At 46.6% G+C, this 69,410-nt stretch overlaps 4 protein-coding genes across 8 annotated transcripts; 2 read left to right on the plus strand and 2 right to left on the minus strand.

Moving 5' to 3' along the window:
• The first annotated feature begins 6,108 nt into the window (after positions 1-6,108).
• Positions 6,109-16,027, plus strand: NR2C2AP (nuclear receptor 2C2 associated protein). 2 transcript variants are annotated; one of them, XM_060275417.1, is made up of 7 exons: positions 6,109-6,282; positions 9,277-9,368; positions 10,845-10,976; positions 12,127-12,217; positions 14,307-14,412; positions 14,980-15,047; positions 15,147-16,027. In XM_060275417.1, the coding sequence occupies exons 3-7, from the start codon at positions 10,936-10,938 to the stop codon at positions 15,261-15,263; spliced, it is 423 nt and encodes a 140-aa protein (XP_060131400.1). In that variant the 5' UTR covers positions 6,109-6,282; positions 9,277-9,368; positions 10,845-10,935; the 3' UTR covers positions 15,264-16,027. The 2 variants fall into 2 exon arrangements, with proteins under 2 accessions (XP_060131400.1, XP_034975295.2); XM_035119404.2 differs by lacking the exon at positions 9,277-9,368.
• A 943-nt stretch (positions 16,028-16,970) lies between these two features.
• RFXANK (regulatory factor X associated ankyrin containing protein) lies at positions 16,971-28,515 on the minus strand. Of its 4 annotated transcripts, none has more exons than XM_060275420.1 (9): positions 28,395-28,515; positions 25,077-25,287; positions 24,627-24,710; positions 23,815-23,880; positions 22,263-22,363; positions 22,045-22,170; positions 21,075-21,141; positions 19,273-19,353; positions 16,971-18,039 (listed from the first exon to the last, which is right to left on the minus strand). In XM_060275420.1, the coding sequence occupies exons 2-9, from the start codon at positions 25,213-25,215 to the stop codon at positions 17,981-17,983; spliced, it is 723 nt and encodes a 240-aa protein (XP_060131403.1). In that variant the 5' UTR covers positions 25,216-25,287; positions 28,395-28,515; the 3' UTR covers positions 16,971-17,980. The 4 variants fall into 4 exon arrangements, with proteins under 4 accessions (XP_060131403.1, XP_060131401.1, XP_060131402.1 ...); XM_060275418.1 differs by lacking the exon at positions 28,395-28,515 and adding an exon at positions 25,994-26,492 and having other exon boundaries at positions 16,973-18,039; positions 25,077-25,280; XM_060275419.1 differs by lacking the exon at positions 28,395-28,515 and adding an exon at positions 25,994-26,491 and having other exon boundaries at positions 16,973-18,039; positions 25,077-25,232.
• On the plus strand, positions 28,440-43,246 carry BORCS8 (BLOC-1 related complex subunit 8). The gene is made up of 4 exons (XM_035120467.2): positions 28,440-28,562; positions 29,647-29,759; positions 41,632-41,696; positions 42,972-43,246. The coding sequence occupies exons 1-4, from the start codon at positions 28,526-28,528 to the stop codon at positions 43,075-43,077; spliced, it is 321 nt and encodes a 106-aa protein (XP_034976358.1). The 5' UTR covers positions 28,440-28,525; the 3' UTR covers positions 43,078-43,246.
• Positions 43,247-45,253: 2,007 nt separating this feature from the next.
• Positions 45,254-52,927, minus strand: TMEM221 (transmembrane protein 221). Its single transcript, XM_060275237.1, has 3 exons — positions 52,464-52,927; positions 48,349-48,434; positions 45,254-45,840 (listed from the first exon to the last, which is right to left on the minus strand). The coding sequence occupies exons 1-3, from the start codon at positions 52,925-52,927 to the stop codon at positions 45,320-45,322; spliced, it is 1,071 nt and encodes a 356-aa protein (XP_060131220.1). The 3' UTR covers positions 45,254-45,319.
• Between the last annotated feature and the right edge of the window lie 16,483 nt (positions 52,928-69,410).

Here is a 69,410-nt window from a genome sequence, read left to right on the forward strand (position 1 = left end):
CCAGTGCCTCTGCATAGCTCCATCCTTATTTCAGACATGGTGATATATTGGTATATCCCATGTGTCCTTTCCCGCCCAGGACATGCCCTCTTTTTCATGGGAAGAGTCGTCATAGCAATCCACAGTTAAAAGTAAAGGTGAAGGGACCCCTGACAGTTAAGTCCAGTCGCGAACGACTCTGGGGTTGCGGCGTTCATCTCGCTTTACTGGCCGAGGGAGCCTGGCGTTTGTCTGCAGACAGTTTTTTCCAGGTCATGTGGCCAGCATGACTAAGCCGCTTCTGGCGCAATGGAAACGCTATTTACCTTCCCGCTGTAGTGGTACCTATTTATCTACTTGCACTTCAACGTACTTTTGAACTGCTAGGTTGGCAGGAGGTTGGCAGGAGCTGGGACCGAGCAACGGGAGCTCACCCCGTTGCGGGGATTCGAACCACCGACCTTTTGATTGGCAAGCCCAAGGCTCAGTGGTTTAGACCACAGCGCCACCCGCGTCCCTACAGTTAAAAGTAGAAGTCAGCAAATGTGTTCCCTTTCTTGCTCTTCAAAATATGGCAACCCTACTCAGGGTGTTTAGCTGGTGATATATCGCAACGTTGAAAACCAGCCCTAGTCAGTTGTCACACACAAAGGTCTCCAAGAGACTCACGACATGGTTTAGGAGCGTAAGCATGAATATAAAAATGGTTTGTTTATTGCTTTTCCATCCCGCATTGTCTGCAAAGGGGCTCAAGCTGAGGTTCATGGTTCTCTCCACCTCTTGGCTGAACCCCACAACAACCCTGTGAGGTAAGTTAGGCTGAGAGAGGTAGCAAATCCCCCCCCCCAAAAAAATGTCATGCCTGGTGAGCTTCATGGCTGAGTGGAAATTTGAACCCAGGCCCTATTCTAGTGCTCTAACCACTATACTATGCCGGCTCTAAAAATAGACCTCTAAAAATGCTCAGAGGCACCTGATCTGGAGGCTGCCCTTAGACTTTCTCCTGCGAGGAAGAAAGAGGAGGCAGGAGGCATCCCAGGCGAGCCATGGAGGAAGAGTCATGAAAGGCCAGAGGGCTCCTCAGCAACTGCTCTGCTTGCAGCAGCATTGTTCTGAGGTGCGCAAGGGCAGTGGTGGCAGCATAGCCCCCCCCCCCAGTGCTGCCACTCCCTCAATGAAGGCCAAACAGCTCTCAGACTGCTGTCGCCACACTGTAGTCCACAGCGCCACCTGCCTGTGGGCCAAATGAACTGCAGCAAGTCAACACTCCTACATTCTTATTATACAGTACAGGGGTCAGCAACCTTTTTCAGCCGTGGGCCGGTCCACCGTCCCTCAGACCATGTGGTGGGCTGGACTATATTTTGAAAAAGAAAAAAGAACAAATTCCTATGCCCCACAAATAACCCAGAGATGCACTTTAAATAGAAGCACACATTCTACTCATGTAAAAACACCAGGCAGGCCCCACAAATAACCCAGAGATGCATTTTAAATACAAGGGCACATTCTACTCATGTAAAAACACGCTGATTCCCGGACCCATAGCTGTCAACTTTTCCCTTTTCTCGCGAGGAATCCTATTCGGAATAAGGGAATTTCCCTTTTAAAAAGGGGGAAGTTGACAGCTATGCCCGGACCGTCCGCGGGCCGGATTGAGAAGGCGATTGGGCCGCATTTGGCCCCTGGGCCCTAGGTTGCCTACCGCTGATATAGGCAGCCTACCCCTGACCGCCAGAAGGCCCTTGGAGCTGGACCTCAGTGTCCGGGCAGAGTGATGGAGGTGGAGAGGCTCCTTCAGGTATACTGGACCGAGGCCATTTAGGGCTTTAAAGGTCAGCACCAACACTTTGAATTGTGCTCGGAAACGTACTGGGAGCCAATGTAGATCTTTCAAGACCGGTGTTATGTGGTCTCGGCGGCCGCTCCCAGTCACCAGTCTAGCTGCCGCATTCTGGATTAGTTGTAGTTTCTGAGTCACCTTCAAAGGTAGCCCCACGTAAAGCGCATTGCAGTAGTCCAAGCGGGAGATAACTAGAGCATGCACCACTCTGGCTAGACAGTCTGCAGACAGGTAGGGTCTCATCCTGCGTACCAGATGAGGCATTCCTGCATTGCAGGGGGTTGGACTGGATGACCCTTGGGGTGCCTTCCAACTCTACAAGACTTTGATTCAATGACTGTCCTCTGCTCCAAGCCTACTCCAGCTGAGGACCCACACCCCTCCTGCCAGAGCTAGCCAGCCCCACCTGGCCAGCTGGGGAGCTGGGCTGTGGGCCCTTGCCTGCCTCTGCCTCCTAGAGCATCCCTCCTGCTGCTCCCTATGCCTCAGAGCCTGCCGTGTTCGTGGGACAGGGGCCCCTCTGACTCTGGTGATGGGTCCCACTGCTCTGGTACCTGTGCCCCGAACCCCCATCCCCTCACCATCCTCCATCACCCTGGGAGTACCTCCTTCCCCATACCCTGCTGCCCCAGTGCGTCCCAGTCCCCTCGCCGGGATCCTCTTCCCCAACCCACATTAAAATCTGTGGAGGAAGAAGATTATCAGTGGCAACTAGCCACCATGGCTACACCCCCTAACCCCAATTTCAGAGGCAGCTGAATCTTCAGACGCTCCTATGGGTCCAGAAATGTTTTGGAATCCCCAGATGAAATCCCTCTTTCCCTCCCTCCCTCCGAAAGTTCTGCAAAACAAGATGGTTATTATTATTTTTCAGAGTTCTGCCACCCCCAACCACTCCACCCACCACGTTTAAATAGCATGAGATTTAAATGTTTGGGGGTTTGTTTGTTTTTTGGTTCCGTCATTTTCCTCCTTTTCATTAATGTTTTGCCTCACCCTGGCAGAAACAGAACAGCGGCAGGCTCTGGAGATAAATGACAGCCTGACAAAACAATGGGAGAAAAAGGATGCTATGTTTTGTTTTTTATAGAAGAATGAAATTAAATAAACCGAGCAGATGGAATCCCCCCTCCCTTTTGTTTGGATCAGTTGCATTCCATGGAAGGAGCTCAGAGAGACAGGAAATCTCCAGGTTCTTTTCCCAAACAAGCCCTTCAGCTTCCAGCAACAGTCACAAACACACACCAAAGGTGGGATTTGCACAGAGAGAATAGCCCCTGCAACATTTCTCCAAGGAAAATAGGGATGTCCTAGTACATAAAAATAGTAATGATAATAATTTTATTATTTGTACCCAGCCCATCTGACTAGGTTGCCCCAGCCACTCCGGGCAGCTTCCAACATATATAAAAACAGAATAAAACATTAAGCTTTTAAAAAACTTCCCCATAGCTCCATACTCCATACATTTCTATAGTGAAAATAGGAACGTCCTAAGGAAAAGCAGGGTCAAATCAAAAACTGGGGCAGCTTCTGTAAATCTGGGACTGTCCCTGGAAAATACCGGTAGGGACACTTGGAGGGTCTGAGAGAGGCTCCCAGGTTCTGTTCGTAGTGGGTGGTATGAAGTGCCCAGCATCAAATTTGGGGCTGCTTTCAGCTGAATTGCAATCGCTATTCGAGCCACTGAGATCTTAAGACCCTAAAAACCTAAGAAGGGCCTTCTGGATCGGACCAGTGGTCCCTCTGGTCCAGCTTCTCACAGTGGCCAACCGGATGCCTCAATGTGAAACCCTCACGCAGGATCCGAGCCCAAGAGCTGCCCCCCCCCCCCGGAGCAGGAGAGAGCGATTGATGGCTACTAGGCAGGAAGACTACACACTCTGCTTCCACACTCAGAGGCAGCGTTGCTTCTGAATACCAGTTTCTGGAAAGCGCAGGAGGGGAGAGTTGTTCTTGTGTTCAAATCCCACTTGCGGGTTTCCCACAGTTTGGCCACTGTGAGAACAGGATGCTGGACAAGATGGGTCTCACCTGGCAGGCTCCTCTGATGTTCTTATGATTCAACGAACATTTCAGAAGCCTTTGGACATCACCAGATGAAGTCCTTCATTTCTCATGTCCCTAGACTAATCTAGTCTGGGGACAGGAGTATGCATCAACTGAAGTCTAGTGTCCAGATCAAGGGAAGTCATAGTCCCACTCTGTTCTGCCTTGGTCAGCCCACACCTGGAATACTGTGTCCAGTTCTGGGCACCACAATTTAAGAAGGATGTTGACAAGCTGGAAGGTGTGCAGAGAGAAGGGTGTCCAAGATGATCAAGGGACTGCAAACCAAGCCTTATGAGGAATGGTTGAAGGAGCTGGGGGTGTTTTAGCCTTGGAAAGAGGAGACTGAGAGGAGATATGATAGCCACCTTCAAATAGCTCAAGGGCTGTCACATGGAAGAGGGAGCCAGCTTGTTTTCTCCTGCTCTGGAGAGCAGGACTCGAACCCATGACTTCAAATTACAAGAAAGGAGATTCTGAATCAACACCAGGAGAAACTTTCTGACAGGAAGAGCTGTTTGACAGTGAAATGGGCTACCTCAGGAGGTGGGGGGCTCTCCATCTGTCATGGCTGCTTTAGCATTTCAGGAGGTTAGACTAGATGACTCTTGGGGTAACTTGCAACTCTACAGTTCTATGATTCTAAAGTACAGAGGAACACAAGCCCATTTGTGCTACATAGAACTTTGTGCGGTATTTTCATTCTAATTCATTCTGATGTTATAGCTGGCTACATTTTCCTATAAGTAAATCTGTGGGAAGCGGAAAGGTAGAGTTTGAAATAAATTATTCCCTATTCTGTCTCCCTCACAGACCATTCAGCTTGAGACCAAGGTGGCTGGCGCCAGACAGAGAAAAACTGTAATCTGAGCAGGGAGGCGACAGGAGGGCTGCAAGTATCGTTTATGGTGTGAGGCTTGAAATGGGACAAAGGGGTGATAGGGGCCACTGACAGGTGAGCTGGGCCTGGCAGGGATGAGAGGCGTGGAGAGCTCAGGGCAGGCAAAAGGGAATCATCACAAACTTTTATTGCACCAGCTGAAGGCCACGCCATCATCCAAAAACAAGGCAGGCAAAAGGTGAATTGGGGGAAATCCTACATCCAACAACTGGATCCTATTGTATTGTATTGTATTGTATTGTATTGTATTGTATTGTATTGTATTGTATTGTGATACCACCCTTCATTCTAAAAATATTACTATTACCATTGTTATTATTCAAACTAACGGAAGCCTTAGCTGAGATTCCTGCATTGAAGGGGGCTGGAGAAGCCCAGCCAGATAGGTGAGTAAAAATGTTGTTGTTGTTGTTGTTGTTGTTGTTGTTACTACTATTGATCATGATGGCAGCGAACTGGAGTCAAGAACAAAGAAAATGGCTTCTAAAGCAGTATACCAACTTTTGGGCCACTCTGTATAAGTTGGTGGCCGCCCTTGCCTACTGTGGCGGAGAGTTCCGCAGTATAACAATACGATGCTGCATGAAGACTGCATCTAAATACAATCATACTTCGGTTTAAGTACGCTTCGGTTTAAGTACTTTCAGTTTAAGTACTCCGCGGACCCGTCTGGAACGGATCAATCCACTTTCCATTACTTTCAATGGGAAAGTTCACTTCAGGTTAAGTACAGACCTCCGGAACCAATTGTGTACTTAAACCGAGGTACCACTTACAGGTAGGTAGCTGTGTTGGTCTGACGCAGTCAAAACAAAATAAAAAAATCCTTCCAGTAGCACCTTAGAGACCAACTAAGTTTTTCATAGGTATGTCATAGTTATGAGCTTTCGTGTGCACGGTATCTGAAGAAGCGTGCATACACACGAAAGCTCATACCTATGACAAACTTAGTTGGTCTCTAAGCTGCTACTGGAAGGATTTTTTTATTTTGTTTTGTTTTGTAAGTGCATCTCATAGACCCACTTGTGAACACCATCAGGCACCTCGCAGGATCGGGCCAAAGTCTGTAATCCCAGCACCCTCCGTAAGAAGGAACCCCCAGAAGCAAGACCTCCTCTCTCTATATACTGTATATATATTTAAAAACCCAACATTTTATTTTAAATCCGCTCCCCCGCCTTCCTTTCGAGCCGCGCTCTTCTACCGCCGCCTAGTGGCCAAGATAAGGTTAGGTCAAACTTGGATATTTATTTATTTATTCGTTTTTAACTGAGCTTGCAATCTGGTCCCTTTAAGAATTGCCACCGGGAGCAGGAAGCAGGAAGCACGTGGAGCGAGAGAGCAATTTCCTCCTCGGTTCTCCTCTAGTCGCTTTTCAATCGCAGCTGCGCTTCTTCTGCTTCTTTGACAGAATATACGCGATAGAGGTTATATTTGCAGCAAGAAGCAGTGCGGATGGCTTCTTAGATCCACGCGTCGTACAGCTTCTCTCCCAAATCATCTTTCGCAGGTTGGTATAGGGGAGGAAGGCTGCCGATGTTTGCTTTAACCCCCCTGCTCCTCCTCCGCCTTTCCTTTTCTGCCTTATTCTTGCACCAGCTTTCTCCGCTGCAAACCGGGCAGCGCGGGGAGGGTCTGGCAGATTCCTGGCAAATTAAGTGGCTGTTAAATAGGCCATAGGAACAGATCCAGGACGTGTTTTTGTGTGTGTGTGCGTTTGTGCTTTTTTCCTGGTACGTTGGCAACCCCTTAGATTGGGAAGGAGAGGTTGCAAAAACGAGCGGGCTCTACTTTTGGCACCCCATTAATCCCAGGTTTGCGTGTGCTGGTGTAGTTTTGAAAAGACATTTGCAAAGAGAAGTTTTGGGGGGGGGTAGTTTCATAAGTTGTGTGGCTTTGTTTCTCAATTTGATCCTCTTTTTATAGGTATCGCGGTATTTTACTGATTGTGACTTGCAGTTATTTTTTATTGATCATAGTAATTATTTACTGCAATTGTTCAGAGTGAATTTCTATTTAATTATCATTTGCTGATGTGTTATTGAGTACTATTATATTCTAATCAATTATTGATCACTATGTTATTTGATATAAGTCGTTGTATTTTAAAGTTACACTTTATTATGACTTTTGTGCTGTACAGTATCAGATTATTATAAGGTGTGTGTTCTTTGTGGTATACAGTACAGTGGTACCTCTGTTTATGAACACAATTGGTTCCGGAAGTCTGTTCATAAACTGAAGCGTTCATAAACTGAAGCGAACTTTCCCACTGAAAGTAATGGAAAGTGGATTAATTCGTTCCAGACGGTCCGCGGAGTAACCGTTCATAAACTGAAGCGAACTTTCCCATTAAAAGTAATGGAAAGTGAATTAATCCGTTCCAGATGGGTCCGCGGCGTTCATAAACCGAAAATTCATAAACCGAGGTGTTCATAAACCGAGGTTCCACTGTATTTTGTTGCTGTAAACTGCAATATAGAAAAGGGGGTATACAAATTAAAAGTGAAATGAAATATGGGAACCTGCCTTATTGCTGATCCAACTACGGTAGTTCAGTATTGTCTGTACAGAGAGCAGATGCTCTAAAGCAGGGGTCCCCAAACTAAGGCCTGGGGGCCGGATGCAGCCCAATTGCCTTCTTTATCCGGCCTGCGGACGGTCCGGGAGTCAGCATGTTTTTACAAGAGTAGAATGTGTCCTTTATTTAAAACGAATCTCTGGGTTATTTGTGGAGCCTGCCTGATGTTCTTACATGAGTAGAATGTGTCCTTTTATTTAAAATGCATCTCTGGGTTATTTGTGGGTCATAGGAATTCGTTCTTTTTTCCCCTTAAAAATACAGTGGAACCTTGGTTTATGAACACCTCGGTTTACGAATTTTCGGTTTACAAACGCCGCGGACCCATCTAGAACGGATTAATTCACTTTCCATTACTTTCAAGGGGAAAGTTCGCTTCAGTTTATGAACGCTTCAGTTTAAGTACCCCGCGGACCGTCTGGAACAGATTAATCCACTTTCCATTACTTTCAATGGGAAAGTTCGCTTCAGTTTATGAACGCTTCAGTTTATGAACAGACTTCCGGAACCAAGGTACCACTGTATAGTCCGGCCCCCCACAATGTCTGCTGAAAAAGTTTGCTGACCCCTGATCTAGACTGTGGGTAGGCAAACTAAGGCCCGGGGCCCGGATCTGGCCCAATCACCTTCTCAATCCGGCCTGCGGACGGTCCAGGAATCAGTGTGTTTTTTCATGAGTAGAATGTGTGCTTTTATTTAAAATGCATCTCTGGGTTATTTGTGGGGCATAGGAATTCGTTCTCCCCCCCCCTTCAAAATATAGTCTGGCCCCCCACAAGGTCTGAGAGACAGTGGACCGGCCCCCTGCTGAAAACGTTTGCTGACCCCTGCGGTCTAAAGTAAACCAGGGTTTGCCCAAACTTGGTTCTCCAGCTGTTTTGGGACTACAACTCCCATCATCCCTAGTTAACAGGACCAACGGTCAGGGAATTGTAGTGCAAAAAAAAAAATTCTGAGACACAGGTTTGGGAAACCTTGGACTGGACCAGGCATCCCTAAACTTCGTCCCTCCAGATGTTTTGGACTACAGTTCCCATCTTCCCCGACCACTGGTCCTGTTAGCTAGGGATCATGGGAGTTGTAGGCCAAAACATCTGGAGGGCCGCAGTTTGGAGATGCCTGGTCTAGACAGTGCTGCGGTACTAAGGAGCTGGAAAAGAGGCACAGATTTCAAAAGGGGACATGATGTTGGCATCCATTTCTCCCCCCTCCAATGGAATGTGCCCCAGGGGGGTGGGGTTGAAGCCAAACACCAAAGTCACCTCCCCGGGGCGTAAGCCTGGGCCGTGTGTCTGGAGGTCCTGGGCTGCCCAGAGGACAAGACAATCTCGGCCTTGCTGAGAGGGGTCCAAAGGAAAGCAGAGCAAGCGGCCAGATTGTTGTCAGCTCAAAGCTGGAAAGGAGATAAAATTCCGTCAATTCAAGATTGGCATATCAAATTGGCAGAGTTCATGAATCTAGCAAGATTAACAGCAATAATTAGAAAAAGTCCCTAAGCAAAAATTGAAAAAGGAATGGAGATTATGTAGAGCAGTGTTTCCCAACCAGTGTGCCTCCAGATGTTTTGGGACTACAACTCCCATCATCCCTAGCTAGCAAGACCAGTGGTCAGGAATGATGGGAGTTGTAGTCCCAAAACATCTGGAGGCACACTGGTTGGGAAACACTGATGTAGAGGATTATTTTTGTAATGAGAGTATAAATTCAAAATGGGTGATTTGCTTTGGTTAGTTCACACAAGTTTTGGGGTATATAATGAGGATAAGGAGAAATTGAGATAGGGAATAAGGAATTAAATCTGTTAGGAAGAAGCATAGTGGAGTTTATTTGTAAAGAGGGAACTGATATGGAAGTGCTGGGAAGTTTATTTTGTGTTTTATGTTGTTTTGTTTTTGTTTATTGTTCTCTTCTGTTCTTTTACAGTATATTCCTGCGTATAAGACTACTTTTTAACCCAGGAAAATCTTCTCAAAAGTCAGGGGTCGTCTTATACGGCGGGTCGTATTTCTTATACGGTGAGTATATCCCAAACTCTATATTTTAACTGGAAAAGTTGGGGGTCGTCTTATACGCCCAGTCGTCTTATACGCCGGAATATATGGGTTTTTTCTTCCCCCCCCCTTTCCTTTCTGTATAAGTTTGTATACGTTCAATAATTTGGGTATTTTTGGTGTACTTTGTGTGGTATGTTGATTTATGTTGATTTTATGTTGAATAAGAAATAAAGATATTTTAAAACTTTTTTTTTTAAAGAAAAAGGAAAGCAGAACAAGACGTTTGGCACCAGCTTGGCTGCAGGAGTTGCTTGAAGGAGGCAGACAAGGCACCCTCCAACTGCTTTAGGGACTCCATTCTGAATTTGTGTAGGGTTTACTCCTGAGCCTTTTCTTCTACCAAAGATGTCCAGTAAAGCAATGGAGGTTTAGGGTCAGAGTTTTCCATCTATATGGATGGGCTCCCTTCCCAGGTGGATGACCCCCACCTGCCCTCACTTCTCTCTACATCAAGGCATCCCCAAACTAGGCCCTCCAGATGTTTTGGGACTACAACTCCCATCATCCCTAGCTAACAGGACCAGTGGTCAGGGATGATGGGAATTGTAGTCCCAAAACATCTGGAGGGCCGAGTTTGGGGGTGCCTCCTCTTCTCCATCAAGGGCAGAAACCGCCTTCTTGACTTGCCGGACCCCCTCTTGGTCTCCGCTCAATCTTTCAGAGCCTGTCTTCGCTCGCCTCGCCTGGTTTAGCCGGCCAGTGGGGACAAGGAAAAAGGAGAAATACAAGTTTTTGTTGAACATGATTTACATGCTGCTCTCAGGTAGGAAGTTCTGTTCGAAATACAGTTGTACCTTGAATCCCAAACGCCTTGGTACTCGGACGTTTTGGCTCCTGAACGCCGCAAACCCAGAAGGGATTGTTCCGGTTTGCAAACTATTTTTGGAAGCTGAACGTCCGATGGGGCTTCCGGTTGCCTTCAAGAGCTTCCTGCAGCCAATCTGAAGCTGCAATTTGGTTTCTGGACGTTTTAGAAGTCAAACGGACTTCTAGAACGGATTCCATTCGACTTCCAAGGTAGGACTGTAAAGGTGGGAGTGCCTCTTTCAGACGCGGTGGGAGCATGCCTTTTCTTCAATCAGGGGTTACAAATACCTGCAGGGACTCCTCCCGATTTTGCTCTGAACTCCAGCTGCCACCATTATCGCTGACTACTGGACACACAGGTCTCTGGGAGTCGGAGCCTGGCTACGTGCCCAGATTTTGCACCCTCTAGAGCAGGCGTCCCCAAACTTCGGCCCTCCAGATGTTTTTGACTACAATTCCCATCTTCCCCGACCACTGGTCCTGTTAGCTAGGGATCATGGGAGTTGTAGGCCAAAACATCTGGAGGGCCGCAGTTTGGGGATGCCTGCTCTAGAGGTTGGCAGTCTCATTCCCAAAACGATTAACTGGCTCTCTCCAAGGCTTAATTCCATCTTGGTTCTCCTTTAACAGGTAGCTGTGGCAGGAGGAACGCAGGCACACACCTGTTGGATTTCTGCCTGCATCTCGGTCTGTACATTCCTGCACTTGGGACGGTGTCACAATGGCAGCGACATCCTTGATTTGTTCCGGGACGGTGAGCAGGTGAGAGATTTTTTTGCCGTCCTCGAAGATGCAAATTGAAGAACTGAATGCAGGTTGGAATGATCATTATAGCAGAAGTAATTGTCAGCAATAGCAACATGATAGTGATAGTAATTTCTATAGTGTGACTTCAGATAACTCAGTTAGTGAAGCATGGGATTCTTATTCTCGGGGTCATGGGTTCAAGTCCCGTGTTGGGCAAAAATGTTGCAGGGGGTTGGACTAGATGGCCCTTGGGGTCCCTTCTAATCCTATGATTCACCTCTAAAATACAAGATGCCGAAAGGCACTTTGGGCTTTTTGATGCTCTTTAAATTCAGTGTGGATGGAATAGATCATTTTGTGGACTCGCCTTGCCCCATATGTGCCTTGTATTTCTTGTAAGAAATTGATATTTCAGCAGAGTTGCACCCAAACTTTGGAACTCACTGCCTATTGACGGGGAGGTGCCTTCACTGTATTATTTTCACTGCCTACTAAGAACATTCTTGTTTAGTCAAACCTGTCCAGCTATGTAGAATCTGCCAAGTTTTCATCCAGTTTTATATTACTGTTTATTTTAATTGTCTTTTAAAAATACTTTAACTGTCTGTTTTCGATAATTTCAACTTCTGATATACCTGTTCAGAGGTTCTGTTACAATGAAATGCCGTAGAAATTTTGTTAAGTGAATAGAATCAATGTTTGGCTTGCTGCAAAATCCCAATGTTCTTGTTGGGGACCTGCAATGCCTGAGTTCAAATCTCTCACCCTCTACTCAGCCATGAAGCTCCCTGGGTGGCCTTGTGAGCCAGTCACAGTCAGCTTGACCTACCTCATAGGGTTGTTGTAAAGATAGAAAAACGGGAGGGGAACCTCGTGTGCCACCTCGAACTCTGCGAAGGAAAGGTTGGATGCTAATGTACTAATAAACTTTTAAAATGTCTTGTTTAGTATATCTTTTCATCCCATTTTCCTTCCATATGTGTTTTGAGGTGGCTTATGGGATAGTTAAAAAAAAAACACCATAAACTTGCTTAGTTTTCTTTTTCCTCCCCCTGCTTCTCCCTCCTCCTAAGCGGGTTGGGCTTCATGACCTTGTGGGGTGCCTCCCATCTCTTAATGGCTTCTGAGAAAGCCCGTCTGCAGTGCTTTTGTGCATTTTTTGCAGGGTCAGCTCCGTGCTCAACCGAGACGTGAAGCAGTTTGGGAAGAAGTTTATGTTTGATGGGAATGAGGAGACTTGCTGGAACTCAGATCAGGTGAGATGCAAGAGAAAAACCGCAGTGCTGGCAAAATAATCCCTATCTTATTTATTTATTGGAGATAGCTTTTTATTGCGCTTTCAGCAGTGACATTCTTACTGTCACGGAGCTGGAGTGCTCGGTCTTCCTCAACAACGCTCCTGCAAGGCAGGCTGATCTTCACATTGTCCCTATTATTATTATTTTGGTCGGGGATTTTTTTTATTGAAGTTTCCACATTACAATACTGTAAAATAAACAAACTAATGTACAGTAAAGAAAGAGTAGAAAGAAGCTAAAGAAAGAAGAAACAGAAAAAAACAACTGCAAATCGCTCTCTACTCACTTTCTTAACTTTCATCCCTTGCCGTCCCCTGTAGAAATTAATTATTTCTAAAGGTTTTGAATTGTTTTTCACTGTTAATTTCATTTTTCTTCGCATGATTTTTAAAAAAATAATCAAGCTGTATATAATTTTTAGGAAATAACAGACATAAATAATTGCGTCTCGTCCCAGCTCAGACTAACTCATCCATCAAGCCCAGTAATATCTACTAAAGGAAGGAACTAGTCCTCATGGTTCAAAATAAAAGGGCTGGCCAAGATCATGGCCACTGGTCCCGTCACCTCCTGGCAAATAGAAGGGGAAGAAATGGAGGCAGTGAGAGATTTTACTTTCTTGGGCTCCTTGATCACTGCAGATGGTGACAGCAGTCACGAAATTAAAAAACGCCTGCTTCTTAAGAGAAAAGCAATGACAAACCTAGACAGCATCTTAAAAAGCAGAGACATCACCTTGCCTACAAAGGTCCGTATAGTTAAAGCTATGGTTTCCCCAGTAGTGATGTATGGAAGTGAGAGCTGGACCATAAAGAAGGCTGATCGCCGAAGAATGGATGCTTTTGAATTATGGTGCTGGAGGAGACTCTTGAGAGTCCCATGGACTGCAAGAAGATCAAACCTATCCATTCTTAAGGAAATCATCCCTGAGTGCTCACTGGAAGGACAGATCCTGAAGCTGAGGCTCCAATACTTTGGCCACCTCATGAGAAGAGAAGACTCCCTGGAAAAGACCCTGATGTTGGGAAAGATGGAGGGCACTAGGAGAAGGGGACGACAGAGGACAAGATGGTTGGACAGTGTTCTCAAAGCTACCAACATGAGTTTGACCAAACTGCGGGAGGCAGTGGAAGACAGGAGTGCCTGGCATGGTATGGTCCATGGGGTCACGAAGAGTTGGACATGACGAAACGACTAAACAACAACAACAACATAGGAACTCATTATCCCAGCTCAAACTAACATCACCCATCGAGCCAGTGTTGTTCTTTAGGGTCCTCTGCAGAGGGAAGCCATTCACAGAATCATAGAGCTGCAGAGTTGGAAGGGACCCTGAGGGTCATCTTGTCCAGCCCTCTGCGATGCAGGAATATTTTGCCCAACATGGGACTCCAACCCACAACCCTGAGATTAAGAGTCTCATGCTCAGCTGACTGGGCTATCCAAGCATCTCTCGTGACACAAAGCAGGAGCTGAGCCTGAAGATTTCACTTGCAAGCTGAACTCCAGCTTCGTTAACGTGGTCCTGAAATTCTGGGTCTGCACCCCCAACCTCATGCTGAAATTTAGTGCTAGATTTGTGCTGCGAACCCCGCATTTCATGCCACCACCACCCCTCCAAACTGTGGAATAGACACAACAAACTGGGGTCACAAATTAATGCCAAAAAAATCCAACCTTGTCCGATTCTCTCCAAACAGGTGCCAAAGTTTGGAGCTTGTTTTGTGCCCCCCCCCAACAGAATAATTGTCACTCAATTGCCATAGGGCAATTACTCAGTTGGGGGGACATGAAACGAGGGGTTCGTGGCATAAAGCAAGCACTAAACTTTGATATCAGTTTGGGAGCGTCCAGAGTTTTAGGGTCATGTGTTGATGAAGCTCTGGACTCCTCGTTCCCCCAGGGAATAGCTCCTTACAGTCTTTTTTGCATTGCCTGGGGGAGGGGGGTGGAAATAAAACTTTGCAGTTTGGGGTTGAAATTCCTCTCCTTGAGCCAAGTTTGTCCCTAATTGACGGCTGCTGTTGGTTTCTGCTGTTGGTCTTAGGGTGCCACCCAGTGGTTGACGCTGGAATTTCCGCAGGCCATCCGGGCATCCCAGATCCAGATCCAATTCCAGGGGGGATTTGCAAGCCAGAAGTGTGTTGTGCAAGGTAAGGACAGAGGCAGAGGCAGCAGTTGCAAGACACCTTTGTGGCTTGCTAGTAAAACTGAATGGCATAGCTGCCAAGTCTCCAGTTTTCCCTGGGAAATCCCCGTTTTTCCAGCTGTTCCTAGCTGAAAAAACGGATTTTTTTTGTTTTTCCCCGGTTTATTCTGGCGCGGTGGCCATTTTGGAACTGGGCGGAGCATGCTCAGAAGTGACTTTTGATGCTGCTTTGCCCAGTTCCAAAATGGCGGCAGCGCCAGAATAAACCGGGAAAAAACAAAAAAATGGAAAGCTCTGCTGTGGACAGTATGAGGTTGGGGGAGGTAGTAAACTTCCATTCTTTTACATAGTGTGCATGCAAGGTTTTTGCGTCAGCGTCATGGAAGTAAGTTCTTCTTCCATTCATTTATCAGTTTTTGTTGGCCGAGGGACACGGCAAGGAAGTGGTATCTGCAATACACAAAATACAACTCCAGAACCCCCCCCTGCCTTGCCTCAATTAAAGAACCGTAACCCCCCCCCCCCCCGTTAAATATTGCCCTTTCCACATCTCCTTTCAAATTTCTCCTAGGCTGCCAAAACGGAGGCGATCTTTCCCCGGTGGCGGAATTCTACCCTGAGGATTCCAATTCTCTGCAAATATCCTTTTTTTCCCCTTCCCTCCCAGTTCACTGGGCTGTGCGGGGGTTGGGGATGGAGTCCAGAACTTACATTTTCCTTAACTATTCTTCCCTCTACCGTTTCTCCCTCGAGGAAACTCCTCTCGACAAACTCAAGATCACCTTTGAAAACAGCACGGATTTCTTCGGACGGGTGGTTGTCTACCAGCTTGATGTCCGTGGGGTGAAACTTTGACCCTGGAAGTCCTCGTGTGACTATTTTTTAAAAAAAATTGTGTGCCTTTTTCACAACAGCCGAAACCTCACAAATCCGATTCTGCAGTTGTTCTGCATTGCTTCTGAAATGGAATTGTCTCTGCTGTTGGTTTGCAACTCGAGGACATCCCATAATTTTACTTATGGCGGGAATGCAAGTTGTAGCAGTAAAAAAGTTGAATTTAATTTTGACTGAGATGATAAATATTACTAAAGAAACAATTGTTTGCTATCCGAATTAATGCTTTTGATTATACTAATGTAGACATAATGCCCGAAGAACTGGTCTTACATATGATCTTGGCAGCTCAAATAGCAATTGCAATTCAGTGGGAAACACCCCAAAATCTTACACCTGGAGGCTTAGGGCCACTCACTCTGGAATATGGAGGAAATTTGAGTTTTCAGTGGGGACTAGAAGCTCCATGTGCTTTTTATGCGGTTTGGCATTCCTTTGTCACATGGCCATCTGCACTGCAGGGGGTTGGACTAGATGACCCATGGGACCCCTTCCAACTCTACAAATCCTGTGCTTCTATGTATGACAGGACAATCATTTTCAAGGCGACTCCTGTCACAAGTCTGGCAAATCGGAAACTAGACTTTATAACCTGAAGTTTTTCACTTGGACTTATTTCATTCTGAGTGTCAGATGCTTTTCTTTCTCACCTTTCCATTGTCGTTCATTGTTCTCTCTGTTTTTCATATGCATCACAAAATGAAATAAAGGTATCTTTGCAACAAGAGGAGCCTGGATAGCTCAGTCGGTTAAGAGCGTGGCGCTGATAATTGCCAAGGTTGCAGGCTCGATCCCCATGTAGGACAGCTGCAGGGGGTTGGACTAAATCCGGCATCCCCAAACTCGGCCCTCCAGATGTTTTGGGACTACAACTCCCATCATCCCTAGCTAACTGGACCCAGTGGTCATGGATGATGGTAATTGTAGTGCCAAAACATCTGGAGGGCCGAGTTTGGGGATGCCTGGACTAAATGGTTCCTTCCAACTCTATGATTCTATGAAGACAGTCCATAATTTCAAAAGGCATCTTCTCTTCCCAGGAGTGGCTGGCAGACTCCAAAAGATGCTGTTGGCATGTGACAGCGGCCACAATCCCAGGAATGGATTTGACTGGCCAGCTAAACCAGGTGAGGGGGAGCCAATGGACCTCAAACCCTCAGGGAGTCAGGGGCTTCCCCTGCAGGTGAAGTCAGGCTCCGTGGGGTGGAGTGACTTAGACCAAGAGGGGGTCCAACAGTCAAGGCACCGCAACACCTCAAGGGCCACCTCTTCCCATATGAACTGCCCCGGACCCTGAGATCATCCTCTGAGGCCTTTATTTGTGTCTGGACTGTGGCAACACAAGAACAGGGCCTTTTCAGTGGTGGCTCCCCATTTGTGGGATGCTCTTAGGAGCCAGGCAAAAGCATTTCTCTAGAACCAGGCTGATTTTTAGATGTTTGTGGGAGGGAGGAGTTATTGGTTTCTTTGTTATAGAGTTATAACCAGTGCGGTGCGGGGACTCGCTAAGCGGCGCCGGAAATCGCGTCAACGCAGCCGCAGAAGCGATTTCTGGTGCTGCGGACATTTTGGAAATGGGCAGCCAGCACCAGAAATCGCTTCTGCGCAGAAGCCATTTCCGGTGCTGCGCTGCCCATTTTCAAAATGTTTGCAGCGCCAGAAGTCGCTTCTGCGCAGCCGTGGACAGGCACAGAAGCCATTTCTGGTGTTCCAAACATGGGCAGCGCGGCATCGGAAATCGCTTCTGCGGCTGTGCGGCCCATGTCTGGCCCACGGGCAATAGTCGTGGGAATCCTCCGGCCCACGGGCAGAAAACGTTGCCGACGCTTGTTTTATACTGTAAACTGCTCTGTGATCCTCAGACATAGGGTGGTAAAGACATATATAACGAATAGTGAACAATAATTTATTTTGTATTTTTATGCCAAGATATTCATTCCTTTATTCAAAAAGAAAGCTCTCACAGCTGCTCACCTGGGTTCCTGGTTCGCCCTAGGCGAGCGGAAATAAGCAATCCTGTTTAAGGCAAGCACAGTGTAGCAAAGTTGCCTGCTTAGCAGTTTCAGCAAGTTTTCTAGGGACAGAATAATTTCTTCCATTAATTGGGGGCGTTCAGTTGTTGCCATTTCAAATTTTAAAAGTACAGAACATAGTCCTTTTTTTTTAAGCTCGGGAATCAGCAAAATTATCTCTCCCATCACACGCATCCCAGCTCAGAACAGTTTGCAAACGGCAGCGGGGTGCCTTCTGATTTGCAGCTTGGCTAGCTTCTGCGAGTCACCGGGAGTTCCTTTGCTTCCGGAAACTTCTCCTCTGGCTGGAGTCTGGATTTCGGGGGTTCCAGAGCAGTGGAAGTTGATAAATGAGACCTCCGGGTATAGGGCAGCATAAAAATTCAATAAATAATAAAAAAATAAGTTGATGGCAACAAGCAGTTTGGGGGGGGGTGTCTTGCCGTCAAACATAACCCCTCTAGCGCCCCCCTTTCCACGAGGGCTGTAGCGAACTTTTAAAAGCCCAGTGACTCTCAAACTTCCAACCCTGTCTCATGTGTCTCAGATCAGCCGGTCAGTGCAGAAGGGTTTACCTTGAATCCACCTTCAAAGCAGAGGGAAAATGGTGGGGGGGGGAGCAGGAAGAAGGTCCCACCCCCCCTTAGTGTGACAAGAAGTCCTGTTTCACTCAGGTTCTTTGCTCCGTAATAACTTGAGGATATGTTTTTCAATCACGTGTTGGACTAGGGAAGGGAGAGAGAAAGCAAAGAATGAATGGATGGACTTGGTTTTTTTTAATAAAAAAAATACAGAATTCCAGTTTATATTTATCTCCTTCATTAAATTTATGCACCTGTTGATTTATTTCTTTTTTTAATAAAAAAAAAATTCAACTTACCGGTACAGGTGAAACTCGGAAAATTAGAATATCGTCGAAAAGTGCATTTATTTCAGTAATGCAACTTAAAAGGTGAAGCAAATATATGAGATAGATGCATGACATGCAAAGCATGGAATCATAGAATCGGAAGAGACCACAAGGGCCATCCAGTCCAACCCCCTGCCAAGCAGGAAACGCCATCAAAGCATTCTTGATATATGGCTGTCAAGCCTCTGCTTAAAGACCTCCAAAGGAAGGTCTTTAAGAAACCAGAAGCCTCCTTACTGGGAATAGTCGGAAACGAAATCCCCCAAAAAGATGTAATTTTCTTTCAGTATGCCACAGCAGCAGCAAGAATTTCAATAGCGAAGAATTGGAAAGCACAAGAAATACCAACTGGGGGAGAATGTCAGATGAAAATTATGGACTATATGGAACTAGCTGAACTGACCAGGAGACTCCGCGACCAGGGAGAAGAGTCGGTGGAAGAAGATTGGAAGAAATTTAAAGAATATTTAAAGAAACATATATATATAAAGAAACATATAAACATATATATATATATATAAAATTGAGATAGATTTGGAAGTAGATATAGGTTGTAGTCTTAGAAAGTTTGGGTTAAGGTTAAACAGAATATGAAGTAATATTTTAATGAATGAACAATTAGAAATATGTAAAGGAAGATATATAATATGGTTTTTAGAATTTTAAGTTAGAAGTTGCTAAAGATGAGTGACAATGAACCACAGTAAGGGGAGACTCGAGGAAGTCACCCTAAAATGGTTAAGAAAAGAATAAGAATTTAGAAGTTTATGCTTTCCCCCCTTTTTTGTTTTGTGTATTTGTGTATTGTATATTTGTGTATTTTGTACTGTACTGTGTGATGTTTTGTTTATAGTCTTTTACGTATTGATAGAAAAGCTAATAATTTTTTTTTGCAGCAGGATGGGTGAGGTCAAAGGGGACCCCCACCTTGCCCAGTCTCCTGGATGCCCCAATGGGAAGCCCCCCCCCCCACAAGCAGAAGGACCTCATAAGCACCAAGATCCCTTGACATGGGACCCTCTGGCCCCTCCCATGTTTCCGAACCCACCTTTCTTGTGTCCCAGAGCGACTGCCAGGTCCATCGGGGTGTATCCTGAATCTGCCTCGGTTGTGAGATCAGCACCATGGGCTGAGAAGAGGTGGGGGAAGACAACTATTTTATGTATTTTAGTGCTATGTTCCTTTTGTAATAAATAAATAAATATATACATTACACACATTCTTTATTAAAGTCCAAAGACCCACAAAAGCAATTGCAGCAGAAATGCGGGGGGAGGGGACATTCCTAGGCAGCCACTGTGTTTTATCCAGAGTGTGTTGATTTCTATTTCGTATTACCTCGGAGAGAAATTTTGCCACAGCCAGGGTAATATCATTTGCCTTACCCCCAAGGAGATACTTGAGATAGAAGGTTTCAGGCATAGCTACCAAGTACCCCGTTTTCCCCGGGAAACCCCCGTTTTTACTTACCTTTTCCCGGTGGTCCCCCGTATCACTTCGTCTCCCATTTTTCTCCGTTATTTTCTCCTGCCGGCGGCCATTTTTTCTGATTTGCCCTTCTATGGGCACAAAAAATGGTCACCGCCGGCTTCAAAAGCCACATCTATGCATGATCGGAAGTGCGTAGACGTGACTTCCGGTGTCGGCCATTTTTGGTGCCCATAGATGGGCGGGGTGACACCGGAAGTTGCGTTGACGCACTTCCGGTCATGCGTAGAAGCTACTTTTGAAGTCGGCGGTGGCCATTTTTGGTGCCCATAGAAGGGCAAAGCGACACCGGAAGTTATGTCGACGCAACTTCCGGTGTCACACAGCTGCCGGTCCCGGATTCTGCAGTCCGGGACTTGGAAGGTAAGGGTTTCAGGATTTCCAGGCAAGTTTGCCAATAAGGGTTTGTTTAATTGGTTCCTGCCTTGTTTACGCAGCCCACAATGTAGTAAGACATGTCCACAGGTTGCATGTGTTCACTGTATGCAATATCCCATAGCCTCTGCCTCAAGGATTTAAGGGCAAAATCATAACCCAAGAAATGTTTCATACAACAGACAGCCTGAGAACACAGGCAGAGTCTATTTTGATACAGTCTGCCAGTCAGTCTGCCATTTTGGGCTTCAGATGGGAAGAGATTTAATCTGGGTTTGGGCTAGGTGTTCACCAGTATGCGGATGACACCCAGCAATAAGTAATTGTGCTCTGTGTTATAAATCAAGCACTGCTAGGAGTTGTTTCTTTCTGTTTTTCCAATTTATTTCTTATCGATAAAAAAATCCAGTCCGGCGTGACTGCAAATTTTTCTTCTGAAAGTGTGAGAAAGTTGGGAGAACTAACCACTGCACCACCCTGCCTCAAAGATGTTTAAGTTGCCACCAAGTGAGAAATATCCCCTATAGCAGGCTTCCTCAAACTCGGCCCTCCAGATGTTTTGAGACTACAATTCCCATCGTCCCTGACCACTGGTCCTGCTAGCTAGGGATCATGGGAGTTGTAGGCCAAAAACATCTGGAGGGCAGAGTTTGAGGAAGCCCGCCCTATAGCATATTTCGCCACATCTAAGTCCATTGCAGGCAAAACAGGGAGCTTTGCGGCAACTCCCAAAAGCCAGCAGAGGCATGTGGCAAAACCAAAAAATGCTTCCATGGACTGAAGAGAGTTGGCAGCAAACTACTCGCACTCGCAGTAGACCCACTGAAATTAATGGACCCACGTTATTAGCGCTCGGGAGGAAGGCCCCGTTGGTTGACCCCCTCGTTCTCAGCTGCGGCCGAAGGGAGGCAAGCTTTGCTTCTCCATCCAAAAAGGAGATTGTCGCTCAGGTACGGAAGGACATCCCCCCCCCCCGACACCACTTACCTAGCAAGGCCTCGATGCATTTGACATGGTTCCCGCGCACGGCATAGAGCAGAGGGGTCCCGCCGTTCTGCGGAGGCAACCGAAAAGCATCAGCACAAGGAGGAACACACACACACACACACACACACACACACACACACTTTCTTAGGCAAATAGGCAAAAAACTGAAAATCCTTTGTTAAAAAATATCATCGAGATTTTAGGGACCCAGGTGGCGCTGTGGGCTAAACCACTGAGCCTAGGGCTTGCTGATCAGAAGGTCGGCGGTTCGAATCCCTGTGACGGGGTGAGCTCCCGTTGCTTGGTCCCAGCTCCTGCCAACCTAGCAGTTCGAAAGCATGTCAAAACGCAAGTAGATAAATAGGAACCGCTACAGCGGGAAGGTAAACAGCGTTTCCATGTGCTGCTCTGGTTTGCCAGAAGCGGCTTTGTCATGCTGGCCACATGACCTGGAAGCTATACGCCGGCTCCCTCGGCCAATAATGTGAGATGAGTGCGCAACCCCAGAGTCGGTCACGATTGGACCTAATGGTCAGGGGTCCCTTTACCTTTACCTTTATCATCGAGATTTAGACGGAATATAAAAGAAAAGAGGAAACCAGTGACAATCGGCAAGCCTTCAAATATCTCAAGGGCTGTCAGAGAGAAGAGGGAACAAGCTTGTTTTCTCCTGCTCTGGACTCAAACCAATGTCTTCAAGAACTTTCTAACAGTAGGAGCTGTTCGACCATGGGATGGAAGGGCCTGGCCTCTCCTTCCCCGAAGGTTTTTAAGCAGAGATTGGATGGCCATCTGTCCTGGATGCATTAGCTGCGATTCCTGCCTCGCAGGGGGTTGGACTAGATGACTCTTGGTGGCCCCTTCCAACTCTACAATCCTATGATTCTATGAATGAGGGGCCTGCCAAAGGCTGATTCAGGTCGGCGGGGTCATAGCTGCCCCCCCATCCACCCACCGATGCAAAAGTTACCCAGTCGTAAGTGTTGATGTCCACATCCTTCTCGAGGAGCAAGGTGACGATGTCTGTGTAGCCCCCCATGCTGGCAAGAGACAGGGCGCTCTCCCTCTCCTTTGCAAGGACGTGGGGGTCTGCGCCCTGGGGAGAGAGAGGACACACAGGGCTGTAGCCGTGGCTGGGAAAATGTGGGTGATCCTTGCGCTTCTCCCTCCCCAATGGATTTTCCTTACCCATTCCAGCATGCTGCGGATTGTCTCAATCTCCCCGAAAGCAGCGGCCCACATCAGCGGCGTGAAGCCCCGTTCGTCAGGCTTGTTTAAAAGGTTCTCGCCTGCCAAAACATTTCCAAAATTAGGGAGTTTATTTGACACAGGGGTAGGAAAGTTCAGGGGTCTTTATGTGGACCGCAGAACTGTCTTTCCTGGTGAAGTTAATTAAGTCATTTCGTGGTAGCATTTGGTTTTACAACAGATTTCTCTCATTCTCTGCAGTTTGTTTTTAATTTTTGTGATTTTCCTGCACACTGGCTGGAACGGCTAATGATTTAAGCCAGGGGTCAGCAAACTTTTTCAGCAGGGGGCCGGTCCACTGTCCCTCAGACCTTGGGGGGGCGGACTATATTTTTGGGGGGGAAATGAACGAATTCCTATGCTCCATGAATAACCCAGAGGTGCATTTTAAATAAAAGGACACATTCTACTCATGTAAAAACACCAGGCAGGCCCCACAAATAACCCAGAGGTGAATTTTAAATAAAAGGACACATTCTACTCATGTAAAAACACACTGATTCCCGGATTTAGAAGGCGACTGGGCCTGATCCAGCCCCCAGGCCTTAGTTGGCCCACTCCTGACTTAAGCGGTGCGATTGGGGGGGGGGTTAATAAAACTAAGGGGGCAGTGGAAGCAAAAAAAAAGAAGAGAATAGAACATGTTTCGTCTTTTGTGTAATAACACTTACTGCCAGGCCGGACGCAGTTGCAGGACAACGACAACACAATTTTTATTTTAATATTATCGTTATCTTAATTTTCTGTGTATAATGTGAATGTTACTATGGTTGAGTTTAATGAATAATTCCATAATGCCAAGCTTCAAGGTGTCTTATTTACAACAACATATTTCTTCACTATATTGTAGAATGTCGGCAGAAATAAAGATCCCTAAAAGAACACAAATTTGTCACGGCATCTTTCTGTTTCTTCACTTAAAGAAAGCAGTTTTCCAGGGAGGCACTAAGTATTTTTTTTTCTGAAGGGAGCCTCTGTGGTGGATGAATGCCCAGAGTATTGAAATATGAAGTTCCCTCATATTCAGTATCCCTCAGAACTATGTCACCTATCATAGAGAAAGAAGATAAGCCAAATTCAAGTAGGTTTTGAGGAGGGTTATTTGAAAGAAGAAATACTGCACTGATATGTTAAGTCAGGCATCCCCAAACTGCGGCCCTCCAGATGTTTTGGCCTACAACTCCCATGATCCCTAGCTAACAGGACCAGTGGTCGGGGAAGATGGGAATTGTAGTCCAAAACATCTGGAGGGCCGAAGTTTGGGGGTGCCTGTGTTAAGTGTTGCAGAATAATGATTTGGAATAACCTTGCCTGGAGGAGAATTTTGCTGATCGTTGTAAACAGCTGTCAAACGATTAAATAAATGTTTTTTAAAAAACACCTTAAATAAATAAACCAACCCTGTGAGGCAGGTAACCCTGAGAGAGGCAGACTCTAGCTAGTGGGCAGGAAGTCAGAAGCGGGGGGGGGGGCCTTGGTATTCCTATCTCACCTTTCCTCAGATTTTCTTTCAACAGGACCAGTTCACCCTGGGCTGCCAGCTGATGAATAGAAAGAGCTGGAAATGTAAAAAAAACACAGTAAGGGGCTGCACAGAACCCAAATTCCAAGCCAGTTTTTGAAACATTATTGACCTGTTTTTATAAAATATGCAAATGCATTCAAACCATTCTTGCCTTTGCATAATTAATCCTCAGAGGGAGGAATGAAGCACAGCACTGACGCCTTTCATGATCGCCAGAAATGTCATTCACTGGCAATCATGAGGGATGGAAACTTGACTTTTGGATTAATGCCTTTAAAAAGAAACGGAATAAAATGGCCTGAGGAGTGGAGGGCAAATTTGCTCTTGAGCGCTCTGTTCATGAAGGGAAAGGGAAGGGCTTGGAGGGTGTTAGAGACCATTGGGAAGTCATTTAAGAGAGAAAGCAGAATCATAGAACCCACAACCCTGCGATTAAGATTATTGTGCTCTACCAACTCAGCGAATCCTGAACCTTGACTGATTTTTAACAAAAAAAAACCTGATTTCCCCCTTCAAGGTGCTAGTCCTCTTGAACAACAACAAAAGTGTATAGCCCGCCAGTTTACCAAGTGGTTTGGGAAGTCAGTTCAGAGGAAAAGCAGCATAACAGGATCGTGAACCTTGACTGACCTTAACAAGGAGCTAGTCCTCTTGAGCAACAGGGGGAAATGTATAAATGGGGGAGAATTGAAGCCACCTTGGCTTCAACTGATTCACAGTCCCTCCCCCCTTCCCCAGGTAAAGCAAAAATGTTTTTTGTGGCACCACAACAAACTCACTGTCCAAAGTGGCCGGCAAGGCAGATGCCTCGTTGCCACGCTGCCGATTTGTCAGGGTGGTCGCCAGCTTCAGACTGCTTCCATCTGCATTTTTTAAGAAAGACAGAGAAAAGATGTTAAACCTGGAACCTTCATCTTTCAAGGACCGCTTCTCTCTATACGAACCGACCCAGACCCTCCAATCATCATCTGAGGCCCTTCCTCTGTGAAAAGTCCAGAGTGTGGCCACACAAGAACGGGGCCTTTTCTGTGATGGCTCCCCATATGTGGGATGCTCTCCCCAGGGAGGCTTGCCTGGTGCCTTCTTTACATATCTCTAGGCAACAGGTGAAAACATTCCTCTTCTCCCAGGCCTTTGGCTAATTAAACAAATTAAAAAGTATACACACTGAAAGTGAAATGAAATGAAATATCCTTTTTGAGGAAAGGCGACCGGGTTTGAAGACTTGCCATTTGGTGCAGGGACAGCCTGGTTCGGGTCGTCTTTCTCCTCTGAGTACGGATACAGCTGCAAGATGATGGATGCCTGATCGTCCTCCTGGTCGCTGGCAGGCATCTCTGGGTCCTTCGAGGGGGCATTGTGGGTCATTTCGGCAACAGGAGCTTCTGGAGAAATTGTGAAGGTGTCTATGGCGGCGGCAGGTCTACAGCGCCCTGAGAGCTTTGACACAGCAAAGAAACAGGAACACAAGAAACTGCCCTCAGACAAAGTCAGACAACTGGTTGGCCTGCTTCTGTACTGTCTACCCTGACTGGCAGCAGCTCTCCAGAATCCAGGCACGTCTGTGTCATTGGGGATTGCACCAGGGATGCAAAGCAGGTGCTCTGCCACTGAGCTGCGGTCCTTTCTTCAAAATTAAAAAGATTCTAGTCCTCACTATTCTTCCGAAAGCTACCTTGTACTGAGTCAAGTTGGGGGCATTCTCAACCTCACCAGCAGATGCCCAGGACTGAACCTGGGACCATCTTCAGACAAATCGTGCATTCTGTGGTAAAGGCCATAGCTCAGGGGTTAAGGATGAGGTGCTAGTCCTCATGATTCCAAGTAAAAGGCTGATTAACAGAAGCATAGGAAGTTTATAGACAGTCAGGCCACTGGTCCACCAAGCTCAGGGCTTCCAATACTGACTGGCTGTAGCTGTCCCATGTTTCAATCTCAGGGGGAGCCTCTCTAATTCCTACCTGGAGATGCCACTGAGAACTACTGCATACAATTATTATTATTATTATTATTATTATTATTATTATTATTATTATTATGTACCCTGCCCAACTCTTCACTGATCTGTTTACAACCCTTCTGAGGTCACCCCCGGGCCAAGTCTTGAAGGGATTTCCTGCCTCCAACATGTGACGTAAAAACTCACCAGCCTCTCCCATTAGAAGGGCAATGACCTCAAGTTTAAACCCAGCCCTTTAGAAAAGGTTGATGATCATAGTGCCGCCAAATCCACTTTGACGCATCTTCCCCTCTCTCTGGTCTCTGTGCCCGTCCGTGCAAAACTGAAAGTAACTTTATCTTCCCACAATGCATTTGCAGTAGCTCCCGCGGTGTGGCGGTGATGGCCTGGCCCTTTAAGAGCTTCTCAATGAGGTTGCGGAAGCCGGCATTGTTATGAATGAGCGGCGCGAGCTCGGCCTCCGCCCCGCCCTCTAGCTCCGCCAATCACCGGCCACTAACTAAGAGGAAGCGCTTTGACCCTTCCCCCAAAGGACGGTCTAAAGGGCCAGCCGTTCCATTGTTTTCTTTTTTTAAACCCTCCAGAAAATTTGGTTTTGATTATGCTTTAATGCATTGTGTTTATTTTATGTATTTTATTAGACCGCTGTTCTGAGCCAACGCCCGTCCAAAGCAGCTTCCAATTGAAAAAAATAAAATATTGTTTTCATTACCCTATAAAATTGTTTTTTAAAAAATATTTTATTTTTTTACAAAATACTGCAAAATTTAAAAAGTTAAAACACTCCACATAAACTTTAACAGCTGCCATCCTCAGAACCAATGAGCACTGAATATGAGGCTTTTACATGTTTTAACAGCAGGCAGCTCCTTGCAGGCTGTAGTGATACTGTAATCTCTTCCATCCTTTGTCACCGTAGTGCAGGCTTCTTCAAACTCCGCCCTCCAGATGTTTTTTGGCCTACAACTACCATGATCCCTAGCAGGACCAGTGGTCAGGGATGATCTGGAGGGCCGAGTTTGAGGAAGCCTGCCCTAGTGCCTCCCAGATGGTTTGGACTACAACTCCCATTAGCCTCAACCAGAATGAGGGTCTACTACAAGCATCCCCAAACTTCGGCCCTCCATATGTTTTGGCCTACAACTCCCATGATCCCTAGCTAACAGGACCAGTGGTCGGGAAAGATGGGAATTGTAGTCCAAAACATCTGGTGGGCCGAAGTTTGGGGGTGCCTGGTCTAAATCATACCCAGAGTAGACCCATTGAAAGGAATGGCTTGTATCAATCTGAGTCCTACTCAAAAATTAGACCCACTGAAAGCAATGGACCTAAACAGGTCACTTCTATTCATTTCAGTGGCATATCACAGAATCATAGAACTGTAAAGTTGGAAGGCAGACCCTCCAAGCATCCCTATTTTCCAGGGACAGTCCCGGATTTACAGAAGCTGCCCCAGTTTCTCATATGGACACAGAATGTCTCACCTTTCCTTAGGAAGCCCCTAGTTTCACTGAAGAAATGTTGAAGGGTATGGAGTTATGCAATCCCTGAGCTAATGAGATAAAACCTTTAGAATAAATCTGAAGGCAGCCCTGTATAGGGATTTTTTGTGTGAATGTTTAATGTTTTATTCTGTTTTTATATACATTGAAAGTCACCCAGAGTGGCTAGGGCACATAGCTGTCAACTTTCGGATTTGAAAATAAGGGATCAGCAGCCTCACCTGTCCCAGGGACAGTCTACTATGGTATATCTAACAATCCAGGATTGCAGTGGGAAACTGGAATAAGGAAATTTCCAGCAAAAAAATGGAAGGTTGACAGCTGTGGCTTGGAATAAGGGAGTTTACCGCAAAAAAAGGGAGGGTTGAGAGCTATGATGGGGCAACCCAGTCAGATGGCATACAAATAATAAAATTATTACTATTTTAAGGGAATAGGATGTCCCTTTTTTCATCGGAGAAATGTTGGAGTATATGGGAAGGGACCCCTCAGAATCATCTAGTCCAACCCCCTACAGTGCAGGAATATGCAGCTGTCCCTTATGGGGATCGAACTTGCAACTTGCAACCTTGGCATTAACCAACTGAGTAATCAATTTGACGCATAGTTTGAAAAGTTTTAAAACTTTCAAGGGAAAAATGAAAGAGAGGTCATTTGCAAAGGCACCAGTTTCTGTGCCAGACAAATCTAACGCCAGCTGAAATTCTAAACGCGCATACTAGGGAGTAAGTGCCATTGAACCCTGGTGTGGTGGCCTCACTTTTGAGTAGCCATGCATTTATTGGCTATAGTGGGGAAACTCCTGCATTCAGCCAGGAGGGGGGACCTCCAAGGCCCCTTATGGCTGGGATCCGTCTCTCTCGAAAGACAATGGAGTGCGCCTCCAAGGGTGAAGCCATCCAACCACCTTAGGGACGCCATTCCGGATTTCTGGGGGATATACAGTACTCCTGAGCCTGTTCTCCTCCCGAAGGGATCCCCCAGTGGAGGGTTAGGGTCAGAGTTTCCCTTCTCCCCAATGGTCTCCCTTCCCAGGCATCTGCCCCTCACTTCCCTCTACAGCGCCCAGTGGGAACCTTTCTCACCGGACGGTGTTTCCGAGCGGCTCCCCTTTCGGCGCTGCACGCGGCCCGTCGGAAGTGGCCTCGCAGCTGTCGTTCTTGTCCGGTGCCGCCGCCCGCTTTCCCTCCCGCCGCTTCGGGCTCTCCCCGGGATCATGGAGGAGCCGGAGATGCAGCTCAAAGTGAAGAAAGGTAGCGGCGGAGGAGCCACTTCCGGTGGTGTCGCGCCCAAAGGCGTCCGGGCAGGAATGGGGAGGGAGGGAGCGATGATTTGCAGAAGCGCAAAACCACAGCCAGGATTTGTGTGTTTGTTTTAGGGAAGCGCCTACAAAGCGGCCCCAGCCCCTCTTTTTCAAAGCTCATGCCTTTAAACTGAACGCCATGCGTCAAAGAGTGCCTCTGAGCCTGTGCAGATAGCATTCCCCTGACAGAATGCCTTCTTCTCTCCTGGTCACGCTGGAGCCCCGGAATGTCCTGCATGAGCAGGGAAACATTGTTTTATTGTTTATTATTATTATTATTAAATCATATTTAATCCACAGAAAGAATAATGACATTATTCTTTCATTAGTATTAATATTACGACGTTATAATTCCCTTCATGTCAATAGTACCGGTATGTAGTAGTGGGGAACGGAGTCATAACCATTCCCCCCTGTGTTTATTGTGGTGGGTGGCACAGTTTAATTGCATCGGAAATGACTTGCGTTAGACCCATTGGAAGCAATGGCCCTGTGAGGTGGGTGAAGAGGTCGCCCAGTGGGCTTTGTGGTGGAGCGGGGATTCGAACCCTGATCTCCCAGGTCCTTGCACGACACTCTCACCGCTACACCCCACTAGCTAGACCTTGTGCAATGGTGCAGCTCTATAAATTAAGTAGGTAACTAAATATGGGGAAAGCAAAATGTCACATAGAGAAGGATCTGAAAAAAAATCCTGGTAGCTTGAATCTGTTTTATTCTGGATTGTTTTATCTCAACCCCACTGAATTTTCCCCCCTTTAAAATACAAAGCTTTTTACTTTCAAATACAAAGCGTTATAGAAATGAAAATAATAATAATAAATCCCATTGCAAAAAAAGGCACCTAGACATTCCGTTGTGACCGCAGCCTAGTTTTAATGTACCATTTGGTAATTAGCTTATATATCCGAGTTTCTAACACTGGTAATGGTTGTAGTAGTAGTGATGATGATGATGTTGATAATGGCTGGAAAGGATTTCCTGGCTTGGCAATGAAGCTGCAATTAAAATTAACATCTCCCCATTCTTCCTAGTGACAGACAAGTTTACAGAGAGCATGTATGTCTTGGCCAACGAACCTTCTGTGGCTCTGTATCGGCTTCAGGAGCATGTCAGGCGCTCCCTCCCGGAGTTGGCCCAGCATAAGGTACGCCACCTTCAAACCCAGGAGTGAAAAAAATCAAATACCCACCATGCTTAATTATGGTCCATGCATTGCAGGGGGTTGGGCTACATGGCCCTTGGGATCCCCTCAAATTCTGTGATTCACCAGCACCAGATCAGCTAGCTAGCTCATGGGTAGGTAAACTAAGGCCCGGGGGTCGGATCCTGCCCAATTGCCTTCTAAATCCGCCCCGTGGACGGTCCAGGAATCAGCGTGGTTTTACATGAGTAGAATGTGTCCTTTTATTTAAAATGCATCTCTGGGTTAAATGTGGGGCCTACCTGGTGATTTTACATGAGTAGAATGTGTGCTTTTATTTACCATAAATTGCATCTCTGGATTATTTCTGGGGCATAGGAATTCATTCATTATTATTTTTTCAAAATATAGTCCAGCCCGCCACAAGGTCCTGTAGAATCTATCAGTTCTATTTTATCTGCACAATTGGAATGAATTTCAGGAACCAAAATGCAAAAATGCCTGAGCAGAAGTGGTGAACAATGTTATAATTAATTGTTGTTGCTTTTCTTCACTTACCTCACTGCCCTAGTTAGGAAGAATATTCCTACATTATGAATGGGCTGTGTCACCATTAAGAAAAAGAGGTCGGAATAGGCCAATATATATGTGGACTGTCTCTGTGTCAAGTGACTTTCTTCTTTAAGTTCTCAAAGCTCTTAACCAAGCTCAGGGTTGTCCTCTGAACTAGCCAGATGTTTAACTGAGAATCAATCAGTCTGTTCGTCATTTGAAAAATATGACTTTAGAGCTGTCTTGCCTCAAATGGCAACTGGACATTCCTTTCTGGCAGCTGCAACATTGGTTTAAGGAGCCACTTGGTGCCTAGCGCATATATCTGAGTTTCGAACACAGCCCAAAGCTGCAGTTCTCAGGGAAGAGGATTTGATTGTTAAATCCTCTTGGGAATTGTAGCTCTGGGAGGGGGAAGATGGGTCTCCTAACAGCTCCCACTACCATGAATGTAGTAAAATCCTGCATCAGAGAACCTGCCAGCCTCTAAATGTTGTCACTTCCCAATGTTCCAGCGGAGAGTCAGATAGGATGGATGAGTGTAGAAACATGTGCAAGCCCACAGTTAATGCTTGAAGTTTTATAGTGTTTTTATATTTTGCTGGAAACAGCCCAGAGTGGCTGGAGCAATCCAGTCAGAATTATAAAATTATTATTATTACTAGCTGGCCCTGCCACGTGTTGCTGTGGCTAAGCCCTGTGACTGCCACCACCCTGTGTCGATCCATGGCGTACCCCGCCCCCTCCCACCCCCGGCTTTTCCCTGTGATTCTCCCCAACCTGTCCCGTCCCATGATGTATCACGCCCCCTCTTCCCACCCCCCACCCCGGGTCATCCCTGTGACTGGTCCCACCATGTCCTGACCTATCCCGTCCCCTCCTCCCCCCAACCCCCACCCAGGTGAGTCAGTACCTCCATTCAGCCTAGTCTGTAAAGGCTTCAGCCTAGTATGTAAACGGCAGCCAAGATGCTGTTGAGAGGGAAGGTTCTATAGGTGCAGTACCAGTGTAGCTGCCACTAGAGGGCACTGGTTTGCATCCTGGTTCTTTTCCCAGCATGCACTTTCAGCTGAGTGGTGCATTCTGGAACAGGTTTTTTTTTTTTTATTTCACCTGGTGGAGGTGTGGCATCTGTCTTTGAAAACCTTATAAGAGCCTTCGGACATTCGTTTTGGACATTGTGTTCAAATTTGAACACAAATTTTCGCCCACGTGTTGCTGTGACTCATCCCTGTGTCTCCCCCCACCCTGTCCCGATCCATGATGTATCCCGTCTCCCCACCCCACCCCACCCCGGCTCATCCCTGTGATTTTCCCCTCCCTGTCCCAACCCATGACCTATTCCGTCCCCTCCCCACCCCCAACACCTACCCATGCAAGTCCCTACCTCCATTTGGCCTAGTTCGGCCTAGTCTGTAAAGGCGAACCGAGGTGCTGTGGAGAGGGAATGTTTTCTAGCTGCAGTACCAGTGTAGCCGCCAATAGAGGGCGAAGTTTTTCTAGCTGCAAAATGATATGGCGTCTGTTCCCTTGTTGTCCAGTGGAGGGCGCTATGGGTTTTTTTTAAAAAAAAATGTTACGTTTTTACCTGCCAAAGGTTTGGCATGTGTGGAATCTAAGGTTATGTTGGCACTCACGTATTGGTACTGGACGCTGTGTCCAAATTTGAACACAATCGGTCAAGTGGTTTTCAAGAGTGGAGAGTCCCAAACATGGACCCTTACATATATATATATATATATATATATATATATATATATATATATATATATATAATTATTATTACTACTACTACTACTACTACAGGATGCCCTGTCCTCCATCGGGAGAGGGCCATTTCCCTCATCTCATTATATTTTGGATTTATTGATTACGTTTCTTTCTCACCCTCTTTCCTCCAAGAAGCTCTAGGCGGCGTGTGTGGTTCTCCCTCTCCCCATTTTAGCCCACAACAACCCTGTGAGGTAGGCAGTTGTTGTCATCGTTGTCATTATGGTACAGATTTGCGGGCTTCTTCATACAGCGAAGCCAGCCTTCGCAGAATAGAAACAGAGCAGGGTGCACAAATGCGAGCCCTGAAAACGAGAAAATCGGCGAACTCTAAAGCAACAAAACCATCCATGCAAACTCCTGAAAACGGCAAAACCATTTCACCACATATAAAGCTTATTTTTCCATAAATAACTGGGTTACAGGAGCTGGAGGTGGCGAAGGCGAGTCTCTCCTCCGCCCCACCCCTGTTTAATCCTCACAACCATCCTGCGAGGTAGGCTAGGCTGAGGGGCAGTGACTGTCCCCCCCCAAGGTCACCCAGAGAGCTTCCTGGCCCAGTGGGAGGATTTGAACCTCGGCCTCCCAGGTCCTACGTGTGCAGATCAGTCTCTGGAGGGAGGGGGCTAGTTCTTACTGGGAGGGGGAGGTGTTGGATGAGAGGGTATTTTGGTTCTTTGAAAAGGGATAGAGAATCAATACAGCAGGGAGGGGAGATGTTATCCGGGCTGCTTGTTCCCAAACTTATTTAAAAAGTCCCTTGTTTAATTTAGGGGCTTGTATTAATAGTGGTGCCGTAGGGAGAGCAGGGTTTTGGAAGAGAATGCTAGCGAAATGGAGAAGGTCACCCTGCTGTCTTTCTTCCTTAAAAAAGAAAAAATTCATCAAGGATTTATTCATCTTTTCCAACTAGGCAACATCTCACGGATAAGCTGTCCTGGCGAGAGAGAGGGATTTGTTATTCCCCAGTTCCGAGTTAGAGAAAGCAACCTCCTCCCTCTGTTTCCCCCCCCCACCCCTTAGCTATCTTTTGGGGACTGGGATCTGCTGTTTATTCCTCCCCTGTCCCGTTAATTCCATTGTCTTGAGCATTAGCCAGCTTAAGTTAATGCAAGCCATCCAAGGGAGGCGATCTGAGATTGTTTGAATTTTCTGGACTTGGGGGGGCATGAGTGTGTTTTGCATTAAACCACAGCTACCTTCCATTCAGGTGGCGGGTGGGTGGCGATGTGGGTTAAACCACAGAGCCTGGGGCTTGCCGATTGGAAGGTCGGCGGTTCGAATCCCCATTACGGGGTGAGCTCCCATTGCTCGGTCCCAGCTCCTGCCAACCTACCGTAGCAGTTCGAAAGCACGTCAAAGTGCAAGTAGATAAATAGGTACTGCTACAGCGGGAAGGTAAACGGCGTTTCCGTGCGCTGCTCTGGTTCGCCAGAAGCGGCTTTGTCATGCTGGTCACATGACCTGGAAGCTGTACGCTGGCTCCCTCGGCCAATAATGCGAGATGAGCGCCGCAACCCCAGAGTCGGTCACGACTGGACCTAATGGTCAGGGGTCCCTTTACCCTTTACCTTTCATTCACCCCTTTAGTTTTTTAAAAAGGAAGTTAATGGGCCTTTGGGATTGGCATCTGTTACGTTTTTACGCTGTTTGTTATAGCTTTATCAACCCGACCCATCAAGGGTTGACTCAGACTCCTTGTTGACTGACTGGACATTCCATGAGGGGAGGGGAATGGTTGAATGTTTAAAGAGAAGGAACAGCCATTTTTTCAGTGGAGAGGGTGCCAGGGAGCGGGAGTGTGAGGGTGGTTAGTGTGGGAATGTTCAGGAATGTGGATGAGGAGATATTGTTTAATATATCCTATCCCCGCTTGCGCTAGCAAGCACAAAACTTTAGCAGAGTAAAACATTCCCCTTTTTGCAAAATACACAGCAGAAGAACGTTTGCGCAGGCTTGATTTAAGCCACTAAAATAAAGTGTATTTTCCTGGTATTTCCCCTTTTTCCCTCTTAAAAGAAAAGACACAACACAATGCTCTTAAAAGTATAAAAGATGTTTACTTACAAGCATCTCGAGGTACAGCACACTCAAGAGGTAGACTTGCTTAGTTAAAAGGTAATATATACATTGTGAAGTTCACTTATAAGAAGTGAGACTCCATCTCATCTCTCTCTCTAGGCTGGAGGCCTTGAGGGAGAGACTCACTAAGATGTGTGTAGTCCAAGAGGTCTGATCCAAGAGAGGGAAAATGGCTGTTTCCTTCGGGATTTATCTGCCACTTCCTCAACTCATTTGCATGTGAAGGAAGAGGAAACTACGCTTAGTCATATCCTCCTCCTCAGTCCTCCAAGTGGACTATCTAGGGATTGTTGTGACTTGACTGCACTTAACCCTTTGCATCCCACAAAAACCCCTTCTCAGGCAATTCACAACATACACAAAAACATACATAAATAACTTTAATCAACCACCCAAGAGTCCCAGCTTGCCACGAAGATCCTGGAACTTCTCTCTTGGCAGGGGCTTTGTTAGGACATCTGCAGTCATCTGGTCAGTGTTGCAGTAACACATTTCAACAAGTCCATCCTCGATCACCTGGCGTATGTAGTGGTACCTGACCCCAATGTGTTTGGTGCGTGCAAGGAACTTTTCACTTTGTGTCAGCTTCATACTGCTCTGATTGTCCTCCATCAAGCTGACAGGTCCCGTTCTTGGCACGCCAAAGTCCTTCAGGAGCTGATCCAGCCAGGGGATCTCTCTGCAAGCTTCCGAAGCCGCAATGTACTCAGATTCTGTGGACGATAAAGCTACACATTTCTGTTTATAGCTGCCCCATGCAATAGCTCCGTCCCCATACATAAAAACATAGCCACTTGTGGATTTATAATCCTTATTGTCCCCAGCCCAATCCGCATCAGTGTACCCAAGCAGTTTAGGGTCTCTGACAGCTGGCAGTTTTAATTTACAGTCCATGGTTCCCTTTAGATAACGAACAACCCTCTTAACTCCAGCCCAATCATGCTCAGTGGGACAACTTACTTTCCTACTTAGGATCCCCACTGCACTTGCCAGGTCAGGTCTGCATGTGGTAACCAAATACAAAAGTTTGCCGACCGCTGACCTGTATTGCGTGTTGTTTGGCAGCAACTTCGAACCTTGTTGATTCTTCAAGAAGTCTGTGGCCATCGGTGTCGCAACTGGGTGTGCGTCCTGCATCTGCATGCTTTCAATCAGTTCAGTTATCTTTTGCCTTTGGCTGAGTAAGAACGATCCATCCTCTTCTCTCTCAACTTGAATTCCCAAGTAGTATTTCACTTTTCCAAGTTCCTTGACCTCTACTTCCCTGTTGAGGTGTTTGACTATGTCTTTATAGTCTTTCTCATTTGACGTAGAAATTAAAAGGTCGTCAACAAAGGCTAAAATGTACGAAAACTGTCCATTCCTTTGTTTGGTGTACAAGCACTTATCAGCAGTCCCTTGCTTGTACCCAAGCTGCACCAGCATCTCATGGAGTTTCTGGTTCCAAGCCCTCGCTGCTTGCTTCAAACCATAAAGTCCTTTCTGCAGCTTGCACACTAGATGTGCCTCATTTGGTTTAATGAAACCTTTGGGCTGCTTCATATAAATCTGCTCAGAAATTTCGCCGTGAAGAAAAGCTGTCGCAATGTCAATATGGTAAACTGACATTTGCTTAGATGCTGCAATACTTAAAAGTAGTCTGACACTGCTGTATCGAACTGTCGGTGCAAACACTTGATCGTAATCCTCTCCATACTTCTGGGAAAAACCTTGTGCCACAAGCCTAGCTTTGTAGCGTTGCACCTCCCCTTCTGAACCCTTTTTAACCTTGAACACCCATTTACTTCCAATTGCTTCCTTACCAGGAGGTAGTTCTGTGAGTGTCCAGGTCCTGTTCCGATGAAGTGCATCTATCTCCTCCTGAGCAGCTTTCCTCCAGAGACTGGCTTCATCTGGTGGCATCCTCTCTATCTCTTCCCATTTGGAAGGTTCCTGTGGAGACGCCGACCTTGTAAGGTAGGACAGCCGTAATGGTGGAACACCTCTGTTGGTTCTGGATGAGCGTCTGACCTCTGGTCTTTCGACCGCATCAGCTTCCTCATCCTCCTCCAGCAGTGGCATATCCCCATACAGCTGCTCGTCATCATCTTCGTCTCTGGTGCTGCCAGGGGCCTGGACCTCCACGTCTTCTCGGGTGTCACCTATAGGGGGTGCTACGACACTAGAAGTTGGATTAGTACTTTGTATTGGTTCAAAAGGAAAAATCACAAATTCCTCATCCTGTGGCTCCTTGGAACAATCAATGGCAGTGTCCTTTGTATCAACTTTGCCTTGCTCATCGAAGTAAATTACATGCTGCGAACTTGTCTTGCCAGTTTGCGGATCCAAGACTCTATATCCTTTTCCTCCAGAAGCGTACCCAACTAGGATCCCTGCCTTCGCTCTGGAATCAAGTTTGTGTCTGTGCTCTTTGGGCACATGATAGTAGCACAAACTTCCAAATACACGTATATGTGACAAATTTGGGGCTTTTCCATGCCAAAGTTCAAATGGTGTGCGCTCTGCGCCTTTTGTGGGCAGTCTGTTCTGAAGATAGACTGAGCAACGAGCCGCTTCACCCCACAGCCTGTGTGACAAGTTAGCTTCCTTTAGCATGCACCTTGTCATTTCCAAAATGGATCTAAATTTCCTCTCTGCAATTGAGTTTTGTTGGGGTGTGTAGGCAACTGTGGTCACGTGTGATATGCCTTCTCTAGCCATGACGGCCTGCATCTCATGTGAACAAAATTCCCCACCATTATCGGACATTAAAATGGAAGGGGCTCGCTGGAACTTGTTCTTGACCATGTTAAGATAGTCCCTGAACAATTCCACTGTCTCACTCTTCTCCTTGATAAAGTAGGCTACGCAGAATCTCGAGAAATCGTCCAAAAATATCAAAATATATTTATTACCTCCTAGAGAAGACACATTCATTGGTCCACATAGATCTGTATGGACAATGTCCAATACTTTAGTGCTTCTCTTCTCTGCACAACGTGGGAAAGAAGGTTTAGTTGCTTTCTCACTAACACAAGTTATACATTTTGATGTTGGTGTATTTGTGTTGCTTTGCTTTACCTGCAGACCTCTCACAAGATCACCTTTCTGTAGTTCCAGAATAACGTTGGTGTCTCTGTGTCCAAGTCTCTTGTGCCAGAGATCCAGACTTCCTTCGTCCTTTTGACTTGGTTGCGCCACCTTTGCAGACTGGTTCTGCTGGTTCTCTGAAACATTAAGCTCATATACACCATCCTTTAGTGTGCCTTGAACATAAACTTCATCATGCTTAGTCACAATACATTGTCCTTTTTCAAATGTAATTTTAAAACCTTTCCTGTCCAAACTGGACACGCTGAGTAAGTTGCAATTAAGCTTTGGTGCAAACTTAACTTCAGTTATCTTAGTATTAATTGTTTCATGATCTACGTTGAATTTCAAATTCACAGTTCCTGAACCAATTGCCTTTACAATGTTGCCATCAGCAATCTCAATTTCAGAGGTTTCATCCCCATTAATCTCATTAAAATACTCCTTTTCATAACAGAAATGAGAACTCGCTCCACTGTCAAGAATCCACTTATTGCGCTTATTTTCACAATCCTGGACAGCTAAACTCCTCTCCTGCATCAACATGGTTTGCTCATGACTCCCCTTCTTAACACCTTGTGGTTTTGAGGGGTGGGATTCAACTTTATCCCCATTTTGACTCTTGCAGTTCCTTGCTATGTGGTTTTTCCCATTGCATTTAAAACAAATTATTTCTCTAGATGTCTGTCTGGACTTTCCAAAATGCTTGGATGCATAGCTGCTATCCTTCCTCCTTGGATTCCTTTCTTGAGAATCAAGGCTATCTCTGCATTCCTCTCTTAAATGGTTGATAAGCTCATTAAAAGTTAAATCCTTTGTGTGATCCATTATACTTTTAAATGGAGCAAACGTAGGTCCCAATGATGCAAGCATAAACGTTACTTTAGTCACATCATCAAAGGCTCTGGGAGTAAGGGCAATTCTTTGAACAATCTCAGAAAAATTCTTAAAATGCTCTGTAAACTCTTCTCTAGAATTCATCTTCAACTTGAGTAACTTATCCAACAAGTATCTATAGGAACTCTCTGTAGATTGTGCATAAATGCGTTCAATGTCCTCTAGGATCTTAGATGCATCATCTTCAAAATTTATCATTGATAGATGCTCATTCCTCAAACTGCTCAAAATTATGTGCTTGGCTTCATCATTTTTAATACTCCAAGCTTCTATCTTAGCTAAAGCTTCTGCATCGGTTCCTGTAGGCTTTTCTTCCTTAATGGCCTGCAGAACACGCCTAGCAGCAAGATAAACTAAAACGCGCTGCTTCCACTGCACAAAATTATTGTCATCCAGCAGCATAAAACTTGGTCTTGCCTCACTATCAAAACTGGAGCTTGCCATCTTAAAACTTCAAAAATTTCCAAAATTCAAAAATCTTTCAAAAATCAAATTCAAAATCTCAAAAATATCTTCACTACCTCTGAGCTTTCTCAGTGCTGTAAACTCTGAGGGAGGGGAGGGGTAGTTAATCCCCCAAGCACACTGCAGAACAAAGAGACCATGTGCTCAACCAGGAAATCCTAACTGGAAAAATCCTACAGAGTTCAAAATCACAATCCAAATCAATCCTTCAAAAATACACAAAATACGCAACTCTGGGCCGCAATAACCCTATGTGGGAATGTTCAGGAATGTGGATGAGGAGATATTGTTTAATATATCCTATCCCCGCTTGCGCTAGCAAGCACAAAACTTTAGCAGAGTAAAACATTCCCCTTTTTGCAAAATACACAGCAGAAGAACGTTTGCGCAGGCTTGATTTAAGCCACTAAAATAAAGTGTATTTTCCTGGTATTTCCCCTTTTTCCCTCTTAAAAGAAAAGACACAACACAATGCTCTTAAAAGTATAAAAGATGTTTACTTACAAGCATCTCGAGGTACAGCACACTCAAGAGGTAGACTTGCTTAGTTAAAAGGTAATATATACATTGTGAAGTTCACTTATAAGAAGTGAGACTCCATCTCATCTCTCTCTCTAGGCTGGAGGCCTTGAGGGAGAGACTCACTAAGATGTGTGTAGTCCAAGAGGTCTGGTCCAAGAGAGGGAAAATGGCTGTTTCCTTCGGGATTTATCTGCCACTTCCTCAACTCATTTGCATGTGAAGGAAGAGGAAACTACGCTTAGTCATATCCTCCTCCTCAGTCCTCCAAGTGGACTATCTAGGGATTGTTGTGACTTGACTGCACTTAACCCTTTGCATCCCACAGTTAGGTTATCTAGTACATGAGTAACAAGGTTATTACCATTGAAACTAAGCTTGTACAACAGGAAATACCTTAAAGCAACCATTACGTTCTGGAGAAATAAAATTTCCAGTGTTAAAGTGCCAATCAGAAAATCGTCTGTGTTATTTTCCAGCCAAGGTACATGAAACTCATTCATGAGGACACCCATTAAAAAGACAACATTTCCTTCAAGAGTGGAACTGTTAGTTTGTGTCTTTGGGGTGCGCCAAGAGGGCGAGCCAGGCAGACAGACCCAGGGTGTCATAAAGTTACCCCAGGGAAGGGGCAAGCTTTTAAAGGAAGGGATTCTTAGAGGCAGAACTCCCTATACTGTGGACACAAGGGATAGTCTCAGATACAGCCCTGAACTTTAATAGGTACCTGGACACGGTTGTGCTGGAAGAGGACTCTCTTTTGTATAAAAGAAGAGGAAATAGAATAAAACCCTCGAGTGCATGAGGGAATACAGAAAGGCTAAGGGGAGCAATAGGGGGGGAGGCTCGGTTTACGCCAGACCATCCCTGTTAGTTCTTTTAATAAGTGAGAGGTAGAATAAATAAGACGGAAGCAAGGGTCTTTCGTCGCAGCATCGGTCTGTCTCAGGAGACAATGGAGTGCACCTTTGAGGGTGAAGTCAAGCTGTTGGAAGGTTGCAGCACCTGCTGTGGCTGTAGAGACCAACGCGGGAGAGACATATTGCATTGCAGCCGGGGCAGATGAAGGCATCTGATTGTGCTGCTGCATTTCTTCTTCTCTGTGCTCCTCCCGGCACAGTCATTCCTCCTCTGATCCACTGCTATGGATGCAAACCTGACTGCAGACATCTTTGTAACACAGAGTCTGCCAATGGGTTAGGGTTCTTGGGGATCCTGCCACCTTCCATTCTGTGCACGTGGCCAAGCCAGAGTAGACATCGCTGAGACTGGAGTGCGAACAAGCTGGGAACGTGGGCTTGGCGTAGCACATTTTGGTTTGAGGCTCTCTCCTGCCATGCGATGCCCAAAATCTTCCTAGTGCAGCACCTGTGACCCAGTGTTAGAAACTCAGATATATAAGCTCAGCGCCAAGTGGCTCCTTAAGCCAAGGTTACAGTCACCCAAACAGAATGCCTTGTAGCCATTTGGAGAGCAGTTGGCGCTAAAGTTGTATTGTTCAGTACGGTTTTTTGATTTTTAAAATTTGTTCTGATTGTGTGGATGAAATATAACGGATAGAATTCCACAGGGTGGGGCCCTAGTGTGTGAACACAGTCCAGACCCAAGGATCCCCAGATGGCGGAGGCATCAGGCACCATCCTGGCACCCGGGCATCTTCACTTGGTTGCAAGCGGCCGATAACCAGGTGCAAAATGCGCCTGGCAAATTTCGAGTGCTGCTGTGACCGTATAATAAATGTTTGATTGACTAAGGTAGTTTGTTTTCTCTGCAAAGGAGGTTACCCATTGTGTACCTGTGGCTAAATCTGCTGTCCATCTGTAGGGCTTTCTTGCAGATAAGTTCAGATATCTGAGTTCAGATATTTAAGCATAATAAAGGTAAAGGTAAAGGGGCCCCTGACCATCAGGTCCAGTCGTGTCCGACTCTGGGGTTGTGGCGCTCATCTTGCTCTATAGGCCGAGGGAGCCGGCGTTTGTCCACAGACAGCTTCCAGGTCATGTGGCCAGCATGACAAAGCTCCTTCTGGTGAACCAGAGCAGCACACGGAAACGCCGTTTACCTTCCTGCCGGAGCGGTCCCTATTTATCTACTTGCACTTTGACGTGCTTTCGAACTGCTAGGTTGGCAGGAGCTGGGACCGAGCAACGGGAGCTCACCCCGTCGCAGGGATTCGAACCGCCGACCTTCTGATCAGCAAGCCCTAGGCTCTGTGGTTTAACCCACAGCGCCACCTGTGTCCCTTTAAGCATAATAGGCCAGCCTTATTTTGGAGACGTAGGGGGCTGCCCATTGCCCCTCTGAAAGACTTATGCAATTGTAGAGTTGGAAGAGACCCCCAAGGGTCGTGGCAGCCTTTTCTCCTTGGGCAGTTTGTGACCAGAACCCCCACCCCACCAAAAAAGCACTAGGGTTTGTATTTTGATGTGCTGCGTGGCATTGTTTAGCGCATCAAGCTAGAACTGAAGAGGCCCAGGTTGCTTCTCGGAGATCATCACCCTATCGCCTTTTCTCCTTGCAGGCCGACATGCAGAGCTGGGAGGAGCAAAGTCAAGGGGCCATCTACACCGTGGAGTACGCTTGCAGGTACTGGGGGGGAAGCCTGCGGGGCTGCATCCCTTTCCCAAAGATGCTTCCCAAGCACCCATAGATAGGCTGCGGGGGGGGGGGGGAGACAGCAGAGAACCTCTGGTGTTGATCCCCATTTCCATGGCTAACTGTACTAAACTGAAACCAAAATCCACACTGCTTAAAATTAGAATTCAGACTTCCAGGTATCTCATTGCAGCTAAGAGAAATAGGAACTTGACATGCAATTCAGAAGTCTAGTGACCCCATGAATCATAGAATCGTAGAGTTGGAAGAGACCACAAGGGCCATCCAGTCCATCCCCCTGCCCAAGCAGGAAACACCATCAAAGCATTCCTGACAGATGGCTGTCAAGCCTCTGCTTAAAGACCTCCAAAGAAGGAGACTCCACCACACTCCTTGGTAGCAAATTCCACTGCCGAACAGCTCTTACTGTCAGGAAGTTCTTCCTAATGTTTAGGTGGAATCTTCTTTCTTGTAGTTTGAATCCATTGCTCCGTGTCCGCTTCTCTGGAGCAGCAGAAAACAACCTTTCACCCTCCTCTATATGACATCCTTTTATATATTGGAACATGGCTATCATATTACCCCTTAACCTTCTCTTCTCCAGGCTAAACATACCCAGCTCCCTAAGCCGTTCCTCATAAGGCATTGTTTCCAGGCCTTTGACCATTTTGGTTGCCCTCCTCTGGACACGTTCCAGCTTGTCAGTATCCTTCTTGAACTGTGGTGCCCAGAACTGGACACAGTACTCCAGGTGAGGTCTGACCAGAGCAGACAGGATGCTGGAATAGATGGGCCACTGGCTTTTGTAGCTGCTGCATCACACTGTTGACTCATGTCAAGTTTGTGGTCTACCAGTACTCCTAGATCCTTTTCACATGTACTGCTCTCAAGCCAGGTGTCTCCCATCCTGTATTTGTCCCTTTCATTTTTTTTGCCCAAGGGGAAAAAGGGAGGACAACTATAGGAGGACAACTATGATCTGGTAACCAAGCCTTATGAGGAACGGTTGAGGGAGCTGGGTATGTTTGGCCTGGAAAAAAGGAGACAAGAGATTATGAGAGCCATCTTCAAATATCTCAAGGGCTGTCACATAGAGGAGGGAGCAAGCTTGCTTTCTGCTGCCCCAGAAGGGAGGATCCAAATCAATGGCTTCAGGTTACAAGAATGGAGATTCCAACTAAACACCAGGAAGAACTTTCTGACAGCAAAATAAAAATAAATAATAATAATGCCGTCTCAAGTACTATCTCTCTCTCTCTTTTCCAGTGCCATCAAAAACATGAAAGACAGCAGCGTTTATTTCAAGAGCATCGAGGGTCTGCTCAGGCACACCATTGCGGTGAAAGACCGCCTGAATGCTGCCCGCAGGTAGCTCCAAGAAGCCCCCCATGAAGCCCCCCACGAAGCCCCCTCCCACCCCCAGAGGAGTCCCAGGGTCTGGTCGGTGCAAGAGGCCAAGACAGCAGCAGTCTGCACAGTGTTGATTGTGGCTGACTTTTTAAATTAAATCTTGTTAATATTAAAGCTTAGCAAGCAGCAAACCGATAATAGAATGATGTTTATTGCTGTGGTGTGTGTGTGTGTGTGTGTGTGTGAGAGAGAGAGAGAGAGAGAGAGAGAGAGAGAGAGAGAGAGAGAGAGAGAGAGAGAGAGAGAGAGAGACTTCCTGTGTGCTGAGAGTGAGGGTTTTCCCTACATTCCTTGTGCTTGGGAAAGGTGTGGCAGGAATATGTGAATTGACCTTATCCCAAGTCAAGACTTTTGGCCAGTATTTCCTACTCTGACCGGCAGCAGGTCTCCTGGATTTGAGACTCGTGTAGTGGGCAGGGGCCTTTTCCCCAGCCTGGGAACCTGGGACCTTCTGTGCACAAAGCAGATGATGGGCAACCCAGTCAGATGGGCAGGGTACAAATAATAAAAACATTACTTTATTATTTGTACTGTTATTATTTGTATTATTACAGCTGAGTTGCAGTTCTTCTATTTAAAAAAGAAGATCCTAGTCCTCATGATCAGTGCTTTTTTTCCTATATACTCACCATGAAGTTGTTACAGTAAGTGCCACACTTCTTAACAACAACAAAGGAGGTGCCAATACTACATACTTTTGAGCACTGCTCATGATTCTGATTTAAAATCAGAGCCTAGGAAGGTGCCATAAACCAGGTGGAACCATTGGTCCATCCAACTTAGCATGGTCTCTACACTGATTGGCAGCAGATCCCCAGAGTTTCAGGCAGGGAGTCTTTCTAAGCAGGTGCCGGCGATGCCTGGGGTTACTTGGGAGAAAATCTGTAGACTCATAGAACTGTGCATTTGGAAGGGGTCCCTGCAATGCGGGAATCACAGCTAAATTGGACACTGCTTTCCAGCCTCTGTAGCTGGAGGTTCCATTGCTAGTGGCTTGCTGTTACAGTAACATCGCATATTATGTGGGGGTTCGGGTGCAAGGGAAATTGCCGCAATTGGGGGGGGGCTTTCCCACAGCTAGCTGGTGAGCCGGGGGGGGGGGGGGAGAGAATTGCACAAGTGTAATTATGCGTAATATGCCATGCGTCTGCCACTTTTCACATGCCTGGAGGAGGGAGGATTTGTTAATGGATTGAGGTTGAATCGAGGTTGAATCCTGACAAGACATAAATACTGTTTTGGGGGGACGGGGGGGGCAGTTGGGTGTGGGGGGGGGACTCCCTCGCCCTGAATAGGGTAACTGTGCCCCTGAAGGACCAGGTGCGCAGCCTGGGGGTCATTTTGGACTCACAGCTCTCCATAGAGGTGCAGGTCAATTCTACGTCCAAGGCAGCTGTCTGCCAGCTCCATCTGAGACTCTACCTGCCTGCTCCCTGTCTCGCCAGAGTGGTGTATGCCCTGGTTATCTCCCGCTTGGACTACTGCCATGCGCTCTCCGTGGGGCCACCTTGGAAGGTGAATCAGAAACAACAATCTAGAATGCGGAAGCCAGACTGGTGACTGGGAGTACCTGCCAGGACCATATAACAACCAGTCCTAAAGGATCTATATTGGCTTCCAGTACGTTTCAGAGCACAATTCAGTGTTGGTGCTGACCTTTAAGGCCTTAAACAGCCTCATCCCAGTATACCTGAAGGAGCATCTCCACCCCCATCATTTAGCCCAGACACTGAGGTCCAGCTCTGAGGGCCTTCTGGCGGTTCCGTCACTGCGAGATGGGAAGCTACAGGGAGCCAGGCAGAGGGCCTTCTTGGTGGTGGCTCCCTCCCTGTGGAACACCCTCCCTTCGGATGTCAAGGAGCTCAGTAACTAGTATACAGCTTTTAGGGGACTACTGAAGGCAGCCCTGTATAGGGAAGTTTGTAAGTGGTTGATGTTTTACTGTGTTTCTGTATATGCTGGAAGCTGCTCAGAGTGGCTGGGGCAACCCAGTCAGATGGGTGGGGTACAAATAACAATGTTGTTATTGTTATTTCAAAACCTCCTATGTGAGCGGCCACGACCTTGTGGCAGGGAGTTCTGCCAATTAACCAGGCTGCGGGAATAAGGAACAGTAAACGTCTTTAATAGCTGAAAGGCAGGGCGCCTCCAGAGAACCAGCTGGCTCCCCTTACACCTCTGCAGAGAAAGGTTACCCACGTTTTCTACACCAAGGTCGAATCTTTGCCCGCGCCCGCCGTTTTGCGGGAGAGCACATTCCTCATTTCCTGCGTGACGCCGTTCCATGGCTTCCCGTGGCTTTGCAGGAGGCCGGACTCCACCGAGAGGGTCCGGTGCATCCGGGGAGCGCTGTAGCAATCCTTTTCCAGGGTTAGCTCGGCGCTCCCCGACGAGGTGATGTTGCTGCTGGCTGGTGTGGTGAGGTGGGACTTCTGTTCAATGAACGGCGGGTAGGAAAACTCCCGGTGAATCTCTGGGCGTGGCCGGGGAGCAGGTATGCCCTTGGTGTTGTTGAGGGGGGCAGCAGGCAGCTCCCCGCTACGGGCCGAGTCGTTCTCGTAGAGGGTGTGCGAGAGCTCGCCCTGGCTGAGCCCTGTGGCTTTGGCAGCACGGATCAGGGCGTGCGTCACAGTGATGAAGAGGACCAAGATCCCCGACGAAAGGACGCAAGCGCTGGTGATCCCTGTTTCAGTCTCAAACTGCACCAGCATGTACATGGAGAGAGCTGGAATCGAGGGGAAGAGGATGCAATTTAATCCACAGCAGTGGTTTTATATACAGAGAAAAAAGAGGAATGCCGACACAGTAAACCACGGTTTGCTTTAACCAGGTTTGACTGTGTTTGGACAGCACAGGACGCCACTGTGGTTTGTTCAACTAGGGTTGCTATATATCCTCTTTTTCCTAGACATGACCTCTTTTCCAGGGGTATTTAACATGAGAGCTGTCATAGCGGTCCAAAGTTAAAGTCAACAAATGTGTCCTTTTTGCTCTTCAACATATGGCGACCCATTTCAACAAATCCTCAGCAGTGCTTTTTCTTATACAGTCATACCTCGGTTTAAGTACTCTTCGGTTTGAGTAATATAATAATAATAATAATAATAATAATAATAATAATAATAATAATAATAATTTATTATTTATACTCTGCCCATCTGGCTGGGTTTCAGTTTAAGTACTCCGCGCACCCAGAAGTGTTTATTTCCGGGTTCCGCAGGGCGTGCATGTGCAGAAGCGATCTGCGCTCTATCAGCGCTTCGAGAGAGAGCGCCATCGCCGCTCGGATTAAGTACTTTTCGGAGTGCCATTGGCACCCCAAACCAATTAAGTACTTAGCCCGAGGTACCACTGTAATAATTTTATCTTTTATCATCTACAATACTGTCTTATTTATTTTATAGTACAGTACATTGATTATTGCCTTCATTTTATGGATCAATGGTCTCATTAGACAGTAAAATTCGTCTTAAATTGCTGTTTTAGGGGGTGTTTTTCATCGTCTGGAATGGATTAATCCACTTTCCATTACTTTCAATGGAAAATTTTGCTTCAGTTTAAGTACGCTTCAGTTTAAGTATGGACTTCTGGAACCAATTAAGTACTTAACCCGAGGTACCACTGTATACAAAAAAAAGATAATGCTTGCACAGTAAACCATGGTTTGCTTTAACAACATTTGACTGTGTTCAGACAGAACAGGATGCCATGGAGTACTTTTAACTGTGGTTTGTTCAACAAACTGCACGTTTTCTGGCAGGAAAGCACTAGAATTAGAGAGGGCGCACAATTTAATATACATCAGTGATAAAAAAAAAGTCTGTACAGTAAACCACAGTTTGCTTTAAAAATGTTTCTGTTGGTTTTAAATGCCTGATTTTCTTTTAAAAAATGGAAGTATTTGTAGATTTATACACACACATAACAATAATAGCAATAATAATAGCAATAATAACAATATTTTTTTATTTATACCCCACCCATCTGGCTGAGTTTCCCTAGCCACTCTGGCCGGCTTCCAACATTAAAATGCAATAATCTATTAAACATTAAAAGCTTCCGTAAGAACATAAGAGCCTGCTGGATCAGGCCAGTGGCCCATCTAGTCCAGCATCCTGTCCTCACAGCAGCCAGCTGTGGGTTAAACCCGCAAAATGAGAGCCCTCTCCCCTCCTGCGGTTTCCTGCAACTGGGATTCAGAAGCATTGCTGCCTCAGACTATGGAGACCGAGAACAGTCATCATGGGTCACAGCCACTGATAGTCGCCTCCTCCTTAAATCTGCCTAATCTTTTAAAACCATCCAAGCTGGCTGCCATCACTCCCTCCTGTGGCAGTGAGTCACACAGTTTAACCCTGCGCTGCATAAAGAGGTCCTTCCTTTTACCTGTCCCCAATCTTTCAACATTCAGCTTCCTAGGATGTCCATGTTTGTTGCTGGAGAGGAAGGAAAATTATGTCTATCCACTTTCTCCATCGTTTTATAAACTTCTATCCTGTTGACTTTTACTTGCCGTTTCCCGAAACTAAAAAGTCCCCAAGGCTGCAAACTTTCCTCATAGGGGAGTCAGTCCACCCACTTTTTCTGAACCTTTCCCCACTCTGCAATATTCTTTTGGACGTGAGGCAACCAGAACTATGAGCAGCTTTCCACATTTTCAACAACAACAACAATAACAACAACAATAATAAATGTACTTTTAAGCATTGCTCAACTTGAGGACCTGTGAAGAGAGAAGCTTTAGCTCAGTTCATTAGAGTGCTGATAGCACCAAGGTTGCAGGATTGATCCCCATATGGGACAACATGGGACAACTGCATATTCTTGCATTGCAGGGGGTTGGACTAGATGACTCTCAGGGGTCCCTTCCAATTCTAGGATTCCTGATTAGACAAATAAAAAAAAATCCTTCCAGTAGCACCTTAGAGACCAACTAAGTTTGTCATAGGTATGAGCTTTCGTGTGCATGCATGCTTCTTCAGATACACTGAAACAGAAGTCACCAGACCCTTATGTATAGTCGGAGGGTGGGGAGGGGTATTACTCAGAAGGGTGGTGGGAATGGGTGATTGGCTGATAGGAGTGGTAAACCTGTTGATGACTGTTAATGACTGCATTTTTTTTTGTCCTGAATTAGAGCCAGCTTTCTTTGAAAGCGCTTTTGCACTGGTCTCACCAGCAGAGGGCGGGCAAGAGCTAGTCCAAGGAGTGGGTAGGGGGAGGAGCCACTCACCTGCCAGGTAGGCCGAGACCCCGCAGCAAAACAGGCCCACTGCTACGTGACGCACCTTCCGGCTGTCCACGAGGAACCAGTCGCCCCTGCGGCAGGAGGAAGGAACAGAAACCTGTGGTTAATTCATTTTCACATATTTATATGCAACGCCTCCGTGATATCGCCTCAGGCTTTAGGGAGTTACATCAGCGAAGCAGGGGGTGGGAGTCTCTGCCCCAAAGAGATTACACACTGCACCGAGCTAAGCAGTGGGTTCTTTAGCTGTGATTCCTGCATTGCAGTGGGTTGGACTAGATGACCCTTGGGAGTCCCTTCCCTATGGTTCCAATGCATGTGTGCTCTGTGTGTTGCCCATCTTGTTCCTTCTCCCTCTCTCTGACCCGGCAGTGCTCTTCTTAAGACCACTGAGCAGACCTGCCAAACTCAACAGGCCTGGCTAACTTTGGCACCTTGATTTCAACACGTCTCCTTTGAGTAAGACCCCTTTCCCCTCCGTTTCATGCTAAAGCTTCGAGAAATATTTGTGTTTCCGCAGGACATGGGATGTTTTTCTGGAAGGAGGGTGGTGTTCACTCCCAGTGTCCCCCGAGAATAAATCAAATATTTGCACCTCAATCGGTAACTGTGGAGATGAGGTTTGGGGGTGGGGGAACAGGACAGACGCACCCACGTGAATGGATGGTGTTTTTAAAACACGCAACGTTGCAAAGGGACAGTATCTTGGGAACAGAGAGAAAATATTGGACGGCCTCCCCGCTCCTTCCTCGCCTGCCATTGTCCCCAAGAATAGAGAGAGCTTTGTTTTGACCGTCCCCCACTTTCCGAAGAAAAAGGAGGGGGGGGTTCACTGCAGGCCTGGACCGACTTTGTTTGCAAAACTCTGAGAAGAAAAAAAGGAAAATGAAACAGGGAGAGAAAGCTTGGAGGGGAGGGCGGAATCTCAGAAAAGAAAACCTCAAAGTGCTAATTCAGAATGACAGCGGCAATGTGGGAAAAGTTGGTGGACGTGAGTTGGAGGGATAATGAGCAGAGTTCCTCATATGGCAGGAATTTTTGGACGGGTGCGGATAGGGGCCCCAGCACTCGGCGGGAGGAACGTAAAAGCTAGTACCATGCAATGGCCGATTAAGTCCATAAATTACAGCAAGGGCTCCAGTATTTTTCAGTATTTTTCAGATGGTTCACCAGCTATGGCTCTTCTTTAAAAAAAAGAAAAAAGGGCAAAAAATCCCTAAGTTTCTAGGCCTTACTGACTCAACATTGCAGTGCCCACTTCAATCTGGTTCAACTTCTGGACCTTACAAAATGTGCTTGAAAATGTGTGGGGCAATGCATGCTTGAATCTGGGGTTTGTGTGGCTTTTAAATCAAGTATTTATCACTAATGGAGATGTGAGTGTTTAAACCTTGTTTCCAGACCTTGTTGTGACATGAGATGTGCATGCAAGTTTCTAGACCTGTGTGTGTATGTGTGTTTAAAAAAAAAACCCGCGTTTCTGACCTCATGACACTACACCACATTCATGAAAACAGACCCTCCAATATTTCTCCAATGAAAATAGGGACATCCTATTGCATAATAATAACAATAATTTTATTACTTACACCCTGCCCATCTAACTGGGTTGCTGCCGCCACTCTGTGTGGTTTCCAACATATATAAAAACATAATAAAACATCAAACATTAAACAACTTCCCTCTACAGGACTGTCTTCAGATGTCTTCTAAAAGTTGTCTAGTTACTTATCTCCTTGGCTCAGGGGGGGGGGGGGTGTCATATAACTCCATATCCTCCCAACATTTCTCCGATGAAAATAGGGATGTCCAAAGGTGATCAAATTCCAGGATCAAATCAGAAACCGGAATGGCTTCTGTAAGTCCTGGACTGTGCCTGGAAAATAGGGGCACTTTGAAGGTCTGTAAAAGTTTGTAGAATTTAGGAGTGTGTGTATGTGTTTAAAACATGTTTCTAGACCTCATGATACTGGACATGCATGAAAAGTTTCTAGACCCTATGACTGTGAATGTCTGTGTGTTTAAAAAACCAAGTATCTAGATCTCATGATGTTGGACATGAACTGATGTGTCTCATGCTCCTAGGATAGCTCAGTCAGTAGTGCATGAGACTCTTAATCCCAGGGTTGTGGGTTTGAGCCCTGTGTTGGGCAAAAAGATTCCTGCATTGCAGGGGTTGGGCTAGATGACCCTTGAGGTCCCTTCCAACTCTACAGTACTATGAATCTATATTGCTTTTTATCCTTTGAATATTTAAAAATACCTGTTAATTTCAACAGATTGCTCTACATCCCTGTGAACCATATAGAGGTTAGCTTACAATCAAGCAGTATTTCCATTTTTTGAAATTTAAAAATAACAATTAACCTGGCATGAGACTCTTAATCTCGAGGTCATGGGTTCGAGCCTCATGTTGGGCAAAATATTCCTGCATTGCAGGGGGTTGGACTAGATGGCCCTCAGGGTCCCTTCCAACTCTTCAATTCTATGATTCTATGTTTCTAGGTCTAGGCATTATGACTGGATGTGTCCGTGTTTAGAAATCCAAGTTTCTAGACCCTATGAGAGCAGGCTTCTAGACCACATGATGACCTTCAGGGAAGGGCCAAGGAGATGCCTGCTTGAATTTTAAACACCTGCAGTTGTGGCACCACTTCAGCCAACTTGCTCTCTGCCTTCTGCTTCCAGCAATTTAACCCTGACCTTCTGACACCCCAGCGTGTCGTTTCTGAGCCGTGCTAACGCATCTAATGCATGGCAGATGCCGGCCTTTATTTCGTGTTCGGAGACAATTTGGACATGCCTTTGGTTAATGATTCGGAGGAGGGCTGCAAGGGGCAAGGAGAGGTGGAAGCATTAACAACCACCTTTGACGAAGGTGAGCCAGACCCCAGCCTCTGGGTCGCATGTTCAGAAGAAGGCTTTACTTCTGGAAGACCTGTAATATAAACTAAGGGGCTACAAGACCCTGGAAGGCCATGGCGATATACTGTAAATGTAAGAAATTAATTACGGCGAGTTCCTTGGATGGAATTCATTTATATCTCACACATACTGGTAGAGCCCGAGACCCCTTAATCTCAGGGTTGCGGGTTCAAGCTCCACGCTGGGTGAAAGATTTCTGCCTTGCAGGGGGTTGGACTAGATGACCCTTGTGGTCCTTTCCAACTCTGCAATTCTATGATTGTATCTCGCTTTTCTTCCAAACCATAGAATCATAAAGTTGGAAGAGACCACAAGGGCCATCCAGTCCAACCCCCTGCCAAGCAGGAAACACCACCAAGCATTCCTGACAGATGGCTGTCAAGCCTCCGCTTAAAGACCTCCAAAGAAGGAGACTCCACCACACTCCTTGGCAGCAAATTCCACTGTCTCTTACTGTCAGGAAGTTCTTCCTAATGTTTAGGTGGAATCTTCTTTCTTGTAGTTTGAATCTATTGCTCCGTGTCCGCTGTTCTGGAGCAGCAGAAAACAACCTTTCTCCCTCCTCTATATGGCATCCTTTAATATACGGTATTTGAACATGGCTATCATATCACCCCTTAACCTTCTCTTCTCCAGGCTAAACATGCCCAGCTCCCTAAGCCGTTCCTCATAAGGCATCGTTTCCAGGCCTTTGACCATTTTGGTTGCCCTCTTCTGGACACACTCCAGCTTGTCAGTATCCTTCTTGAACTGTGGTGCCCAGAACTGGACACAGTACTCCAGGTGAGGTCTGACCAGAGCAGAATACAGTGGTACTATTACTTCCCTAGATCTAGATGCTATACTCCTATTGATGCAGCCCAGAATTGCATTGGCTTTTTTAGCCGCTGCATCACACTGTTGACTCAGGATGGGAAAGCAATTCGAGACGGCTTAAGACAGGCATCCCCAAACTGCGGCCCTTCAGATGTTTTGGCCTACAACTCCCATGATACCTAGCTAACAGGACCAGTGGTCAGGGAAGATGGGAATTGTAGTCCAAAACATCTGGAGGGCTGAAGTTTGGGGATGCCTGGCTTAAGAGCCCCCTCCTCCCCAAAGAAGCAAACTTCAGATAGATGTTCCACACACACCCCACGAAAGCCCCCGAACGTCTTGGCCTCGCGAGTACGCACCTGTCGGGCCCCAGAGCGCCCCCTGTGGGCGCGCACCGCTCCGCGCCGCAGTAGCCGTGCAGCAGACTGAGCAGGAGGCAGCTGAGGCTCAGCACCAGGCAGAGCGCGGCCAGGACCACCGACAGCGGCAGCAGCACCCGGCGCGCTCCCTCGGGGAGACCCCCTGCGCCCGCGGCTCCGGCTCGGCTGCCCGCCTCGATCTGGAAGATGAGCATAGACGCCAAGACGGCCATCAGGCCGGACACGGTGCCGAACAGCACCAGGGCGCCCAGAGCGCGCGGCCCGTAAGGGGAAGAAGGAGGGGGAGCAGGCATGGTGGCCGGATCGGGGCAGGCGGCGGGGGAAGAGCGAGAGACGGAGCGAGGCGGCCCCGGGGAGAAGGTCCCTGTGCGCCGTCGAGGCAGCGCTTGGGAGGCGGAGGCGAGAGAGGGGGGGGAGGCGCCTCGAAGGGGTGGGCCGATCATGCCGCCCCCCGGTCGCCGGTCGCGACGCCGCCTTCGCAGCTTGTGTGCCTAAGGGACTAGCGCCTTGAAATTTGCCAGCTGCTGCAGCGGAGACAGAAGCCAGGAAAGTGGGCTCTTGAAAGTGGGCTCACCCAGTTTCCCATCGCTGTTCTGATTTTCTCTCCCCCCCAGCCACCTTAGGGTCTTGCGCCTTGAAATTTGTCAACTGCAGCGGGGAGGGAGAGCAGAGTTCGGGAGAGGGGGCTCCTGCAGCGGTTGGGGCGGGGATGGAGGCGCTGGAACCACCGCCGCCGCCTTCAGAATTGCCCGTCGCAGCGCCGTCTTCGCTGCTTCCGCGGCTTTGGGACTAGCGCCTTGAAATTTACATACACCATGATTTTCTGGCAAACCTGGAACTAGACTTGGTAACCAAAAACAACGCTAAATAAAAAAAATTCCTTCAGTAGCACCTTAAAGACCAACTAAGTTTTTATTTTGGTATGAGCTTTCGTGTGCATGCACACTTCTTCAGATACACTGAAACAGAAGAGCCAGACCCTTATGTATATTCAGAGGGTGGTGGGGGTGGGTGGGAATGGGTGATGGGCTGATAGGAGTGGTAAACCTGTTGATGGCTGTTAACGACTGCTGATGACTGCAATAGGTCCTGCGGGGGGGAAAAGCAAGGGCTGAGGCGCTAAACATCATGCATAATGAGATAAGAATCCTATGTCTTTGTTCATCCCAGGTGGCTCCATGGTTTTAAGCTTGGTACAGTAATGAGTTCCAATTCAGCAACTTCTCTTTCCAGTCTGTTTCTGAAATTTTTCTGTAATAAAACAGCTGCTTTGAGATCTTGTATAGAATGTCCTGGGAGATTCTATACAATATAGAGCTCTCTATATTGGACAAACAGGCCAAACCCTACGCCAAAGGATAAATGGACATAAATCTGACATCAGGAACCACAAGACAGAGAAACCAGTAGGAGAACACTTCAATCTCCCAGGACATTCTATACAAGATCTCAAAGCAGCTGTTTTATTACGCTGATATTATTTATGGACTTTTTGTCTTTTTAACACCTGTGCAACCACTCATTCTGCCTGCCTCTTACAGTTTTGTTTTAATTTCCTCCAGCTGTTATCCCTGTTCCTTCTGGTGTGTGTTTGTGTGTGTGTGAAAATTTTAAAATATCTAAAGAAACAACAACCCTGTGAGGAAAGTTAGGCTGAGAATCAGCGAATAGCAGACCCAGGGCAATGTTGGTCCCAAGCAACTGCCAGACTAGCAGTTTGCCTTGCAGGGGGTCGAATTAGGTGACCCTAAGGGTCCCTCCCAACCCCACAATTCTATGATTCTGCCTTTTATTCTCCCTGAAACAGGGTAGGAGCCTGCCAGCCAGATGCATAGATTCAGGTGGTAGCCGTGTTGGTCTGACGCAGTCAAAATATATAAAAAGAATTTAAAAATGCCCAGTAGCACCTTAGAGACCAACTACGTTTGTTCTTGGTATAAGCTTTCGTGTGCCGCCATCTGAAGGTGGTACCCAAAACAGCCTTTTTCCCAGCGTGGGAGAGAAGCCGGTGAGCCTCCGACCCAGACGAAAGGGTCAGCGGCCATGCCTGCTTTCCGTGGGTGGCTTCTTCCGCCACAGAGCTCTGGTGGGGGGAAATGGGAGCCAGCCTCTAATTTTGCGGGGAAGGGATAGTTGACTTTGGCAAGACAGGCCGTCTGGGCTCCTGATGCCATGCAGCCTCCTGGGATTTTCCAGGTCCCACGTCGCCAAGGATGCAGTTGCCGGCCAGGGTCAGAGACGATGCTCTGAAGAGGCCTGAATCTGGCTTGGAAAAGAGGATCTGTGACCATTTCTCTGCCCATTTCTTGCATCAACAGGTCCGCTAGGCTTGCAAAGAGTGCCGCAGAAACCTGCACCACCTGTTTGGCAGGGCAATGGCAGGGTGCCGTTTCCCGTTCCAACGTACACTTAGTCCTTTTTATCGCTTTTTGACATTTCATTTCACTTTACAGCAACAAAATAGACAACAAAGAACACACACCTTACACTTATAATAAAATGTCATGATAAAACATAACTTTAAATTGGAACGACGTATATCAAATCAAGTAATATTCAATTATCTACTGGAATATAATAGATGAATGGACAATGAAATGGACTCTCAAAACAACAGCAAATAATAATTAAGCAGAAATTCACTCTTAGCAATTACAATAAATAATTACTGAACTATGATCAGTAAAAATAACTGCAAGTCACAAAGGATAAAATACCACAATACATACAAAACCAAGTAAAAGGATCAAATTGAGAACATACAAAATTATGTTTTATGACATGTAACCTGAACTCAGTCCACCCCCCCACCATCCCGTGAAATGGGTTGACAGAAGACTCAGACCCAAACAAAGATGATGCCTTCCTTTGCAGAGCACATAGCCTATGAAACTTTTTGCCTTAAGATGTGGAATCACCGAATCATAGAGGTGGAAGGGACCATGAAGGTCATCCAGTCCAACCCCCTCCAGTGCAGGAATCTTGCCTGACATGGGGCTCGAACACAAGGCCCTGAGAATAAGAGTCTCGTGCTCTACCAAGTGAGTTATCCTTCACTCTGAAAAGGTAAAGGTAAAGGGACCCCCGACCATTGGGTCCAGTCGCGGACGACTCTGGGGTTGCGGCACTCATCTCACGTTATTGGCCGAGGGAGCCGGCGTACAGCTTCCAGGTCATGTGGCCAGCATGACAAAGCCACTTCTGGCGAACCAGAGCAGCACACGGAAACGCCGTTTACCTTCCCGCCGGAGCGGTACCTATTTATCTACTTGCACATTGATGTGCTTTCAAACTGCTAGGTTGGCAGGAGCTGGGACAGAGCAACGGGAGCTCACCCCGTCACGGGGATTCGAACTGCCGACCTTCTGATTGGCAAGCCCTAGGCTCTGTGGTTTAACGCACAGCGCCACCCACGTCCCTCCTGAAAAGGTTTAGAGGCTCTTAAAAACACATTTAAAGTACATCCTCCACCCCAAGGAATCCTGGGAACCGTAGTTTACCCCCTCACAGAGCTACAACTCCCAGCACCCTTAACAAACTATGATTGCCAGGAATTTTTGTGCTATACATGTACGTATGATGCAAGGTTATGATGAATGAATTATAGCGCCTGAAGAGGGCGCCAGGCCTTCTCTAGAGTCAACGGCAGGGAAAGACCCAGCAAACTCAGCAGGAAGAAACAGTCAGAACTTTTAAGATCAGAAATATTCCGGATGAGAATCCCTACAGTTGGTTTTTAAGATTATCTATAGTAGATCATTCACAATACGGGCATATTATAGAATCATAGAATTGATTGTAGAGTTGGAAGGTCATTTTGCCCAACCACCTGCAATGCAAGAACTGGCCATGAACCTGGAGGAAAAGAAGATAGGAGACCATCTACCTCACTATTGCCTGCCCTACACTGACTGGCAGCAGCTCCCCAGGATTTGAGACTCAGGGGACATTGCCAGCCGTACCTGGAGATGCCAGGAATTTGAACTCGGGATCTTTTGAGTGCAGAAATGTGTTACAGAGCTACAGCCTTTCCCCGAACAAAGTGAGATGGTTATTATTATTATTATTATTATTATTATTATTATTAATTGAATTTTAATACCGTCCTATACCTGGAGGTCTCACAGAATAAAATCAAAATGTAAAACCACACAATACATAATCAAAATAAAAACAACAACCCAATAAACTCCCCCTCATAAAATAAAATAACCCACATTTTATTTATTTTCATAGGATGTCAAACAGATCAACCAAAGGCCTGGTTAAAAAGGAACAGTTTTGCCTGGTGCCTAAAGGTGTATAATGAAGGCACCAAGTGAACCTCCATGGGGAGAGCATTCCACAGACGGGGAGCCACTCCAGAGAAGGCCCTGCTCTCATGTTGCCACCCTCTTGACCTCTTGAGGAGGAGGCACAAAAAGGAGGGTCTCAGAAGATGATCTCAGGGTCTGGGTGGTTTCAAAATGGAAAGAGGCAGTCCTTGAGGTATTGCGGTCCTGAGCCATTTAAGGCTTTATATGTCAAAACCAGCACTTCAAATTGGGCCCAGAAACTAACTGGTAGCCATTGCAGTTGGACCAGGATCGGCGCAAAATGCTCTAACTGTCTTGCTCTGGTGAGCAACCTGGCCGCTGAATTCTGCATGGCTGAAGTTTCCGAACCATTCCAGTCCTCATGATTTTAAGTAGTTATTTTAAAAAGGAAGCTGCCTTCTACATAGTCAAATATGGCTGGGCCATGTAACTCAATACTGTCCACCCAGACTGGCAGCAGCTCTCAAAGGTTTCCAAAGGGGGGGGGGCATACCCAGTCTCTATAAGCAGTGCCAGGAATCAATGCTTGCATTTTGTCTCTTGAATTGCAGACCCTCCAAGTGATCCTATTTTCCAGGGACAGTCCTAGATTTACAGAAGCCGTCCTGGCTTCTGATTTGATCCCGGAATGTCCCGTTTTTCCTTAGACATCCCTATTATCATCAGACAAATGTGGGAGGGTAGGGAGTTTTGTGACCCCCCCTAAGCCAAGGAGATAAGCTACAACACTTAGAAGACATTTGAAGGCAGCCCTGCATAGCATAGCTGTCAATTTTTGGATTTGAAAATAAGGGATCAGCAGCAGCCTCACCTGTCCTGGGGACAGTCTACGGCAGGCACCCTCAAACTGTGGCCCTCCAGATGTTTTGGCCTACAACTCCCATGATCCCTAGCTAACAGGACCAGTGGTAAGGGATGATGCGGATTGTAGTCCAAAACATCTGGAGGGCCGAAGTTTGGGGATGCCTGGTCTATAGTATATCTAACAATCCAGGATACCAGCAGGAAATGGCGCTGGAACAAGGGAATTTCCAGCAAAAAAGGGAGGGTTGACAGCTATGCTGCACAGGGAAGTTTTTAAGGTTTAATGCCCTGCTATGTTTTTATATACAGTATCTGTTGGAAGCTGCCCAGGGTGGCTGGGGCAACCCAGTCAGATGGGTGGGGTATAAATAATATAATTGCCATTATTAATTATTAATTATTATTATTATGGAATAGGGCATCCTTCTTTTCATTGGAGAAATGTTGGAGGGTATGTCAACATGCAACAGCAGTCCCTTCCCTGGCAAAACCAGGTGAGGGCAGCTCAAATGCTTGGTGACTTAAGGACATTTCTGCATGCAAAGACAGGCTCTGGCAGACAGAGTAGATGACGTCAAGAGTGGATCCAATGGTCAAGAAGGCTGGAGAGGGAAGTGAGGGGCAGACGGGACTCGTCCACCTGGGAATGGAGTCCATCTAGGACAGGCATCCCCAAACTTCGTCCCTCCAGATGTTTTGGACTACAATTCCCATCATCCCTGACCACTGGTCCTGTTAGTTGTAGGCCAAAACATCTGGAGGGCCGCAGTTTGGGGATGCATGATCTAGGACAGGGGTGGCCAACTCCCAAGAGACTGTGATCTACTCACAGAGTTAAAAACTGGCAGTGATCTACCCCCTTTTTTGGGGTTCAGGTCAAGGTTGTTGAACTTTTTCTATGAAGGAAAGCCCTGTTTTTTGGGGTTCAGGTCAAACTTGTTGAGCTTTTTAGAGAGGTGGAAAGCCCTGTTTTTTGGGGGGTTCAGGTCAAAGTTGTTGACCTTTTAGGGAAGAGGAAAGCCACATTTTTGGGGGGTGCAGGGCAAAACTGTTGAGCTTTTTTTTAGGGGAGCTAAAGTTGTTGAACTGCTTTGGGGGGAGCCAGTGATCTACCAGTGATCTACCACAGACGTCCAGTGATCTACCGGTAGATCACGATCTACCTGTTGGACGTGCCTGATCTAGGAGACGGAAACTCTGATCCTAAACCTCCACTGCCTTGCAGGATATCTTCAGGAGAAGACAAGGCTCAGGAGTGAACCCTATGCAAATCCAGTGTGGAATCCCATAAAGGTTGGATGGAGCCTTGCATGCCTCCTTCCAGCAACTCCTGCAGCCAAACATCTTGCTCTGCTTTCCTTTGGACCCCGTCAGCAAAGGTGAAAGGGGGCTTTTGTCATCTGGGCAACCCAGGACCCCCAGACACACGGCCCAGGCTTGCACCCCAGATGCCAACAATGTTCTGCCTTTAAGCCTAGAGAGACTGAGTGTCACGGTCCGGTCGGCAGGCGGTTGAAGCCCCGGCTGAGGACGTCAGGACCAGAGGCAAGAAGGTGGTGTAGAAGCAGGAGCAGGTGCAGGGCTGAGGGTCCAGCAGCAGGCAGTCGCAGGGTCAAGGAGCAAGGCAGAGGCGAAGGTCTGGGAGTCAAGGAGCAAGGCGTCGGCAAGGCAAAGGTCGAGGAGCAAGGCGTCAGCAAGGCGAAGGTACAAGGGGCGAGGATCAAGGCGTCGGCAAGGCGAGGGTCCAAGGAGCAAGGAGCAAGAGGCCAGATGCAACCAGGCAGGGATAGCGTTGCTGTGGCAAAGAGCTGAAGAGAAATGCTGAGCTTTTATCCCTCCCAGCTCCTGCCACCAGGTGCAGTGAGGTATCAAGTGGCCTCACCTGAGTGACCACTCCTTGCCTCTCCAGCACAAGCTGAGGTCTTCACCTGAGTGGCCACTCCTTGCTTCTCCAGCACAAGCTGAGGCAGGCCCCAGCCCTGCAAAGCACTACAGGCCCCAGAGCCTGACTCCTGCCCATACTCCTGAAACTGAGGATGCTTCAACAAAGGGTGCCCTCCAAGGCAGTAAACATGCATCTTTCTAGGGACAGTGGTTAAATCTTCCGATTCTGCAAAGATGGGCAGGCAATTAACCGGGGTGTTAATGAACTAATCCTAATGGTTTAATTGCTAATCTTAATTGCTCCCAGAGATGGTGGGGAGGCGGCGGGTGGGGGGGAGGAATCACTTCTGATGCATTTGTCCTCTGTAGACCCTGCTCCCCGAAAGCAGTGTGCAGATGTGTTTCTCCCCACCTCCCCCCGCCCCAAATCAGTTTACTTTGCAAGTAAACTGGTCCTGAGGATAGATAACGACTGTGGCCAACGTCATGTGTACACTGCTTCCCAAACCATCAGCAAATGGGAGTGTGTACATAGCCCAAGAGTCTAGTCCTCATGCAGGTGAAGAAAGGGCTAATGCAATTGAATCTTGACAGCGGCCTAATCCCAAACCAAAATTAGTGGGGCCTAGGTGGCGCTGTGGTCTAAACCACAGAGCCGAGCCTAGGCTTGCTGATCAGAAGGTCGGTGGTTCGAATCCCCGTGAAGGGGTGAGCTCCTGTTGTTTGGTCCCAGCTCCTGCCAACCTAGCAGTTCGAAATCACGTCAAAGTGCAAGTAGATAAATAGGTACCGCTACAGCGGGAAGGTAAACAGTGTTTCCGTGTGCTGCTCTGGTTCGCCAGAAGCGGCTTTGTCATGCTGGCCACATGACCCGGAAGCTGTACGCCGGCTCCCTCGGCCAATAACGCGAGATGAGCGCCGCAACCCCAGAGTCAGTCACGACTGGACCTAACAGTCAGGGGTCCCTTTACCTTTACCTAGGTTTGCACAGCTGAAGCCCATAGAGGGATCTGCTCTGGCCTCATCTCAAAAAAACGATGTTGTAGGGTTGGAAAAGGTTCTGAAAAAAAAACCCAAAACGGACTCCTGCTGTGAGGAAAACCTGCAGAATGTGGGGCTTTTTACTTTAGAGAAAAGGTGAGGAAAAGGTGAGGAAGAGAGGACATGATAGAAAGTTTTAAAAATATGCATGGAATGGAGAAAGTGGGTGGATGGGGGGAAGTCTTCCCTATTCACTTTCTCTGCACCACACCAAATTTTAAAAAAACTTTACTGTTTATAGAAGTTCTGCAAGTTTTCATAGAATCATAGAATCATAGAGTTGGAAGAGACCACAAGGGCCATCCAGTCCAACCCCCTGCCAAGCAGGAAACACCATCAAAGCATTCTTGACAGATGGCTGTCAAGCCTCTGCTTAAAGACCTCCAAAGAAGGAGACTCCACCACACTCCTTGGTAGCAAATTCCACTGCCGAACAGCTCTTACTGTCAGGAAGTTCTTCCTAATGTTTAGGTGGAATCTTCTTTCTTGAAGTTTGAATCAATGGCTCCGTGTCCGCTTCTCTGGAGCAGCAGAAAACAATATTTCTCCCTCCTCTATATGACATCCTTTCATGTATTTGAACATGGCTATCATATCACCCCTTAACCTTCTCTTCTCCAGGCTAAACATACCCAGCTCCCTAAGCCGTTCCTCATAAGGCATCGTTTCCAGGCTTTGACCATTTTGGCTGCCCTCCTCTGGACACGTTCCAGCTTGTCAGTATCCTTCTTGAACTGTGGTGCCCAGAACTGGACACAGTACTCCAGGTGAGGTCTGACCAGAGCAGAATACAGTGGTACTATTACTTCCCTAGATCTAGATGCTATACTCCACGGGTGTCAAACACAAGGCCCGGGGGCCAAATCCGGCCCGCCAGACCTCGTCATGTGGCCCGCCGAGTGCCCCAGCCAGCGGGACCCAGCAGTGGGACCTTGCTGCTGAAGCGCCGCACCAACAAAGCGCCGACAAACAGCTGGGGCCGGGGAAATGCTTTTTGCCCCTGGGTCCCTTCGCGCTCTTTTCTGGCGCTGAATCAAGGCGGCGACCCCCCCTCCCTTTCTTTCTTCCTCTCTCTCGTTCTTATTCTTTCTTTCCCTCTCCTTCCTTCCTTCTTTATCTCTGTCTTCTCTCCCTCTTTCTTTTTCTTTCCTTCTTTATTCCTTCTTTCCTACTCTTCTTTCTCTCACCTCTTTCCTTCCTCTCTCCCTCCTGCTCCCTCTTTTCTTTCTTTCTTTCTTCCTTACTTCCTTCCTTTCTTCCTTCCGTCCTTCCCAACTTTCTTCCTCTCCCTCATTCTTATTCTTTCTTCCCCTCTCTACTTCCTTCCTTCTTTCTCCCTTTCCGTCTTCTCTCCCTCTTTCTTTTTCTTTCCTTCTTTATTCCCTTCCTTATTTCCTACTCTTCTTTCTCTCCCCTCTTTCCTTCCTCTCTCCCTCCTGCTCCCTCTTTTCTTCCTTCCTTCCTTCCTTCCTTCCTTCCTTCCTTCCTTCCTTCCTTCCTTCCTTCCTTCCTTCCTTCCTTCCCATCTTTCTTCCTCTCCCTCATTCTTATTCTTTCTTTCCCTCTCTACTTCCTTCCTTCTTTATCCCTTTCCGTCTTCTCTCCCTCTTTCTTTTTCTTTCCTTCTCTCCCCTCTTTCCTTCCTCTCCTGCTCCCTCTTTTCTTCCTTCCTTCCTTCCTTCCTTCCTTCCTTCCTTCCTTCCTTCCTTCCTTCCTTCCTTCCTTCCCATCTTTCTTCCTCTCCCTCATTCTTATTCTTTCTTTCCCTCTCTACTTCCTTCCTTCTTTCTCCCTTTCCATCTTCTCTCCCTCTTTCTTTTTCTTTCCTTCTTTATTCCCTTCCTTATTTCCTACTCTTCTTTCTCTCCCCTCTTTCCTTCCTTCCTCTCTCCCTCCCACTCCCTCTTTTCTTCCTTCCTCCCTCCCTCCCTCCCTCCCTCCCTCCCCTCCCCTCCCCTCCCTCTCCCTCTCCTCAGAAACATAGGATGCTGCTTTATACTTCTGGCCCTTAAACCCTGGAACCAGGAGAGCAGCTCCAGTGAGTCAACCTCAGCCAGTCCCTTTGGTGAAGGGTGGTGGCTCACTGGCAGAACATCTGTCCTGCATGCAGAAGGACCCCAGCATCTCCAGGTACTAGTAGCTCTGCAAAGGTCCTGCATGAAACCCTAGCGAGCCTCCACCACCCAGTGCAGTTACCAAAAATCATTTTTCAATAAATTGTACAATAATTGTACATTTGAATATCTACTTGCCATTATTCTGACTATGTTTCTGCTTTCAGAGCTAGTTATTACTTACATTATTATAAAAAACAGTAATAATTGAATGCAGTGACAATAATTTATGATAATAAAGAGTGGACACATAGTCCTACAGATACAACCGGCCCTTTGAGGGTGACCAAACTGCTGATGCGGCCCCCGATGAATTTGAGTTTGACACCCCTGCGTATACTCCTATTGATGCAGCCCAGAATTGCATTGGCTTTTTTAGCTGCTGCATCACACTGTTGACTCGTGTCAAGTTTGTGGTCTACCAAGACTCCTAGATCCTTTTCACATGTACTGCTCTCAAGCCAGGTGTATGTTTTTCTCCCTCTCTCGTAACATTAGAACTTGCAGACATCCCATTAAGCTCAATATCTGATGATTCAGGACAGATTATATATACAGGTTCATGAAGTGCAGGGTTAAAACTGCAGAACTCCTTCCCACAGGATACAAAAATGGCAAACCAATTTAAATGGCTTTAAAAGAGGACTGGGCAAGTTAGTAGAGGAATCAGAGAAATGTCAAGTTGGAAGGGACCCTTTGGGTCATCTAGCCCAACCCCGTGCAATGCCGGAATATGCAGCTATCATCCCATATGGGGGATTGAACCTGCAACCTTGGCATTATCAGCACCACACTGTAACCAACTGAGCTATCCAGACCTATTGATGGCTGCTGTCCTTGCTGGCTATCCTTGCCTTTTTGATCAGAGGCCGTATAAAGGCTTCTAAATCTCCATTGCTGGAAGGAGGGCTCTTGCGCTCTGATCTTACTTGTGGGTTTCCCATTGAACAGGATGCTGGACTAGATGGCACCTTTTGGCCTGATCCAGCAGGTTCTTCTTAAGTTTTGTTGTTGTTGTTGTTGCTGTTGTTGCAGCATTAAAAAACCCTTTTCTGTCACAGTGGTTTGACTGGTTTCATTTTACCTTCCAGTGTCCACCATAAAATACTTAAAAGCGGGACTGAGTTCCCTTACCTTTTAAAAATAGATGATAGATAGATGATAGATAGATAGATAGATAGATAGATAGATGATAGATAGATAGATAGATAGATAGTCTGGGGGGGGGGTTGGGCTGGATATACACCCATTGCCTGAGCACAAAACCCACCTATACTGTAATCAATAAAGTTGCGGTCATTTCTAATCCAGATCTTTGTCGGCTTGAGTTTATTAATCACATCTTACATTTAGCCGCTGCCGGTGTGTTTGTGTGTGTGACACTGCGACTGGGCCCGCAATGAACAAAGAAACTTTGTGGTGAGTTCTCCCACCTTTTCTTCCAGAAAAAAAGCACCGATTTAAGAGGAAATGGAGTACTGAAAAAAAGGAGAGAAAGGAACAAGTTCATTATCTCTCTTTCAAAGGACACAGGGTACCAGATCAGCCCTTTCCTGGGCTGTTAAATCTCCGCAACGCTCCTTCCTACCCTCCTGGCTTCCTGCCAACACAGGGCGCATGTAACCGGAGGCTCTGGGTTGCATCAGTTTCCCCTCCAGCGCTTGTAAACACAAAACTTTCTCTGGGGACTCTCCGGCTGTCTCTCGTGCTCCAAGGATGGGGGATTCAGCAACCAGAGAGACCTCTCCTATCAGAGAAAGAGAGAGAGGTTTACTGTGCGGTTACACGATGGAAAGAGAAGGAAGCTCTCAAGTCTTGCACAGACACTGTTAAAATCAGAGAATTATAGAATTGCGGAGTTGGAAGGGGACCCCCAAGGGCCTTCTAGTCCAATCCCCTGCAATGCAGCAATCTTTTTGCCAATGTGGTGCTTGAACCCACAACTCTGAGATTAAGAGTCTCGTGCTCTACCAGTTGAGGTATCCATGTGTGTCAATCTGGAGTTCCAATGTGAGGTTGTGAAGCATGGGGGAAATGGGGCGATCTTTATTCTGGATAAATTCACCTAGGACAGAGTTGTCCCTGTTTTATAAGATTGCAGGCCTTTCAAGCATGAGCTCCGCAAATTCGACCAGATTTTAAAGGGCTATAATGGGGCTGCAAACTTGAACTGGTGTATATGTCTACAAAATGAGAAGTGGGGGATCCTGTCGCTTTGTACTAAATCAGCAGCACTTGGCTTTTGGGGGGCGTGTAATACCAAGGGTCCAAGAAATACCCTTCACACACAACATAGTTAAACTATGGAACTCTCTCCCACTGGAAGCAGTGATGGCAGCCAACCTAGATGGCATGAAAGAGAATTAGAGAAATTCATGGAGGAGGAAGAGGTTGCCAATAGCTTTCAGCCGCGATGCCTGTGCTCTGCCTCCACAGTCAGAGGCAGAAAAGCTTCTGAAGCCGCAAGACGGGAAGGTACTCTTGTTGGTTTCCCACAAGCATCTCTTTGGCCACTGTAGGAATCATAGAATCATAGAGTTGGAAGAGACCACAAGGGCCATCCAGTCCAACCCCCTGCCAAGCAGGAAACACCATCAAAGCATTCTTGACATATGGCTGTCAAGCCTCTGCTTAAAGACCTCCAAAGAAGGAGACTCCACCACACTCCTTGGCAGCAAATTCCACTGCCGAACACTCTTACTGTCAGGAAGTTCTTCCTAATGTTTAGGTGGAATCTTCTTTCTTGTAGTTTGAATCCATTGCTCCGTGTCCGCTTCTCTGGAGCAGCAGAAAACAACCTTTCTCCCTCCTCTATATGACATCCTTTTATATATTTGAACACGGCTATCATATCACCCCTTAACCTTCTCTTCTCCAGGCTAAACATACCCAGCTCCCTAAGTCGTTCCTCATAAGGCATCGTTTCCAGGCCTTTGACCATTTCCGTTGCCCTCTTCTGGACACGTTCCAGCTTGTCAGTATCCTTCTTGAACTGTGGTGCCCAGAACTGGACACAGTACTCCAGGTGAGGTCTGACCAGAGCAGACAGGGATGCTGGAATAGAAGGGCCACTGGCCTGATCGGTCACATTCCTGCTATCTTCTTACTCTGGGGCGGAATCTCCTCCAGGGCTTCAGATTTTCGTTTTCCTTATTTCTGGTGCTTTGAGGTGTGTGTCTCTGAGAATGCAAAGAGCGCTTGACTGCTTGAGGAAGAAAGCCATATATGTCTCCGTGTGACATTGCCTCATTGTCCTCCTTGCCAACTGTGTAACCAGACTTTTAAAAGGAGGCAGTTTGTCTACATTTTTCTCCTATTGGCTTTTCTTTGTAAGCTCCTCCAAGCGCAGAGAAATTTGTTGGTTTAAAATGATTTTTAAACCACTTTGGCTAAAAACCACAACGAGGCCCTACAAATTACTCCCTCCCCTCAGGCTTGCAAATGACAAGCTGAAAAAGATAACAGCACAAAAGGAAAACGGATTGGGAGGGAGAAAGAAATAAGCAGGCTCAGAGCCAAGTTCTTAGCTACATGTTATCAGTGTAACTCTGTAAGCTGGATCCACCGCACTCTGAAATCAATGGCACAGCTACCTTAATTTCAATGGTTCAATTCTGAGTGGAGCCGAGTTGGAAGGGACCACAGGGGCCATCTAGTCCAGCCCCCTGCAATGCAGGAATATTTTGCCCAACGTCATTAGAACCCACGACCATGGGATTAAGAGTTTCATGCTCTACTGACTGACCATCCCAGTGTTCCATTTACCTACCGTATTTATTACATTAATTAAATTCGCATACCCACCCACGCAATCCAACCAAGTTTTCTGCGTGGTGTACGCCAAGAATAAAATACAAATCCTATTTAAAAAACAAAAAGCCAAATAAAATAAACGAGCTTAAAAAAAAGAATACAAATCTTTAAACGCAGTGATTGCTGCCCTTTCTCTTTGCTTTACAAAGGGAACATCTTTAAGGGCATCGCATCTGACTCACGTGTGAAAGCGGAGTTTCAGAAGCGTGTTTGAAACCACGTGGTGGGCGGGGCCAGCAGGCGTTTTGAGGGAGGGGCGTGTGCGGAGATGACTATGTACCTTTCTGCCCACCCCACCCCTCCCTCTCTGTCAGCCAATCGAGCCTGCATATGCAAATGACCCGGCCGAATCCGGCCCCATCAGGAGCGAGGGGGGCGCGGCTATGCAAAAGACGAGCCTTCCCATTCTGAACCCAAATGCTGGAGGCGGAGTGAGGCGTGGATTGTTGCGGGAAGCGGGCGAGCTTATTGGCAAGGACGCTTTGCAACAACAATAATAATATTTCAGTTTTTGCAATGCTGTTTGCGAGAAGAGCACCCCACCGGGCAGCGGCGCTAGGCCAGAGGATCTGCTACTGAAGCGGAGAACTTGGCTTTTTCCCCGGCAGAGGGATAGCACGACCGCACACCTGAGCACAGGTGCGTCAGGTAAGCCTCAGGGGAGGCGAGGACTCCAAAGAATGAATGGGCTGGCGAAGCTTAAAGAGAAAGGTGTGTTTGTTGAGGTGGGGGAAATCTCGGAAGTTTCGAAGGCTTGGAGGGGCTGCTCCGACTTGTTTAGGGCTCTGGAAGGCTGGGAAGGCGCTCTGCACATGCTCAGAGGTCTCCACGCCTGCCATCCTTGCAGGAAACGGGTCCTCCTGATGTCCTGCCCTTGCATCTCGGTATTATCTACACTCGCTGGAAGTGGCTCTCTGGAGTTTCACATTGGGAGTTCAACTTGGGGTCGAACCTGGGATTCCTGCATTGCAGGGGGTTGGACTGGATGACCCTTGGGGTCCCTTCCAACTCTATAATTCTGTAATTCTATGATTGCATATACTGTACTGGTATATATAAGATCAACATCATCATTATTTATAAAGTGCTGGAGATTTGCTGGGTGCTATAAAGTGATTCAAATTTTTGGGCCATTTCTGCGGGAAGCCTTGTCCTCTTAATAGTTGTGGCACTAAAGGAAAACGGAATGGGGAGGGGAAAGGAAAGTAAGTGAGAGCAGGTGCAAATTGAAAGACGAAAAGCAAAATAACCTTTCGGAGCTACGTGTTCCACGCACCTGGTGTCGTGACCCCAATTTGCAGACAGGGGCTCTGAATTTCCTTCTGAAATGGAGGTTTTGTGCTGCTCTTATTTATGGTGTCAGGCATGCGGGGGGCGGGGGCGGCGGCACGAGACTGTTATCAAGACTGGTCCCACCACAAAGACATCTATCCAAATTCTTCTTGCAAGGACAAAATGGGGAAATTAAAGGATGTTAGATAAGTGATCCAGCCTTCTGCTTAATGGGGGTGAGGGAAGATTAAACATATTAATTCTCCTCTCTCCTCCAATCTTCTCCATCTTTCCCTAGAGGAGGTAGACTCAGTTGTTAAGCTTGGGTCTTCTTTCTAAAATCTAATCCAACTTTCTTTAACAAAAAAGGGGAGGATTCTTGGGGATTTGTGGGAAGTTTCAAATAGCAACTCAGCGTTGCAAGCTGCAGAGTCGTTGCATTTTCTTCGTAAGGATTTTTTATTTCATTTTATAACGTATATAAAACAGAGAGAGCAGTTATAACCACAGGTGCAAATTGAAAGATGAGGAGCAAAACTTTAAAACAGGTGTGTCAAATGAGCACAGTTGCACGTGGGTTAAAATAGCAAGGTCCAAGTAAATAATATTGGTGTTATCTGATGATCAAGTATAGATCCAGATTTTCCAGGCTTGAGATGTGGTTTGTCTTCAAAATGATGCTTCCACTATATGTGTCATGGAGAAATGTCAAATAATAAAAAAAGAGTCTGGAGGTTCTAGTCCTTGCCAATATCTCAGATTTTCATGTAATTTTCTCCATTCTACCAAGCATCCAGTGTGTCAGATTTTGGGCTGTTTTTCACTGAGTTGTAATTACTATTTCATTTCATTTCCCTTTTAATTTGTATACTGCCTTTCTATACCCAAGTCGGGCATCTGAGTACACACACATTATTTATTTCTATCTTTCAAAAGGTGTCATGTTTTTCTAAAATACACTATAGAAACTGTTTTTGACTCACACTGTGGTTTTTACATTGTAATGTTTTTTGTTGTGCACTTCCCTGAGATCTGCAGATAAATGGCGGTGTACAAATTTAATAAATAAAAATAAAATTTGCAAGCTGAAGAAACAGCAAAATAGACAGCAAAGATCACACACCTAATAAAAATCTGACCCAATGCAAAAAAAAAGTCACAATGAAAACTTAACTTTAAAATAAACTACATATCAAATAAAGCAATATTCAACAATCCATTGGAATATAATAGTAAACGAAAAAATTAAATATCAGCAAATAAGAATCAAACAGTTTACACTTAACAATTACAATAAAGAATTTACCAAACTTTAATCGATAAAAGTAATAGCAAGTCACAATGCATAAAATACCACAAAACATACAAAACCATAGAAAAGGATAAGGTTGAGAAACAAGGACACACAATTTACAAAATTATTATTTTTAAAATATCCCTGAACTCCTCCCTTCCCAACTGCTGCTGTTCTTCCTAAAGTCATGGTCTCCGAAAGGCTCCTAAGACTGGAGGCTGGAGCAAGGCAAGTGGGAAAAGCCATTGCCTGATGGACAGCAGAAAGTCTGCAGACAATGACCTGCAAAGTTTTTGTGATGCCTGCATTCTCTTGTCCTTGCAATGAGAAGAGTGATATTTTTGGAAAAAATTAAAGCGATCACCACGAACTGTACTTTTTTCTTGTC

Source organism: Zootoca vivipara, chromosome 6, assembly GCF_963506605.1.
Source record: "Zootoca vivipara chromosome 6, rZooViv1.1, whole genome shotgun sequence".
NCBI classification, from domain to species: domain Eukaryota; kingdom Metazoa; phylum Chordata; class Lepidosauria; order Squamata; family Lacertidae; genus Zootoca; species Zootoca vivipara.

What these genes read in the sequence shown, in the direction of transcription:
- NR2C2AP (XM_060275417.1), top strand. Translation starts at nt 10,936, where the DNA reads ATGGCAGCGACATCCTTGATTTGTTCCGGGACGGTGAGCAG. An exon ending in TGTTCCGGGACGGTGAGCAG is followed by an intron (nt 10,977 to 12,126) that starts GTGAGAGATTTT and finishes CATTTTTTGCAG; the next exon opens with GGTCAGCTCCGTGCTCAACC. An exon ending in AGGATTCCAATTCTCTGCAA is followed by an intron (nt 15,048 to 15,146) that starts ATATCCTTTTTT and finishes TCTTCCCTCTAC; the next exon opens with CGTTTCTCCCTCGAGGAAAC.
- RFXANK (XM_060275418.1), bottom strand. An exon ending in TCCGCAGCATGCTGGAATGG is followed by an intron (nt 22,171 to 22,262) that starts GTAAGGAAAATC and finishes CTCTCTCCCCAG; the next exon opens with GGCGCAGACCCCCACGTCCT. An exon ending in ACATCAACACTTACGACTGG is followed by an intron (nt 21,142 to 22,044) that starts GTAACTTTTGCA and finishes TTGCCTCCGCAG; the next exon opens with AACGGCGGGACCCCTCTGCT.
- BORCS8 (XM_035120467.2), top strand. Translation starts at nt 28,526, where the DNA reads ATGGAGGAGCCGGAGATGCAGCTCAAAGTGAAGAAAG. An exon ending in CGGAGTTGGCCCAGCATAAG is followed by an intron (nt 29,760 to 41,631) that starts GTACGCCACCTT and finishes TTCTCCTTGCAG; the next exon opens with GCCGACATGCAGAGCTGGGA. An exon ending in ACCGTGGAGTACGCTTGCAG is followed by an intron (nt 41,697 to 42,971) that starts GTACTGGGGGGG and finishes TCTCTTTTCCAG; the next exon opens with TGCCATCAAAAACATGAAAG.
- TMEM221 (XM_060275237.1), bottom strand. Translation starts at nt 52,927, where the DNA reads ATGATCGGCCCACCCCTTCGAGGCGCCTCCCCCCCCTCTCTCGCCTCC. An exon ending in GGCGCTCTGGGGCCCGACAG is followed by an intron (nt 48,435 to 52,463) that starts GTGCGTACTCGC and finishes CTCCTGCCGCAG; the next exon opens with GGGCGACTGGTTCCTCGTGG. An exon ending in GGTCTCGGCCTACCTGGCAG is followed by an intron (nt 45,841 to 48,348) that starts GTGAGTGGCTCC and finishes CCTCGATTCCAG; the next exon opens with CTCTCTCCATGTACATGCTG.